Source organism: Equus przewalskii, chromosome 15, assembly GCF_037783145.1.
Source record: "Equus przewalskii isolate Varuska chromosome 15, EquPr2, whole genome shotgun sequence".
Taxonomy (NCBI): domain Eukaryota; kingdom Metazoa; phylum Chordata; class Mammalia; order Perissodactyla; family Equidae; genus Equus; species Equus przewalskii.
The window spans coordinates 65,013,209-65,074,156 of record NC_091845.1 but is presented as its reverse complement, the minus strand read 5'-3'; the positions used below and the strand labels follow the sequence as shown (position 1 = coordinate 65,074,156).

Genomic DNA, 60,948 nt, shown 5'->3' with positions numbered 1-60,948 from the left:
TCGACCCCTACCCCGAACCAGGAAGAGTCTGAAGCCCTGGATTATAGTACAGGTAGATATTAAAATGGAGACAGAGCCGTTATTTAGTGGTGACAGGAATATAAATACGTGCACTAACCTATAAACTGGTATTTACTTCAGGAAGGTAAGTAATATTTTTCCTCTGATTGCTGAGCTGTCAGTTTAATGCAGCGTAAATAAACAGTAGGTGCCTGCTAGCTCGAAGTAGGAAGTGTTCATTCCACACGAGGAACAGATTACTGAAGCCTGATGCTCATCATGCTGAAACATAACTTTCATTTTACCAGAAAGTACACCCTACCGTGGATGATTTTTCGTGCCTGATCTATTAATTAACTTAACTCTGTTCTGTCAAAATGTAAACCAATTTGTTAAAATCATCCCAGAGTTTTGGAGTTTCAAAACCAAATCAATTTGAAAAGCAAGAGTAATGACTGTTCTGTAATCTGATCATAAATGCTAAAAATGAATACTTAATATAATAAGCATAAACTCTACAAAACCAAAAAAAAGAACATATTTAAATATTGAATTTAATAATCTGAGTTAGTGAATTTACTCAAAATTCTCCTCCTTTGCTAATTAAAAGCAACTGGCACCTTTAATATTTTGCAACCTTGTGCTACTTAGGTCTGTTGAATATGTATGCTCATTCTGCTCTCTGAAATACCTAAAGGTAAACCATTCATAAAAATCAAATCACACTCCTTAACTCTAATAGAAATATTATTGGACTCTCCTGAGAGAAGTGGCAAGTTTGAAGATCAAATGATGATATGCTTCCTAACAGCATTCAGGTAAAATGTGGTTTTCTTCCCATTTTCTATATACCACGAAGCCATGACAGTATAGAGCAACTAATTTTCTCCTTACACACAAGTAATAAGCAAAATATTTCATAGCATCATTTAAAATGGGAACTCATCTTATCTACAAAGTATAAAAGGTAATTTGGGGAGGTCTCTATTTAAAATATGAACAAATTCTGATAAGTCATCACTGGATTATAAAGGAAAGAGAAGAGTTTAAAAAATAATATTTTTGCATTCGGCTACAACATGTCTAGACACAGTCTGAAGACTGATTCAGTCATATGCATTTATTTTATATACTTCATCAATCCCAAGTACTAACATAAGAGTCATCCAAGACGACACGTCTTGGAAGAAATGATGTGTTTGTGTAAAGGGCAAATCTATGTATGGCCCTTTTGGAAATTTACAGAGCAGATGAAAAACCACTAGAGTGCTTTATAGACTCCCTGCTGTATATCCATGTTGTGTTTAGCTTAATAGTGTTTGTAACCAAAAGATTTTTACAATAATGAGGAACAGGTGCCTGTCACCTGACCTTTTAGGCCTAATTTACAATCCACAACCTGTCACATGAAAAAAATTGAAAATCTCCTCCAGATATTTCAGTCTTTGCTAACTTAATGTAATCTTTCTTAACCATCACTCAGCACATCTTATCTTATTCAATCACAGGTTCCTATAGCTGGCAACAGACTTCTTTGCAGAAATAAGCCAATATTCATTTTGTTGTTATTCTTGCTTAAGATGCTGAGAGACAAAAGAACTACTTTTGTAGATTATCAACCAAAGAATATATTAATTTATTACAACAACTGAACAAAAGGCATTCCTTTTGAATACTTTTATATACAAAGAACTATTATTTATTACATATTTCAGCTTGTGGGAAAATGAGGAATGCATTGATTCTGGAAATAACTATTCAGACTTTGGAAGTTCTTTAGGTCTTCTTTCTCTATCTCTTTTTTTCCCCTTCTCCTTGACCCCCCACTCCCACCCCCACCCCCCCCACATTTTAAGGCACTAGTACTGTAGAAGGGAAATCCCTATTTCTTCTTTTGTCATCCATCATTTGTATTCTTTATTCAGAAAGGAATACAAAATTGAGCAGTGATTTTTATTTCTCTTGTATAATCTTGTTACATGCAGCCATACTCAAATTTAACAATGCTTTGTATTTTGTAGCTACTGTTTACATATTATGTATTACATATGACTGAACAACTCTACACTTAAAATATTGTTTCCATTAGAAAAAATATGAAGTAATAAGTGTCAAATGGAGATGAAGAATAAACATGCTCGGTATATTTATAAAATGCATAGTCATTTAAAATGTGCACAAATAGGATACATATTTTGCTACTGTTCCATTTTACATAGGATGCACGTTGTCTAAAGTGTGTTTAATAATGTGCCTAACCAAGTTAATTAAAGTATTTATGTCTGGTGATCGTGTTAAACACTTGGAGAGGTAGTGAAAGATACAGCCAGTTACTTCTGCTAACTAAAGTTGAAATTATGCACTTATTATAACCTTTTCTAACAATGTGAGAAAAACAGAGTAAATATATTAAATTTGTTTCACAACAGATGCTTAGGTTGTTAATATTTAAGATGCCTATTCATGCTATTCCTGTCTGCACATTTGTCAAAAATGTAAGCTTGAATGCTAATGTTTGCCAGCAGACTGGAGCAGCCAGTATATGAATGTACTACTGTTCTACTAAAATAATATGCATAGAAATAAAGGACCGCTGCTACATCTCAGCACTGGTACCACACAGCAGATTAAAGGTTTTTACAGCAAACACCTCAACCTTGGCTTTCTCCCGTCTTCAAGTACGGGGGGTTTTCGCAGCTACGTTTGACTACAGAATAAATCTTACATTCCTGACATCTCAGAAAAATCCACTTTACGTAAGGTGTAAATCTCAATAAAGTTTCAACGGGATGAGTTACTTCAGCAGCACGAACACTGTAGATTTTCGGGACTACTGAGGACAAACCTCACACTGTGCGGTCGCATTTTACTCATTCTTACCCCTCCTTGTCCTCTTGGGAAAGTCAGGTCCCCTGGCCTCCAGAGATGCAAGCATGGAACCCCAGCCAGTCAAGGCAGAAAGGTTCTCTCCTGAGAGTAAGACGTCTTTCTGCTTTCCCTGTCTCTTTTACAACCATGTAGAGTCCAAGTCTTACAACATTTGCCTGGAAATCCGGAATGCCGCTGAGAAAGTTCGCCGAGGAAGGGCGCAGGGGTCAAAATTGCCAGCTAGGAGACTTAGAGAGGGGATCCTGTGGTTGACACTCGTAAATAAAATTTGCAACGCCCTGGTGGAGGTCCGGGCCAAAACCTCCAGCTAGAGCCCTAAGCCCCTCTCCGCCTCCTGGGGTCATCCCAGGAGTCCTGCTCAGTGCACTTCCCCGGAACGCACGTGTCACTCCCCGGACCTGCCTGCTTCGACCCTCTCCTCGTGGTTGCCCAAACCCACGCTCTGTCGCCCCGGGAGCCTCGGCAGTGGAGTGCTCGGAGAAGGCCGCCACGCTCGGGTCGGGACCGCAGGAGGGAGACACGGTGCGGACCCCGAGGCCGCACCTGTGATGTCTCGGTCCCCGCAAAGAGGGCAGCACCTCTTCCTGCCTCCAGCCCAACTCCTAACCTACATTCACGCCAGGAGCCCCTTCTGGACCTCACTACCGCCGGCGAGGGCTCGAAACGCAGAGCGCCGCGGCTTTCAAACTCCCGACTCCAACTTGAGCGCCCCGGCGCCCGAGTGGCTCCCGGGATGGAGAAGTTGCCGCAAACTTCCCAGGCCCCTCTCCGCCGCCGCTCCCAAGCCGCCGCGCCAGCGGGGGGCGGAGGAAGGCGGACATGGACCGAGGAAGGATGCTGAGCTTACTCGCGATCCGGCGGGGGAACGTTTCCACTCCCCCAGCCTACTCAGCCGGGCACCTTTCTGCCAGCCCGGCTCCGGGGCGCATAGAGAGGCTCTCCCTTTCCCCATTTGATCCTTCGGCCTTTTCGACTCCCCTTTTCTCTTCCAAAAGGGGTCACACCGATGACCTGAAGGAGTTTGTTCAGCCAGGATCTGTCGGGCAGGTGTGTTAGTGTGTCCACACCCTGAGAGAGAACGAATGGCATCTTCAAGTCCCCCATCTCGGGTGCTCTTCCTCACTCTTCCCGGCCCGCCCCTCCGGGATCCGGCTGCGCGAGAAAGGGGCTCGGAAGACCCCTGCCGCCGGGCGCCCACAAGAGGGGAGCCGTGCCGCCCCAACAAGGGGCGCCGTGGGTGGGTGCTACAGAGAAGTTTGGATCAATTCCGAAAAACAGAGAGACACAGAGATAAAAGAGCAAGAACGGGGGGGAAAAAAGAGAGGCAAAAGAACAGAACTCACTCAGGCATGGGCGTTGGGGGCGGCAGTGGCTGTCGAGCGCGGGCCGGAGACCAGGCACGGCTCCCCGGGCGGGCGCGCCGGCGTCGGACTTCCGAGGCGGCGGCTTCTGCTCTTGTGCCGCCGCCGCCGCCGCCGGAGCTGCGGCTGCCGCGGAAGTTAATTGCAACTTGACTTCAAGTTGTCTTCTTTCCCCATCCGAAGTGGGCGTTTAAAGGGGAGAGCGAGGCGAGGAGCGAGCGAGCGAGCGAGCGCGCGGGGCCGAGGGAAGGAAGAGAAGGGGGGAGGGAGGAGATGTTACCGGGGGGAGGGGGAGGGGGCGGCGGCGGGGGCGGGAGGGGGAAGGGGCCGGCGGGAGCTGCTCTCCGCTCGGCGGCCGCCGCGCCCGCAGTCTGGAGGCGCACCGGAGCGGCCGGGGCGCCCCCCGCGGGAGCCCGCAGCCACCGGGGCGCGCATCCAGCCGCGGCTCCTCGGCCGGGCACGCTGCGCCCGGGGGCTCGGCGGACCCCGCGCCGCCGCCGCTTCGGAGCTTGTGCGGCGCGGGCTGGCCGGCGGGGCGGCGAGGGCCCAACCCGCCTCCCCAGCGCCCGCCCTGGCTTCTCCCCCTGGCGGTGGAGCCTCGGCGGCCGCCGGCACCAGCAGGCGCGCTGGAGCCCGAGCCGAGCCGAGCCCGAGCCGCCGCCGCCGCCGCGCGCCGCTCCCAGGCTCCCTCCCAGCGCGCCGGCCGGGGTGTGGGGGGCGGCGGGCCGAGGGGCGATGGCGGGTGGGGGGCGCGCCCTGGGGCTGGCGCCGAAGACCGGACCCTCCTCTGCCAGGGGTAAGTGTGGGCGCTGGGAGTGCGCCCGGGGGTGCGCGGCGCGGTGCTCGCCGCTCGCCAACCCTGCCCCCTCACCTCGCCGGGGCCCCCACCGCGCGCACCCCTCCTCTTGCTGCCTGCGGCTTCCTCTTGTTGTTGGTTGTTTGGCTGAGCTTTTCTTTGGGGGGGGGGCGGTGAAGGGGTGATTGTAGTCTATGTGCCAGCGGAGGAGGAAGTCAGGTGAGAAGCCCCGACGCAGCCCCCCCCCCCCAGCCTGCGTGGGGTGCATCGCTCCCCACTAGGGGCATGTGGGCCAGTTTTTTTCTCTTGTCATGTTCAGTCGAGATGATCTTTCCTAGAGGGCCTTCTTCCCTTACTGCCTGCTCTGTCCGTCTCCCTTCACCCCACCCTCGCCCCTCTCAGCACCCCATCCGGGAGCGCTGCCTCCCAGCGTAGTGGAATGAGGAAGACGGGGCCCTCTGGCAGACCCTCACGTCGCCCCCTGCCCATGTGTTTAATATTTATCTTCCCATCAGCAGCTGTACTTGTTTTCAGTCCACTGGAAAAAAGACGCCTAAGCTGAGGTCCAATTTCTCCAAAAAGCTGGAAGCAGAGGGAGAGAGATGAGGATTTAATGATAAGGGACTCGCGGAGGAGAAGGGGCCCGGGAACCTTCCCGAAAGGGAACTGAAACTCAAAAAACCTCTGCAAGATCAGAGTGATTGGAGGTTCAGCACCCCAGGCTCAGGAGAAGCTGGACCAAGATCAACTTTGCCCCTGTCCTCCTGCCATTCTTCCCCCAGCTCTAAGGACGGTAACAGGTCTTTTGTTAGGTGTTGTGTCCTCTTTGGGAAATTTGCATTGAGTATGACAACAGAAAATGAATACTGTTTACTCGAAGTTTAGGGGATTGCAGAAAGAAAAAAACATAGTCTTTACTTTTTTTCTTCGTGTGTGTGTGTGTAGAGTTGTTAGGTTCATGGCATGAACTGCAAAACGTCAGTTTGCAACAATAAGGACCGTAGAGCCGCCTGGGTATATTTTTAGAAGCTTCACTTTCTTGAGTTCCTTTCACACAAGGCTTGCTCTCTCATTAAGTCCCCATAAAGAATTGTATTTAGAGAGAAGGAAACTATAGAAGCAGGAGGGAGATTGCTAAGATCTCCATCCCGCCAGCACAGAGCACTGTTTGCAGTGAAGTTCCTGGAAAGTGACTGTGGGCTGAGAATTCAGTTTTTCCTAAAAGCTCTGTTAGGTCCTCTTCTATCAGATGTCTATGAATAAAGCACAGCACGCTGGGAAAATCCTGATATCCGTGCAGTCTTATTTTATCTTTTACACAGTGGCTGATTCTACTTTCCTGGTAACAAACACATCAACAGTGCTGTATTTTTGTGTGGTTTTTCTAAATAAAGGAGAGGAGCGCAGTGTATTCACACTGCTTTCTGACATGCCAGTTCTTTTCTATCAATGGGTATTGAATTTGCTGGAATTTATCCGTCTTTTTCAGTTGTTTGTCATTTATGTAGAGACAACACTCCCAAAGACATAACAATATGAAAAGTTTATGAATTAGTGTCTTTAGAGTACCAGCCCTCATTTTTAAGATGCAAGTGCCCACCTCATCTCCTGGTTTTGTAAAGCAAAGCAAAAATTTGTAAATGATTGCAATGGGCACACGAAATAAAACACAAGTGTTTCTTCCTAGAATACTTTCTGCCTCCACACGATCGAGGAGACACCAAATCCTGCTGCCTTAATTTACCAAAATGCTGAATTGCCTAACCGGTACTCATCTCTCCATCTGGGAATGGCATCAGGTTTGGAAAGGAAGGAATAAATTCTCAGTCTTTAATTACTACTGCTTATTAGCAATTTCTTGTAGCAGGCAACTGATTCTCAATTCTGGAAGCCTGAAATGAAGCTTAACAAAATTGAAATACAGAAAAAGGATTGGTTTTCTTCTCCCTTACACACTGCTACCTACTCATGCCACTCCCCCACGTTACCAACTAAGCCCCCAGAATTTAAGGTGTGATGTGTTCCCTTGCATTAAACCAACGGAACCTTTTACCCCAACCTTTTGAGTTTGCTTTACTTCCCCCCAAATATCTTGTACAGAGAACTCATAGGCTCTATTATAATACAGAATTATGTAATGATGGGTGCAGGACATTAAGTAACATATCTTGATAAACTCTTATGTAAACCTTGCCCCCTGGCACATAGTAGGAATACATTAAATACTTACTGAATTAAGATGTTAATGAAATATTGTAATTGGCCACAGATTCAATAGTACAGGGCTAAGGTTTCTTTCAGAAGAAAAAGACGTTTTGCTGCAAAGTTATTAGGGTAATATGTTTGTGCTAGATTTTTTTAACAAGTCCAAATCTAACTTAAATGGAGGACAAGTAAACCTGAAACATATCACATGGGCACTAATAATAGCTAACGTTAAAAGCTGATTATTTTCCTAGGAGAATAGACAATAAAATATTGCCTACTTAATAGCATGAGAAAGATATAGAGGAGGGGTTAAACAGCATTGGCCTTCAAGGAATTTATTTTCTGGAAAAATGACATCAAAATGTGAAAAGATAACTCAATGGATCAGTAAGTGGTTTGAGTCAAAGGAATACTTGAGGAAATAGATTTTTTTTTTCTTTTTTAGACCAGATGAAATAGACATCCTGAAGCTGAAGGTTGGAAGAGTATGTTTAAGATAATTTGTCCAGTCAAACCTTTAGGGGCCATCAACGCAAACATCTTCGGTGAAGAGGAACTCACCACTTACCTCCCTAAAGGCAGGGATTTTACCTACAAAATACTTACACAGAGTAGAGTTCAGTGTATATTGTGTGAGTGAATGAGTACTCTCCTAAGTAGTTCATTCCATCTTTGTACACTTTATTGCGTTTTTTCTTAAACTGCACAGAATTGGTCTTTCTGAAACTTTCAACCACTACTCTTAGTTCTGCCATTTGCAGCAAAACAGGAGAAATCTGTTGTATTAGTCAGAATAGACTGTGTTATGCCAGAGTACCAAACAATTCTGATTTTTAGTGACCTATCATGGCAAAAGTTGTTTTCTCGGTCATGCTATGAGTGCATTGTAGGTCAGCTGGTCTGTCCCATGTCTCCTCATTCACGATCCCAGGCTGACAGAATAGTTACCATCTTGAATGTTTTATGTTGCTATGGCAAAAATAAGGATCACTCTGGGGATCTCATATTGGCATTTAAATGCTGTGGGCAGAAGTGATACACGTCATTTGGGCTCACAAATAATTGGCCAGTATTAGTTGCCTGGCTCCATGGAATCATCACAATGAGGCCAGAGAGTGCAGCCTACCTTGTGCCCAAAAGTAGAGAGCTATGGTGCATAACTCTAAGAGCTACATGCTCCTAGTGACCCTTGTCTACATGATAGCCTCCAGCTAAATGATCTCTTCCTGCCACTTTGTGCCCCAAATATTCCATTCTTTAGGGTAAACACTGCAGGAGAGGCCACCAGCTTATAGGGAGATACGTTGTGACTTCTTTCACCACCTACTCTCTCTCTCTCAGTGCAGCACCACAGTACCCCCTTCCCTTGCAAAGTGTGGCACCCTATCAATTTTAAGTCACTCTTTATTATAGACATTTTATTTTCTAAGACTTGATTTCCTGGACAGGGTACAATGAACAGGAACTTTTAAGAAGCGTTATCTCTGAAGATGTCATGATCATTATCAAAATTTGAAATTTGGTTTGAGTAGTTCCTTCCCTTATTTTAAACATCAAAATCCTGTAACACAAATAAAAAATTCTCTTGGCAGTATTCATTCATCCATCTTTTTGCTCATTCAATAAATATTCATTGTGTACCTACTCGATGCTAGGCACTCTATTAAGGACTGGGGATATGGAGACGGTTAACAGTTCTCCTCTTCAAGAAACACATTTTATGATGGTGCAGACAGAAGTCATTGCAATGCTAATAGAGGCACAAAGTGCTATGGAAACACTTGGGAAGAAGGGAATAATTCTGGCAGGATTTAAGAGAGTTCCATAGAGGAATTGAACTAAGTTTTGATGAAAGTGAGAATCTTCCAGGCAGAAAAGGAAGATAGAAGGAGGATATTTCAAGCAGAGAGACCAGCATGGTAAAGGCACTAAGAAACATGAAGCTTGTTGTTTAGGGAACTATGGGGAATTCAGTGTGTCTGGGACATGGGGTCTTTGCAAAGGATGAAACCAAAGAGCTCCAAATTGTGAAGGACCTTGCCGACTTGCTCCAGAGCTTAGACATTATCCCATCCATCAGGCATTGCAAACTCTTATGTCTGCCTTGAATATAAGTGAGAAAAGCAGACCAAATTGAGACCATGCGCAGTGGTGGGGTGACAATCTGGAGAATATATTTTCTGTCTAAATGGGATAGTCGATGCCAATGATGCCAAATGTCAGATCTTCCCATTTTTAAAGAGAAGCTGCAAATTCAGTTTATATGAAAAATAAAAATATTAGATATTGAGAACTTCTCCGTATTTTAAAGTACATCTGTGTGGGAGGTAAAAAATGTCTAGAGGTCAAAATCAGGTTAAGGACCACCAGTCAATGTCTCCTACATGAGACATTAGGAGTCTCATGTATGAGATAGGGTGTCAGTAAAGGTTGTAAGGATGGGCGTAACACCAACAAATCTCTTTAGAAGGATCACTCTGGTGGCAAAATGGACAGGAAAAGTCTGGAGTCTGGGAGGCTATAGATAGTCTGTAACCATTTGAGGGATGATGCCAAGCCCTTTCTAAAACTGCCCATTTTATAGGACACAACTTTCCATTATGTAGAAGGCACCTGATAAATATTTGCAAAGCTAATGAAAAACAGAAAAGAAAGCTAAAGTTTTAGGAGAGCACATTTTTCAAGTGCTCCTTATGCCATATGCCTCTTTCGCTAGACTGTTTATTTTTCAAGAGTACAATCATCTTTTTTTTGGGGGGGGGACTATTCATATATGTTTAATTAACATCTGAATATTTTATGTAAGCATAGCTAGAAAATTTAGTAATAGAATCTGTTTTAAAAATGGACTTTAGAAGGCCCAGCCCAGTGGCATAGCAGTTAAGTTTAAAAGCTCTGCTTCAGTGGCCTGGGGTTCTCGGGTTCCGATCCTGCCATGGACCTATGCACCGCTTATCAAGCCATGCTGTGGCAAGCATGGCATCCTGGTGGGCTCTGGGGGCATCCCAGTGAGAGGAGGATCCTCTCCGGAGACTGAGACATTGGTGGGGGCCATCAAGGTGCGTCCCCCAGGCTGCTAGCCCAGGGGTCCACCACCTAGAGTACAATGATCTTCTGTTGATCACATATAATATTTCTGTATCTGTCTATGATAAATATTATTGGTTTTTAAAAATGCATAAATCATTCAATGCAGGACACAAAGATCAGCACAGCCTCAGAATATCTATTGTCTAGGACTAAGCTTACTGATCCTACCTCATTATAAAGGAATGCTGGCTAACCAAATGGGTCTTGTACCAGGGCCTAAAACCCTGTACTCTCACTCTGGAAAACTATGCTAGACCCATTTGTATAGTTTTTGTATGTTTCTAGTGAAGACCAAACTCTTTATTACTACTCATCAGAGTATATTATAGGTCAGTCTATCCCATAGCTGTGTGCCTGTGTCTTGATGATGTTTAATTTTTCAATTTTTTAACAAATTGAGTCTGCTAAAGATTTATTCTTCCCAGCTCCTCTCTTGCTTTGAAACCATACTTTCCTGCCACTCCACAGTCTGCAATCTGCAAGAACACCTGACACTCTCCCATAAACTCCAATAAAATGTTAGAAACACTAGGTATCCTTTCATAAAGTGTGCCGACTGGTTTCTCTTTGGTTATGTTCCCACGGACACATCCATATTCTTAATGCCACTCAATTCACTAGACAATCAAGTCTTTAAATTCTTAACAACTTGGCTCTGCAAATTCTAATTTTTTTATTCAACTTTCTTGAGGTATAATTTATACACAATAAAATTCAGCTATTTTATGTGTTCCGTGAGTTTTGAATACAAAGGAGCAGCATGAGCAAATTATAATATTTTAAGTGAACTTCACAGTAAATTAATACATATAGACAAAGCAGCCTTATGTGTCCAACTGCCTGAATTCTACTCTTGGTTCAGCTACTTACTACCTGTATGACCTTGAGCAAGTCTCTTAGTTTTCTGCCTCAACTTCCTCATCCATATGATGGGGATAATTATTGTACCCACTTCCTGGAGTTAATAAATGCACAGTTAGTACTCAATAAAGACTAACAATTGTTTCTTTTGTTAATGTTATTGTTGTCATTATTATCCTATTAGAAAACAAATCCTGGAATCTAAACAAGAATAGAAAATGACTGGAATGTCAGTGGGGTAGAAGCAAGTACCTCTGGGTGACTTGCTAGTGTACCAGGCGCACACAAAGCCAGAGAAGAAGTATGGCCTCTATTTCTGGAATATTTATTTTTTCCTTAAAGATTTTGGAAGAATTTATTTTCTATTAAAACAGTCACCCATACAGTGAAATCACATGCCACATTTTGCATGAATTTTTAACAAAAAACAACAGTCTTCAAAGACCTTTTGGCTACCTGACACTTTGAGGGGAAGGGTGGGTACTGCATTCACTTCCTTCTGCTGCTTTCTCTCCTCTTTGCTTTGATGAAAATGTTTGCAAATTCCAGACCGTACACTAGTAATGTTTACCTTAACGTTATTAAAGCACCTCCTATTTTTATATGCTATCAATGTTGCCCAAATGTAGAATCTTTGCCATTAGTAAATGTTCACATTTTAGACCAAGAATGTTTTGGAATATGGAAGAAAATTATTAAAGCATGACCTTGGGGAAATCAAGTCATCAGGAAGAAGAGAGTGAAACTGAATTCTAGTTCTGATTCTGTCACTAACCAGCTAGTTTGTTTATATCCACCAGGGCAGGGATCTTTGTTCTTTTCACTCATGATTCCCACATTTCTAGAATAAATATGATCTTGGGAAAGACACCTAGTCTTTATTAGTCTCAGTTTCCTCAGCCATAAAATAAGAGGGTTGGATCAGTAGATCTCAAACTTTAGTGTGTATAGGAATTAAATGGAATGCCTATTAAAAATGCAGATTCCTTCTCTATGTCCATAAATTCAGATTTGGTAGACACAAGCTGGGATCTAGCAATCCACATGGATTTGGGAAATTTGGGTTGAAAGGGGCAGAAATTCAACTCAAAAATGAGCCATTTGTTTTTGGTTTTGTTTCACTTCTTCTCCTCCTCCCCCAACACTCACACGCAAAAACTGGAAAATACAGTGTAATGATTGCTTTATGCATAGTTAGATCTAGCTGCTTAAATAATGTCACCAACTATCTCTTGGTTCTCCTTTCTTCTGTGTTAACTTCTGTTTTAACTTCACTCTCTGTCTGGTTTTCTCTTTACTATAGTAAGCTAGTCCCTCTGGGCCTCTATTCTCCTGACATAGAAACCCCAACACAAAGAGTGTTCCTCTTTCTCAAAGTTTCTAGCAGAAGAACTACACCTGACTGTGACTGGATCACATTGTTTCATGTACCCATGCCTGCACTCATCACCCTGCTCAGGGGCTATGGTTCTTTAACCCACATTTGGGTTAAATGCACCAAGTGAATTTGGGAGTGCAGCTACCCTACCCAAATCATGTAGGCTGGGGGTGGGGGAGATGTGGTTCTCCAAGATAAATTGGGGGTAATTTTTCCAGAAATAGGGAAAATGGATGTTTATTAGCCAAAACTATAGATTTTTATCCACTACTGTACATTTTTATAGAAATATTTCGATGAGAATGAGCCAATTGGTATATTACAAAATGACAACCAGTGTGCCAAGGTACAGAGGCCTTCAGCCTTCAAGGTGACCCAGGAGGGCCTCGAAAGGGCCTAGGATGGTCAGTGTCCCTGAGCCAGTTGTGTTATCCATTTACCCCAGTGTTTTCGGCAAATATTAAGCATTTACTATGTGTGCCATGAAGATGATTTATGTGCAGATTATCTATGAATTGTACATTGGGGATCAATGGATTTTGAGAATCATTCACACTTTGAGGTCACCTCAAACATACTTTAGGATCCTTATGAGATAACTTGGAAGGTGGTTTATGCAAATGAAAGGACAGCAAAAACTCCGATTGTAATAAAAAGAAATGGGACTAACAAACAAACACAACCATCAGTTGAAACCTGCTTTGACTTGGTTATCAGTTTGGTTTTAATTTAATATTCTTGAGCAAATGTAGTCTGTTCTCTCTAATGGATACAGTCCCAGCCTGTATCTCAGCATCCCTGGCTCCTTTTAATGTTTGGAGCACATTATACAGGCAATGGAAAGGGGTAAGCTGGCAACAGCATGGAACAGAAAACTGAGTTGACTGTTAGTCATCAGATTTGTTTTAGGTGCATTACATGTGAGTTCATGAAAGAAGTGAATTCTGATGAAAGAATTATTATCTCCTTCCTTTATTAAGTGAAGAAGCTACTATCATTCTCTTAAACTCATTAATAAAATTAATAAAATATATCTACCTCTTCAATTTAGTATTGTCATTACTTTAGTTTCAGATGGCCTCTGCATACCCCTTCCTAACTTTCACCTTCGCCAAAGCAACCCAATGTGATAAAGAAAGCATTTTCAATAAGTCGTGCTAGACTAACTAGATATGCATATAGAAAACAAACAAACTACACTGATCCCTACCTCACACCATATGCACAAATTCATTTGATATATGGACATAGATCTAAATGTAGAAGCTAAAATCCTAAAGCTTTTAGAGGAAAACATAATATAACTTGGAGATAGACAGAGCTTTCTTAAATAAGCCATAAAAGCAATAACCATAAAAGAAAAAATAAATAAATGACATGTTAAAATTAAAAACTTATCCTCATCTAAAGGAAAACAGGGACTGAGTAAAGCCTGGGAATCCCTGATTAAACAATCATTACCACCAGGGAGATTTCCTCTCTCCTGCATTAGTTCAAGTTATTTTGACTTGTAAGTGATAGTCGCTGACTCTGTGAGCTTAAGCAAAAAGGGAAAAGCACACTGGGGATTTTCATGGAATCTAAAGTCAGTGCAGTGGGGCCTCAGGAACAGAAGTATTGGGAACCAGTAAATCCTCTCTTTCCATATCTCTTCTTGGTCTTTCTTGTTCCAGGCGGTCCAGCTCCCTCTTCCCTCAGTTACATAGCAGATCACGGTTGCCAGCTGTACTTGAGCCAAGGATGTTACAGTCAAGCCACCCAGAGGAAGGCCCATCTTTCTGTCTGTCGCAGTTCTCAGAGAAGAGTCTGATTGTCCCATTTGGGTCTAGTGACCACTATTAGTCCAATAAACTCTGGCCAGAGTCAGAACAACATTTAAAGAAACAAAGCAGCTTCTTTCATCCATGGGAATGTAAAAAAGTAATTATATTCCAATTAATATGCTCTCTATATTTCCTCTTCATTAGACAAAAGATGGAGTTGACAAAAATTTTGTACGTTTTTCTTCTTCCTTTTTTTTTTTAAAGGTTGGCACCTGAGCTAACAAATGTTGCCAATGTTTTTTTTTTTTTATTCTCCCCAAAGCCCCCCAGTACATAGGTACATAGTTGTATATTCTAGTTGTGAGTGCCTCTGGTTGTGCTATGTGGGACACCACCTCAGCATGGCCTGATGAGTGGTGTCATGTCCGCACCCAGGATCTGAACCAGCAAAACTCTGGGCCATCGTAGTAGAGCGCGCAAACTTAACCACTCGGCCATGAGGCCAGTCCCTATACATAGTTTTCAATAACTATAAGTTTTGGTGTATTGATATACTATTTCTTTGATTCTCTAATATCAACATCTCTGCCTCTTTACAAGTTGATTTATATGTATTAAGAGCTGTAAACAAAATTAGTCCATTTTAAAAATGGGCATATTTATTTGTAAATTATCAGCCAAGATCTATCCCAATGCAGACTGCTTTGTTCTAGTCTGAATATACAATAAAATTAATTTAAATAACTTTAATCAGCTTCAAAAACAGCAAATTCCAAGACAATTAGGTTAACTTTAAGAACTCATATTTATTGAGTTAACAGATGGTAAATTAAAAAACAATGAAGTTAATTTTTAAAATCATTCACTGAGTTAAAAAAATAGACATTTAACAAAACTGTTTTTAAGTTGTTTTTTCATCCCAATATGCATATTTTAAGATTCCAATTTAGAGGACTTCTGGGAAGACACCAAATGACTCGCAGTATATGAATGCTCTTCCACCAAATAACTTATTAAACAGCCTTAGAACCATCTGAAAAAGAATTGTATGCATCAACAATAAAAATATAAGAAATGAGCTTATTCCAGATACTGGAAGGAATGAAAGATCTGCTTCATCAGTTCCAGTTTGTTCTCTAACACGCTCTCGTGGCCTTCTGTATTGCTGGCCCTGACATACCTTGGGAATTTTCTATGCTAGCAGAGTAAAAGTTACTCCTGGCCAGATTGCATTTCTACATTTTAGCAGTCAAATGTAAAAGATTTCCCTTTGATGGCTTCTTGGGACTTGTGCACCAGTGACTTGAAATATATGAGCATCACAAAAATGTTTTCTTTGTTTTCTCCTTTGCTGTCATTGTAAGTGCTAAAAGCTGACTCTGCAAGCTTACAGGAAAAGAGGAATTTCGTGGAAGCACAGTGAGGGTGTGAGGGTTTTTCCTCTTGGGCTCCTACTTCATTGGGTCTCCTTGGAGTTTTTGGAGATGAAAGAATGACATATTCCAATACATGAAGTGTACTAGAAACTCTCGTTGTTTCCGCATGAGAGTTCAATCATTTCTCCTACTTCCCATGGTTTTATTGATGGCATTGAAGAGAACACCATGGATACATTAAGATACATTATTTGCATTGTACTGGCTATTATTAGGGGTTTTTTGGTAAGGAAGACTCTTTCTGAGCTAACATCTGTGCCCATCTTCCTCTATTTTGTATGTAGGATGCCACCACAGCATGGCTTGATGAGCAGTGTGTAGGTCCACACCCAGGATTCGAATCCACAAACCCCAGGCCACCGAAGCAGAGCGTGTGAAATTAACCACTATGACAGCAGGCTGGCCCCTGGCTATTATTGGTTTTAACGTCGTGGCATATTTAGAACAAAAGTTCTACCTGTAGAGATGAAGTTATTTCACAAACATATTTGGAATAGATCTGTTTGCATGGCTGGTTGCTCAATCGGTGTTACAGTCTTTTCTTTACCCTGGATAACAGCAAACTGTCTTATATTTTATTTTATGATTCTCAAAACTCCTTGTCTAAGATCTGGTCTCACTACATTGTAAACCTTACATTTCTTGGTCAGTAATGTTGAGAATTATATTTACTGGTTTTGATAGACCAATTTATTAGTTGTAATTTGAATTAAAAACAGAGATGTAAAGCACATTTATTAGTGAAATTACTGGAGTAAAAATTATCTTATTATTGTGCATTTGAAACTATTTAGCGCCTAGCCCCTTTTCTCCTTGAAATAACTGTTTTTATAATAACCTTTTGATAATATGAGACTTCTTAGAAATGTATTTATTACAATATAGTAGTACAGACTATATTGTTTTTAATTAAGCAAGAACAGGTATAAATAAGAATAGATTGTGACTAAATGAAAAATTCAGTAGGTGAAATTTCTATTTTGCAGAAATAGAAATCAGAGATACAGAAGAAAAACTTCATAAGTAGTCTAAACATCCAAAGGAGATGAATAAAAGTTAAAAAGATAAGAGGAAATTGGATAAATTATGGAGTTCTAACTCAGAATATAAGTTCCTTAAGAGCAATAAAAATCTTATTGTAACCTTACCCCTAACAGAGGACTTAACACATAGTATATACTATTAGTATTAAATAAATGTTTCTTGAACTTATGAATAAAATAATCAGTGTTCCCCTGAAAATAAAGCAGATGGACCAGAAGTAAAAATCAAAGTTATAAAAGAAAAACTTTGTGAAGAAAAAGTTGCACTGACAGATTTCTTTTGAACAAAATTAGGAAATAGAGATAAATGCCTAGTCAGAGGCTGGTCAATTTTTAAATTTCTAGGGCAAACAAAATTCCTGCAATTGTCTAAGAAAAATATATATATAAATACTTTTGTAGATCACCCTCATTTTTTTAATATAGAACAAGAACTTTTTTAAGACCACAGGTAAATTTCTACATATTTTAAGAGAAACCAGTTTGATTTTGCAAGTTTTATGCCTACCTGATTATTGGCTTATGTGTAAAAGCAACAGTGGAACATTTTAAAATCTGAAAAGTGTCAGAAAATATAAACATTTTCTGAAAAATATTGCAGAGAGATATCTTCCAGATCATTGAGAGGTGAGACAATATAAAAACTCAAGGATAGGACATTTTGGGAAAAATGATTAGTGCTAAGCATTGAAGGCAAAGACAAAGAAATAAATGAATAATGTATAGTGAAAATTGAAGTGAGTGAAGAATTGATGCTGATGGCTAGATATTTTTTTTTACTAAAGGACCAATGTTTTCAATAAAACAATCTTTAAGAAGAAATTTTCATATTTTTAAGTGAAGAGTTTGTAACTCATGGTCACAATGTGGAATGAGGAAATGTAGAAAACAAAAGCATTAGAAGTTGTTGCTTTATTTTTAAATCATTAGATAAGAATGCATTTAAGGATAGTTATGCATAATTAAATGTAGGCACTAGTTGAACTGGAAACAAACGATCTATGTTATAAGTAACTGTAGAAGATAAAAGTAAACAAAACATAGTCCATGCAAAAGGCAGAATGGAAAGGAAACAATAACAAACTATTGAAAAGGACAAAGTATAAAATAAGTCCAATCAAGCTTAAAAATTATGACAAGTATAAATGGCTTAAATTTTCCTATTCAAATGGAAAGATCTTCACATTAAGTTACAATGAAAGTCTTATGATTTGGTGTACTTACAAGAGTCATACTTAAAGAAAAATGACATAGAAATATTTTTTTAAATGGCAAAGATTTTCCAGCCTAACATGCTTACATCTAAATCAAATATAGCAATATAAATATAAAAGAGGAATTTTTGTCACAAAAAAAGTAAATAAGACAACAGAACTATTTTATAATCATGAATAGTATAGTATTAGTGAGAGAATAATGGTACTGAAAGATTATGCATTAAATAAGCAAAAGGTAATTTTTACATTCCGTTCTTTTAATACAATAGGACTCAACACAGCAAAATATTGAAAATAATATGTATCCAAGCAGTGCAAAAGTTTACAAAATTAGAAACTATACTAGGGAAATACATCATATCAGTAGGTTAAATAAAAAAAGAAGTCAATTGTTATTTTAATAGATTGTTTTTAAAAGCATTGGATAAAATTTAATAGCTGTTTCTGTTAAAATGATAAAGAAGGAAAAATAAAATATTTCCCTAACATGATAGTATTTTCAACTAACAGTCAGCATTAAAATTAATGTAAAAATACTAGAAATGTATGTGTTTAAAAACAGGTGGGGATGGAAGTTGGTATGATGGTTTGGTCATAATAATCTTATTAAATGTTATTTTAAAAGCCCTGATCAGTGTAATAAAACACTAAAGAAAGAACAGGTATAAAGAGTGAAAAAGATACAACATTATCCTTGTGTATTGGAAAAATATTTTTTATAGCTCAAAGCCCAAGGGACTCAAGAAAAATATGAATAGACAATAAATGAGTAAAAATTAAAAGACATATGAATATTAAATAAATCAGTAGTATTTTTAAATATTAGCAACCATTTAAATATAAACTTTTAAAAGAGGTTCATTTTATAAGAGCAACAAAATGTATAAAGCTGTATGATTTATTTTAAACAGAAATATGTGAAATAAAACTTTTGGGGAGCTAAAAAATGTTAAATAATCAAAAGACCTTATTTTTATTGTTTGATTGTTTTTGATATAGCTAAAGTTCTCCTAAAGAACTTTTTGGGAGCTATAAAAATATTAAAAGACTAGTTTCTGCTTTAAAAGATAACATTTTTTTAACTGTTAACTTTTTCCAAAAGGTAGATTTAATGGAAATCTAATAGTTTTTCTTTTGTTTTTCACATTTTGAGACAATAGTGAGAGGAACTTGATTTTGAAATAAATCCGGAAAAGAAAGTAGGCAAGAATAGCAAGTAAAAATCAGTTTTGAGAAAGAAGAGTAATGAGAAGAGACCAGTCTTATCAAATATTAAAATATATTATAAAGTTATAATAATTAAAATCATGTGATACTGGCACCAAAATAGATAGATTAATGAGGCTAAATATGTGGTCAAAATAAATTATATTTTGAGAATATAATGAAGTATTTCAAAGAATGAAATATTTGATAATGGCAGGACACAAATCAATGGAGAGGGAAAACACTTTACAACACGTGGACTGATTAACAGTTTGGAAAAAATCAATTTGCACATTCATCATACACATGCAATAAATTAGCAAAACTCAAACCATAGGAAGTCTAAAGGGACTTGTTTTTATAAGCTTAGAATACTGTAACTAATTGCAAAGTGAAAGATAAAATAGATTTGATTATATTAAAACAGCAATAAAACAAGCCACCAGTAGCCTAGGTACAATTATTTGAATGTAATAACAGAAAGGGTTAATATGATTATTGCACAGAAGATCATACAAACTCATAATAGCACTGCAACTGAGAACTCATACATGAGATAAGAATAGAATCACATTTCACAAAAGATGAAATATAACACATTTGCAAACATACAAAAACATCCAGTCTTACTAATAATCACATGAATATACACTAAAACAAGAATAAGTTATACTTAGGTTTAATCCATTATTTTTAAATTAGTGTCAAGGACTTCTACTCTCAGCTGTTGCAGATTATTTTCATTTAGATCAACTCATCCGCTGAAAACAAGTAGAAAAGCTGAATAAAATCTAGCAAATATTTATTTAAAGGCATACCAGAGCTCTGAGGTAGAGAGGACTTGAAAGGCCAAGAACCCAGAGAGCAGGGAATCCAAGAGAGATCCCCTATACATAACTGCCTGTCAGAAGCAAAAGTGAAACATCATTTGACAAAGATATGATCATCCAGAGGCTCAAATTATTTCTATGATTTTTCACACACAATGTGCGGCATTTAATAAAGTTACCAGGCATACCAGCAGACAAGATAAAATGACCAAAAATAGACCTACAGGAGATCCAGATACAGGAGTAACAGACTTTAAAATATCTGTGATTAGTCAATTAAAGAAATTAGATGAGAAGATGGAGAATTGCAACAGATTACTGGTAGCTATCATGAAAAACAGAAATTCTGGAACTGAGAAATAAACTGATAGAAATTAAAAACTCAATAGATGAGTTTAAGAACAGATTAGAAAAAGATGAAGAACAGATTGATAAACTGGAAGACCAAAGCAAGAGGAAATTTAATGTTAGTAGCCAAAGTCAGCAAGAGGTCATTGAAAAATGGTTTCTTCTTACATAACGAGTGGCATATAAGTCTGTATAACACTTTTTGGAAATACTTGGCAATGTAAGTCAGATAGTAGAACAAAAACTTTTATATCTTTTGACCCAATATTCTTATCTCTGAGAATATATTATAAGGACATAATTTTTTTATTGTGAATTGCTTTATGTATGAAGATGTTCATTACAGACATTTATAATAGTAATAACTTTGTGCAGATGATGTTTTAAGTTCTTTTCTTCAATTAATGCAGTTAATCCTCACAAAAACCCAACGAAGTGGAGATAGTTGCTGTTAATATCTTCATTTTACAGATGAGAAAACTGGAACACTGACAGATCAAGTATCTTTCTCAAGATTGCATAGCCAATGAGCAGAGGAGCAAGGATTTGAACCAGGCTGTTGGCTCCACAGCCTACGCTTGAACCTGCTCTAGGCTGTCGGAAGCAACCTAAATAGCTAACAACTGGAGATTTGCTAAGTAAGTACAGTATACTCCATCTATGTAATATTCTGCAAGTATTAAAAATAAGCATTATGTACACTTTTAGCAACATGGGAAATACTTCTAATATAGTGTGAAGAGAAAAAACTCAAAATCATAAAACAACAACAAATCAAAAAATATGCATATAAATATGTTTGAAAGCAAATATCCCCAAAGGCTAACAACAATTACGTGAGGTTAGTAGTGCTAAAGTTTCCTTTCTTCCATTTCTCAAATTTTTATTGTGTGTTCCTTCTAGTGAAAAAAATATACCATTCTCTCTCTATGAAAAAAAGCAGTTGAGTATATTGGACCAGAGCACTGGCTCTGGAGCCATTCTGCCTGTGTTACCACTTCTTAGGTGCATGACCTTGGGCAAGTTGTTGAAGTTTTGTTCCTAAGTTTCTAAGTTTATCCTGTAAAATGAGTATAATTATGGTACCTACCTCATGGGGTGACTATGAGGATTAAATATGCTTAAAGTGTATTTAGAACAATGTCTGGAATTTAGAAAACATGTAAGCATGATCTAGAATCATTATTGTTATTTTACAGAAAAATCTCCCTTAGTGACCAGATACAATGACAGTTCCCTCCAGCTGGTCCTGAGATAGCCATACCCATTAGCAACAAGTTTCTTTTTCTTTTTTTGGGGGGGGGGACGGGTGAAGAAGATTGGCCCTGAGCTAACATCTGTGCCAATTGCCCTCTGTTTGTATGTGGGATGCCTCCACAACATGGCTTGATGAGTGGGGTGTAGGTCCACACCCGGGATCCAAACCTGCGAACCTGTGACTGCCAAAGTGGAGCACGCAAACTTAACCACTATGCAACTGGCCAGCCCCACAAGTTTTGTTTTTATAGAGAGATCTTACTTTGTCCTTACCATGAATTCTCCAATGCAGAGACTTCTAGGAACCTCCCTACCATTGATTCAGGGGGGACTTCTGTACTCTTTTCAAGAAGCAGTGACAAAAATCAAATCTCTGATATGTTTTTATTTTCAAGAAGTTCGGTGTCCCTGCTTGTGTCACATCTCTGAGGACATGTGCACGAGTGACTGAAACTGCCCATTGAAGCCAATATTACATTAACATCATCAGCACTGAGTTAGAGAAAATGTTTATCTACTTCTCCAATTTTCACCCTTCCCTGGATGTGTGACTTTCGACGAGCTCCCTGATCTGATCTGACAGGCTAAGTAACAATAGAAAGCTGTTTAAGAAATAGGACATTTGTGACTTGATTTTTCTGAATGGAGCACCCCAGGAGGCCTGATTATATGCTTTGAAACTTTTTTCCATCTGGCAGACCCAAAAAGTTTGGAAGATTTTGGTAGAATTTCCTCATTAGCTGAAACAGTTTCATTGAAATTATAAAAAAAAGAAAAAAAATCTGTAAGGATGCCAAGATTTATTGTTAGCTGTCTTGATGGCTAATGAAATGATATGACCTTGTGGTAACCCGTACCAGTTCAATTAAACTGACAGGTGTTTGCTAGGTGGAATATTGCAGTACTTGTAAGAGGAAAGGACACAAATTGATGTTTCATACATTTGTGAGAAGAATCCCTTTTTTTGGAACAATCACTTTTGATGTGTCTATTTGGTTTTCAGGGTGTTGCGGGCCTCTGCTCTCGTAATACTTCAGCTACAGAACCCACGTGTGAACGCTCCTAGGTGAGTTAGCCATTTCCTTCGTGCTGTCTCTTATCTGCCTCTGGCAAGGTCATATGACATTCACTGGCAATGTACTTTAATTAAACTCCCTAATAATTCTCAGCTCTATACCATGGTAAATGTCTAAGAAATTGCTTTATTCCATTTTTGCTAAAGTTATTATTCCTTTTAAGGTTATTCATGAAGGCATCTCTGAGTTTATCTACCCTGACCCCTACTTTGTTCCAGGATTACCCCAAATCTTTCACACTCTCTTTTCTAATAGGCGTGTTCTATTATAACACTATACCACTTGTTAAGACGGATTCACCATCTAAGTCACAGGCCAGCATTTCACAATTAGTGGTGAGTGGTCAATTGAAGAACAAGAAAACAGTTCGGTAATAATGAAATTCCTTTCCCCTTTTGGAAAATGGGATCTAAGGATTCAACCAGCAAATGGTGAATCAATGACAAGTCAATAATAAGATGAGAGACTGTTACTAAAAGATGATCTCAAGATTATTACTTTACAATAAGCTGATTTCTTATATAGATAAATGCTGGACAATCTCTTGTTGTCATAGGGTAACTGAAGATGATTTCATGTGTTCATGTTGCCACATAAAGTTAGATGGAATTGGGTTTGGTCCCCTCTCTAACATGCCATCCATGTATGAACTTGGACGAGTTTCTAAGAATTCTGGACTTCAGTATTTCCACTTGAAAATGGGAGCAGTAGTATTTACCTATTAAGTTAGGAAGGTAAATGTTGTAACATGAAACACGTCACACCCAGCAATCGATTAATGCTTGTCCTCTCCACCCCTGTTTGTGGAGATAGAAAGTAAAGAGATGATAGACAACTCTGCTTTCATCCTCAAATATATTCTTCATTGATTATCATATGTATATAACCATCTACTCAGAAAATAGGTGACATCTTTTCATCTCCATTCTTCATTCCTTTTTCATTTCTCAGCACTTTAATGAGCATCTACTCTAAGCTAAGAACTGAGTGTTGGGGAGACAAAAGGGAGAGTAAAGTATTGATCCTATTCTCAAGGAGATTGGGGTCTAGAAAGGGAGGTTATTTTTTTTTTAAATGCCAGTAGAGAGGCGAAATAAAGTACTATCTTAGTTTTTAAGAAGGAGAAATTATTTTGACTAGGGTTTATGAGAGAAGGCTTCATGGAGGAAGTAGTGTTACATTGGGCTTTAAAGAAGGGCTACAATTTAGACAGCAGGCAGAGAGGGGATACAACGAGCCAAGACTGAAGCAGTGTGATTGGGTGGAAAAAAATTGACCTGGGGCTGGAAAGACCTGGGGCGGCATTACCTTGGATGGACCACTTCTCCCTGGACTTCAGTTTCTTCATCTGTGAAACGTGTGAAATAATCTCTGCCCTGTTGGTCTTTCAGCGCTCTGGAGAAGATCAAATGCATGTGGAAGCTCTTTGAAAACCATAAAGCCCTCTAAATGAAAAGGGTAATTTTTCTCTCTCCTCTTTTATACCATAAACTGCATGAGGGTACTTGACAGGGCCATTCATAGTGACTTCTTAAAAATGTTTGATGAAGTATATTAAAAAATCGCATTGTAAACCTTAAATGTTTACAACTTTTGTCACTTATATCTCAATAAAGCTGGGAAAAAAGTGTGATGAAATAATGAACCATTGATCAAACGAATGAATCCATAAGTGTTATGGACTGAATGTCTATGTCCCCCCCCCCCAATTCATATGTTGAGGCCTCTACCCCCAGTGTGGTGGTGGTAGGAGGTGGCCCCTTTGGGAGGTAATTAGGTTTAGATGAAGTCGTGAGGGTGGAGCCCCATGATGGAATTCGTGCCCGCACAAGAAGAGTAAGAGACATCAGCGCTTCCTCTCTCCAACATGTGAGGATACAGTGAGAAGGTGGCCGTCTGCAAGCCTCACCAAGAACTGAATCTGCCGGCACCTTGATCTCGGAGTTCCTAGCCTCCAGAACCGTGAGAAATAAACGTCTGTTGTTTCAGCCACCCACTCTATGGTATTTTGTTGTTGCAGCCTCAGCAGGCCAAGATGATGAGTGAGTAAATAAATGAATGAAATAAAACAAATGCACAGAGGAGGAAAGCAAATGATATGAACAAGGCATAAACATGTACCACAGCTGAGTGTGGGAAGTGGCTAGATGGGATGAGTCCACTAGGCCAGTGATTCTCAGTGTGGCCTGTGGACCAGCAGCCTCAGTATCACCTGGGAACTTGCTAGAAATGCAAGTTTCTGGGCCCCTCCTCAAGCCTACTGAATCTGCAACTCAGGGATGGGGCCAGCAATCTGTGTTATAGAAATCCCTTTAGGGCATTCTGATGCATAGTGAAGTTTGAGAACCGTGACTTTGTACTATCATGAGGAATTTAGAAATTATTCTGTTGTAGAATCAGTGTTAATGAAGGTTTTTAGTGGTGGATGGATGTAACCAGAGCTGTGTTTCTAGGATGATGAAACATAAAGCTGTGCCTAAAAGAACTTATGGCTTCAGCATAGGAAGGACAGTTGGAAATACTGGAAAGCACATTGTATTTGTGAAGCCCCAGATTGAAGATTTTGGTTTTTCCTAATCTCAGATGGTACCCACATTGTCACCTAAGAGGCAAAGCAGAGCACGCATTACTCGGAGGCACTGGGAACCCTGCTTGGTCTGCAGGGACCAGGCGAGATGAGAATGTTTACGTGAAAGTACGTGAGTGGACTGTTGCATGTGGGCCCAACTCGTCTCAGAGAGGCCTCTTAGTCCTGACCAATCGTGTGGAAACATTAAGTGGAACCTTCCAAACCAAGTTAAATGGGCAGCTCTTCCTAAGACTAGACTAACTAACTGAGTGCAAACACTGCTCTATCTTTAGGGCTGATGGAGACAGGTCGGCCAAAGGGGAAGGAAGGCATGTGTGGAGGAGAAATGAAGAGCCTCAAGGGAAAATATTTATCTTAAGGGAGGGAAGAGTCAAGATGCAAAGACACAAGGATCAGTTGCGGAGGGAGTGGGAGAGAAACGGGATGAGGACTGTTCAGAGTGGTTTGGGACTGCTGGGATGACCAATCCTCTGGGTTTGCCCAGGACTGTGGGATTTCCCAGGACACAGGATGTTCAGGACAGTCCCTGTCAATCAGGACAGTGGGCCACCCTATGACTACACTCCTTCCCTTGTGTTCCAGACCTAGGGAGAAGACATGGTAAGAGTAGAAAAGTCACCTCTCTATTTTGTTTCTCAAAATATTGTCTGTGGACTGGCAACGTCAGCATCACAGGGAAGTTGTTAGAAATGCAGCTCCTCAGGCCCACCCTAGACCTGCAGGATCAGACCTGCGTGTCAACAAGAGCCCCAGGCGATTTGTACGCACATCAGTTTGAGAAAGATGACCTTAGAAGATCCAGTAAGCCCCTCGTGGCGTCCCCAGTAAGAAAATGTAGCTCTGATGGAGAGCAGAGAGCATTTCTTGGCTGTGAGATGGCTAACGTCCCGGTTGGCCAAATTCCAAGCCAAAATCACATCAACTTTACCTGGGAAGGAACAGAAGCAGCATCAGGGAAGATTATATACTAGGGTACCGGGAATAGAGAGCAGAGAGGGAAAACAACGGATGACGCAAAGTAGCCGAGATAGGCCCCTGAACTATTAATAGTGATAGTTGTAGAGAATGTGAGGAAAGCAGAAATCCAGCCAGTGTGTGGTGAGAGGAAAGCTAGAGAAATGCTCTTCTGTTCCTATTACTGTGACCCTGCTTTGGTAAAAACAAGCTGATGTAGGCTGGGAAGCGAGTGAGTTATGCTTGGAAATGTGGAGCCACAACACTATGAGTAAGCTTGTCGAAAAAAATAAAAAACGATCACCCAGTGAAAGTCTATGGCTTTAACATCTTGGCCTCACTCGCTTGCGTGTCACTCAGATTCACAAGGAAAGTTTAGTTTTCTTCCTTTTTCTCTTCCTGGTCTGGTCTTCATGGACTCCAGCTTTGCGTTCTAGCAGGAATAATTTGCACTTAATTAATAGTGTTTCATTTTCCTCCAGCTCGAACATAATTCTTTCAGTTTAAACATTTTAAACAGTGGTTCTTCAACTCAAACATGCAGAATCACCTAGAGGGCATGTAAAAACACAGACTGAGAGGCTCACCCCCAGGGTTTCTGATTCAGTACATGGGGTGGAGACAGAATTTGCATTTCTAAGGAGTTTCTGGGTGATGCTGATATGTTGGTCCAAGGAACACGCTTTGACGACCTCTGATTCAAGCTAGTCAGCATTTTATTCCCATCCAAAGGGGATGGTTTCAAAAGTCCTTTAGATCAATGCTTTCAACTTGAGAATCAAAAACATGGTCTTCCTGCATATGACTTGTGCCACAAGCAGCTCGTCATGCCAGTTCAACACACCGGAACTGGTCTATATCTTGTTCAACAAGATGAGTCCACTGATCACATGCTAGGATGTCATGGCAGTGTCAATTTATGATAAAAATTTCTAAATACGAACACACACCTCTGTTTATCTCACCTCAGACCAGTAATAGTTTCTGGACTGGCGCTGGTCCAGGGACCGCATTTTGAGTAACTGTTTTAGATGACTCAGTCTTTCTCAGATTCTCCACCTCCCTCTTCCTTCTCTTTCCCAAGATAGTATCTAGGTATAAGAGGGGGGTCTGATTGTATTCTTGTGGCACCCTTGGATCTTGCACTGCTTCTGGATACTCAGTGATCTTCTCTGTAAGAAGGGCTGGATTCAGCTTCTTCCTAGAATTGGGACCACTGAAATGTGAGTAGGGCCCATCTGATCTTTTGGGATGACGTGTGCCAGCCCTCACTACTGCTGCCATAGCCCTGAACATTTCCCCTAGCATCACAGTTCCATCCCCCATGGCCTCTTTCCCTGCTCTCAGACCTCTGCTAGTCCATCAGCAGTCTTACTGGGGAAGTGAGAAACTCCGGAGACTCCTGCTTCCCACACAAAGGCCACGAGGAGACAGAAATGCTTTCAAGGTCCTATGCATCTACCCACCTTCTGCTGCTGCCCCTATACCATTGCTTCTCAGCCACATGGAATGCGGTGCTGAGCCAAACGGTCAGAATCCCCTAGAAGCAGTGGAGGGAGCTTGTAATTTAGCCAATTGTTAATTTTTCAGGAATTTTGCACTTTAGTTGTTAAACACAGCCATTATTAAAAATTAATATATATTTAAACAAATTATATTAAAAGCAAAGATAATTAATACTCAAAATCATCACTTCCTATTTATTTTACTATGTTTTATGTTCACTACATGTGTGTGTTGGAAATTCTTTATAATAGTGTACCACCACACAGTTCTTCCCAACTCTGTTCAGTAATGTCAAGTCGATAGCTTCAAATTGGCCAAGGTAGGAGTTCTTACACTATGTAAATGAACAAACATTATAAATCAGGGCTCCACCTCCCCTCCCCTCCACCTCTCCACACAATCCAGTTGTTAAACATTTTCCAGCACATCACTGCCTAGAGGCTAAATCTGGGAAAGTGAGCCACTCACCCAGTGACCCCCTGTCACCCTATACCTATCTAGAGGTTACAAAACTGCTCTTCCCCTGAGAATTGGCCCCAAAAAGGTGTGTGTGGAAGAGATATTGGAAACTAGAACCCTAATATCTTATCTACTTGCCCTACTTCTGTCTCCCTTCTCTCCCTACCATCTCTTGGGACCAGAAGGAGCGAACTTCAGGCTTTTTATTTCCTCCACAGCTTATCCTTATACATTAAGGATACAAATTCATAGCCTAACATCACCTTTCTGGTATTCTTCCCCCAAACCTGTAAATTTAGTCTAGTCATAAGAAGCATTAGATAAACTCAGATTGAAGGACATTCTATAAAATATCTACCCAATTCTCTTCAGAACTGTCGAAATCATGAAAGACAAGGAAAGACCAAGAAATGATCATAGCTTGGAGGAGATATGATATCATGGCTTAGACCCTGGAAAAGAAAGGAAATTAATAAAAAGCTGTGGAAATCCAAGTAAAGTCTGAGTATTGAACCAATATTAATTTCTTAATTTTGATCACTGTATCATGTTTATGTAAAATGTTAAAATTGTGTGAAGCTGGGTGGAGGGTACATGAGAACTCTCTGTACTGTATTTGCAACTCTTCTGTAAGTATACAATTTTTCCAAATAAAACTAATGAAGGGAAGAATTCACGGCTTAGGTAATAGGTGCATAGGTATCTTTTCTATTCTATGGAAAGAACTGTGTTCTTCATGATATGATGAAAGGGGGAATGATAGGGATGGTAGAAAATGTTTTCCTCTTGACAAAGTTTGGCTTTCAAGTCTTTTATCTTTTACAGAATAAAAAATTTTATTCTGGATGTTGTAGGCTGAACATTAACTCTCTCCCTTTTTCTTTACAATTTTGCTGTAACAAAACTAATCCCCCCAACCTGAAAGTGGATATCTTCAGACAACGAAGGAGGTCATATACATAGAAAGTAGATTCATATAAATTTAAAATATTACCTTTGTTTCACGTCTATCTGAAAATGGGCCATGGCTTACATGCTACATCTCTTTCTAAATGGAAGAATAGCCAGGCAGAAAAATCCCTGAAGAAGGAAGAGTCAATGTGCTCTAGGGCAGTGCTCCTCAAACTTTAATTAGAGTTTGCATCACTTGGGGATCTTGTTACAGAGCAGAGTCCCATTCAGTAGGTTTAGGTTGGGGACCTATATTCTCATTTTCTGACAAGTTCCCAGGTGATGCCCTGCTGCTGGTCTCTGAGTAGGAAGAGTCAGGGCCCTGTCTGAGGTATTTCCTCCTTGCTCGGCCCAGTAACCATAAGGAAAGTGCTTACTGGTCAGAGGTTTAAAGAAACATAAGAAATGCACAGTCCTTCTGTAAGACCAGAAATAAAATAAACAAGTTAAACAAAGAAGAAATACATTCATCAAAATATGGCATTATTTCACACATTAAGATGGCATGAGGGGCCGGCTCCGTGGCGGAGTGGTTAAGTTCGTGCGCTCCGCTGCGGCACTCCAGGGTTCGGATCCTGGGCGCGGACATGGCACCACTCGTCAGGCCACGTTGAGGTGGCGTCCCACATCCCACAACTAGAAGGACCTATAACTAAGATATACAACTGTGTACAGGGCGGGGTTGGGGAGATAAAGGAGAAAAAAAAAAAAGAAAAAAAAGATTGGCAACAGTTGTTACCCAGGTGTCAATCCTTAAAAAAAAAAAAAAAGAAGAAGATTGGCAACAGTTGTTAGCCTAGGTGCCAATCTTTAAGAAAACAAAAAAAAAGATGGCATGAAAGATGGACTATCCAGCCATTCGCTGTAGATAAGTGAAGCTATTTTTGAAGTTTGATTTGAAGACCCAAATAAGAGTCATTTTACCTAGTCATACCCTTTCACTAGAGAAGCAAAAGTCAACATTTTCTGTTAAGAGTTTACTGTCAGAATTATTGAGTTGTAGTGCCAATTTAAACGAATCTCTTCCCTCCTCCAAAAGTTTCTAATGATTATGGTTCCTGGAAAATAGTATATCATTTTTTCAGTACATACTCTTAATCTACAAAAAGCTCTTCCAAAAATTTAAGTTTGAAAAACAGGTAATTTGCTGGTATAGAGACAACTCATGCCAGTCAAAAAACATATATTTTTAGAATTTGGAGCATAACGACGAGAATAAAGCATTATGCGTGTGTGTGTGCCTGTTTTTACCACCACATTATTAGGAGTTTCCAGGATGTTACATGCATTTACAGAACCACTCTCTTACCATTGAAACAGTGAGACATTTTTCTAGAATGCTTGCTCAGTGCTCCTGTAGGCCCCCTGGAAATCGTATACATCATTTATAAATATTGGGATGCATTTGACCGAAGTAGACCACTTTGCTAATCACTTACCAGTTCTTTTATTCAATATTTCTTTGTATAAGAAGCTGTGTTGCTTGTCTTATCGATATATGTTATCCAATTTGTAGAAAATATAAATAATATCGCAAATAGCGAAATGAGATCCTGTGTGCAGATTCCTGCTTCCTGCTGGGCACAGTCCTAATTAGTAATAGCTTTTACTTGCACTTTCGCCACTGCCAAACAGACTGTTGATGGGATCATTGGCATTCTTAATGTCTCTTCGGGGATCAATAGAGTGTTTCTTTTTTCCTAGACCCCAACTTCGTCTCCTTTACACTTTAAGAATACAGTATTAGAGGCCAACCCGGTGGCGCAGTGGTTAAGTTCACACATAACGCTTCTCGGAGGCCTGGGGTTCCCCTGTGCGGACATGGCACCGCTTGGCAAAAGCCATGCTGTGGTAGGCATCCTACGTATAAAGTAGAGGAAGATGGGCATGGATGTTAGCTCAGGGCCAGTCGTCCTCAGCAAAAAGAGGAGGATTGGCAGTAGTTAGCTCAGGGGTAATCTTCCTCAAAAAAAAAAAAAAAAAAAAAAGGACTGTTCAATTTAAAGCAGGCTTGTAGAGATTTAGTCACCCAGGATGGATGTTAGGTGAGTGGAAAGTGGGAAAAAATGCAGGTCGATTTCATCCTCTGTGTTTCAGATCTTTGAAGAGGAAAGTGGACTGGTTTCTAAAACTGTTCAATTGTTTGAAGGTAATCATAGCCTCCATTGCTCTTCTGATTTTCATCTATAGATACGGGAAAGTGTTTGTATCAGCTACTTCTTTCTTTAAGTACTTGTGCTTACTTTTCTCTTGAAATAAAAATTAAAAATTGGAAATTATTAGCTGTTTTACATGAAATAAATCTGATATGTGTATTATCAACAAAGACTTATGTCTCAAACAGGAAAGAACATTTCATGAAACCAAATTTGAAGTTCAAGCAGAGCTTTCATGTTGAAGTATTTGTAGTTCCCTTTTTCTTGGCCCTACTGGTCTTTTTTTTTCTTTTTCTGCTTTATCTCCCCAAAACCCCCTGTACATAGTTGTATATCTTAGCTGCAGGTCCTTCTAGTTGTGGGATGTGGGACGCCACCTCAACGTTGCCTGACGAGTGGTGCCATGTCCGCACCCAGGATCCGAACCCTGGGCCACCGCAGCGGAGCGCACGAACTTAACTGCCCAGCCATGGAGACTGCCCCTATTTTATTTATTTATTTTTTGTCATTTGAAATATAAATATACTTGTCTCAAATTCTTTGTGCAGTGGTGAGTGTATAAGTAAGTACCAATAAATAACAAATGATCACATTTCTACTGAGAAATTTCTTATTCTAAATGTGACAACTATCCCTCAATTGTTTGTGCCCACAGAAGTGTTGACTGAGCCTGATTCTTTTTTATAAGAAAAATTGGTGAATCTGAAATAAAAGTACAAAATATTATCTTTCATGCAAATATATGAATAATACCAAAGAAAGCAAGAAAACGTTTTAAAAAATAATTGGTCTTGGCAACAGATTTATAAATAGGAGCCTAATAAATCTCATTTTTCTTCTTAGTTGCAGCCGTGCTCCCTTGCACGTTTTTTTGCGGAGGAAGATTAGCCCTGAACTAACATCTGTGTGCATCTTGCTGTACTTTATATGTGCGACACCTGCCACAGCATAGGTCCACACCCAGGATCCGAACCAGTGAACCCTGTGCCACCAAAGCAGAACGCGTGAACTTAACCACTATGCCATTAGGCTGGTCCACCTTGCACTTTCTTTTATTTCAGATGATTTTGTACTTTCTTTGTAACTCACTCTAAATAATGCGTGTTGTTTTGCATTTTTTATATCAGGAAGCGAAATATTAAAAAATTTATCAAAGTTGCAGGAAAAAGGGCACTCCCATAATAGAAAAAAAAATGTAGCTTTATGTCATCATTTTTTTAGAGATTCTCTAGAGGTGAGCAGGGTTCCTTTAAAAATATGAAATGATATATTATTTGAAAGTTGCTTGAACTACCACTGATTGAGATGGTAAATTGGCACAACAGTTGTGCAATAGCCATTTAAAAAACAGAAAAACCTTGAACTGTGTATAACCATTCAAACAGAGATATTCACTTTTAGAAATTTATGCTACAGAAATACAGATATGTTCACAATTAAGCATGAGACTGTTCATTGTGGCATGAGATATATTAGGGGAAAATTGGAAACATCCTAATGTCTAAACATAGATGCTAGTTTAATAAATTATAATACATCCAATCTATAAAATTCCATTTACCATCACATAGAAATCATATAGAAAATATTTAATGATGTGAGAAATACAAAACATTAAGTGGAAAAAGTAAGCTAGAAAACAGTTTGTCTAAAATGATCACATACGTAATATATATACATATGGTCTGTCATACAATAAAATGTTAACAGGTCAATTATGTCTCAATAAAACTGGAAAAATGTTATTGGTGTCTGTTTCTGTGTGTTGGGATTATGAGATTATTTTCTTTTTTGTTTATATTTATTGATTTCTTTCAACAAGTATGTTTTGTTTTTAATAACTAAAAATATTTATCTTTTAAAAAACCAATAAGTTCCATTAATACTCTCCCACTTGTCCTTTGAAAATTTGACAGCTTTATATGTTAACAATTCTGTAAGACGTAGTTGATTTTAAAAATGGAAATAGACCAGATAGTTGTGTTAAAGCAAAGCAAGATAGGTCTTGTAAAATATTATAGTGACTTACTTTATTAATAGATAAGCCATAAATATCCTGATGAATTATTTCCTCCTGAGAAATAAGAATTGCCCTGGCTCAGGGCTACATTTTCTTGGAATATCATCAAAGCCATAATCAATTTGCGTAGCTGTTCTAACTTTATATCTTAAGGAGTAGTTTGTAACATTCCTGCATAGATAAGATAGCTCCTGGAATCTCCCCAGTGCTCAACTATTTCTTTGATGACTCACTATGGGGTTGATTTGTTGATATGAATGTTAAACTGACATATATCTATTGACTGTCTATTAGATATTTAGATATTACTAATCACTGAGGATATCAGAGAGTATGAGGTATGGCCTCAGACCTAAAGGAGCTACAGTGTTGTTGGGAATTAAATAATATGAAACAAACAGAAGAATTTTTTAAAGAATATAGGCCAAACACTAAATTACCTGGAGAGATAAGACCATGGTATTTATAAAAAACAAATGATAAATGTAGGCTGAGATTTTGGGAAAAAGTTCAAAGAAAAGGCATGACTTGCTCTGACTTTAGAAAGGTGAGTGGGCTTTGGGCCTGAGAGAGGAAAGGAAAACATTTCAGTTGAAGGGATGCAGGTCTAAAGTCCATAGGGCTGAATTTGTTGGTTGTGACTACGTTTACTGCAATTTGGTCTGAGTTAGGAATTTGGTTAGTCCAGGACAATAAGGATATCGGGCTGGAAGATTCCTGTGTTTCTGACGACAGAATAGCGAGGTAAGGGGGCAGGGAACAGGTAGGATGCTTTGTGGGGGACTTTAACCTTAAAGTGAAAGCTGAGAAACCACCAAACAAATGCAACTTGAGAGACACTTTACAAAATACTTGACCAGCACTCATGGAGAGTGTCAAGGTCATGAAAGACGGATAACTGCGGAACTGTCATAGATTGGAGGAGACTAAAGAGACACAACAACTAAATGTAATGTGGAACCCTGAATTGGACCTTGGAATGGAAGAAAGGACATTAGTGGAAACTGGTGAAATCTGAATAAAGTCTGTAATTTAGTTAATGGTATTGTACCAATGTTAATTTCTTACTTTTGATCATTGCACCATAGTTATATAAGATGCTAACCTTGGGGGAAGCTGGGTCAAGGGTATATGGCAACTCTTTACTATCTTTGCAAATCTGTAAATAGAAAATTATTTTAAAATAAAAAGTTGAAAAACAAACAAAACATCTGTATACAGAGAACTCTCAATCCTCTGTGTCTCTGGAGGGATCTTATTTTCCTTTTTAGAATCTTCACACTTTTTCTATCCACATTTTTTAAATTGAGGTAACATTGGTTTATAATATTATATAAATTTCAGGTGTACACCATATTTCGATTTCTGTGTAGACTACATCATATTTAGGGCCCAAAGACTAGTTACCATCCATCACTGTACACATGTGCCCTGTCGCCCTTTTCTCCCTCTCCTCTCTCCCCTTCCCCTCTGGTAACCACCAATCTAATCTCTGTGCCTATGTGTTTGTTTGTTGTTGTTGTTTTGATCTTCCACTTATGAGTGAAATCATATGGTATTTGACTTTCTCCATCTGATTGACTTCACTTAGCATAATACCCTCAAGGTTCATCCATGTTGTCACAAATGCCAAAATTCATCCTTTTTGTCCCTGAGCGGTATTCTATTGTGTATATATACCACATCTTCTTTACCCATTCATCCATTGACGGGCACTTTGGTTGTTTTCAAGTCTTGGCTATTGTGAATAATGCTGCCTATCCACATCTAAAAATCTTCGTTTTTTTAGTAGTCCTTATGTATTTTTATTTCCTCATCTTAAAAATAAAAACGACTTCTAGAGAATTTGACACCTCCCTAGGCTAGCAATTGGAGTTTTCTAGTCCCTCTAGCTTCTTACCTGGCACAGGCCTGAACCTTCATTTCCTGTCCCAGCAGTGGTATTACAACTTCAGCCACCTGCCTTAGGTCCAAGGCTCTCATATGTCTATGGATCATTGCTTTCTGCTCTATCACTCAGGGTTTCCCTTTGATTTGAGTTTACCAATGTATTTCACATATTTTAAAACTTTTATTTTATTCAGCATTTCTGTACTTAGAGGACAAAGAAAGCCTTACCATGAGCTTCCATCTGACAAATTCTCTAGAAGACACTTCTAGAAGATAACCTCTCGTAAGATATCAAACTCAAGCCTGCACCCCCTGTGGTTGTGGGATTCAAAGTTCTACCACCCACGTGGTGTAGAAGCTAAGACATTAATGTAGAAACTGTTATGGAATGGGCAAAACTCCTGTGGGCTTAGCAGGACAAATGCAAAGCCACTTTGTAGAGATGCTTTCATAAGCCTGAGCACAAGGGTCTCTCAGGTAAAAACCCCATTGTATATTAGTTTACTATCAAACTTATCAACTGTCCAGAGAAACAAACCATCATGAGCAGCAAACAAGAAAATTAGTACCCTAAAACCCAGAGAAGATAAAACAATCTAAACTATCCTATAAAGTAGGACTGTTTAACTTGTTTAAAGAGATAAATGAAGATATAATAACTCAAGAAGTCAGTATGAAACTAGGAAAAGAGGATTTTAAAAAATGGAATTCTAGAAATAATATATGGCCATGGATATTACAACCTCAGTGGAAGTATTAAACAGTAGATTAGACACAACTGTGAACAAGAATTAGATACCGGAAAACAGATTTGAGGAAATTATCCAGACTATAGATCAAAGAAGTACAGAGAAGAAAAATCTGAAAGAGAATTTAGGAGTTGTGGAGGCTAGAAGAAGAAGGTTCAATATTTTTCTAAAAGCAATTCTACAAGGATAGGATAGAGAAAAGCAGCAATATTTACATTTTATCTATTCAACTTTATGGCCAAGCGTACGTACCCAACGGATACCCAACAGCTGGTGGACAATAAGGACCTTTTGCTCTATGCAGCATAACCTCATCACTCATTAATGTACCACACTCCACTCATTTCTTGGATTATGCTGTTGTTGACTAGAAATATCCTCTTTCTTTCCTTCGTTGTCCAAATTACATTACTACCTTCTAGATTCAGTTTAAGTTTTGACTTTTCTATAAAGGGGTCCCAGTGATTCTCTTGCTTCCTTAAACTTCTTTATCATTGGTTCTGAACCACCCAACTAAGTCCTTAACTATGCTCTACACCTCTGGATGGGAAACTATGACAGCTAAACACATCCTGCCCACTGCCTGTTTTTGTGTGGTCTGCAAGCTAAGAATGGTGTTTATATTTTAAATGCCTGTAAAAAATCAAAAGATGAATATTTTGTGGCACAGAAAAATTACATGAAATTCAAATTTTAATGCCCTCTTTGATGTCCAATAAAGTTGTCTTGGAACACAGCCATGCCCATTCATTTGTGTATTGTCTGTTGCTGCTTTCCTGCTACAAAGACAGAGTTGAACAGTTGCAGCAAAGAACATGTGACCCACAATGACTAAAATATTAACTTTCTGGCCCTTTAAAACAGATAAAGTTTGCCAATCTCTGTTGTACACTATTTGCTCATTCTGTCATACATATGAATCCTGCCTCTCAAATTTGCTTGAGAACTACTTGATGTTGTCAGGAACGTTGTCATAGACTTCTTTTGTCTCCCCAACACCTGACTCCATCTAGGACAGTTATGAATTTTCTTTAGCAAATTTTGGCATGTTGAGTTCAGGATTTTAAGAAATAAATCTTACTTCATAGTGCAGAATAGATTAGAAAGAAAGAGGAGTGATAATAGTTTATATGGATTAATTTAGGCTTGAAGGCAGATGCTATCCTGTTTTGGGCCTGTGATATTGTGTGACCTAGTTAAGTGCACTGGTATGGGATAAGGTGGTAGAGGCAGGGACCTGGAATAAGATCCTGCCGGTTAGGTGGCCCAGGCCAGGAGGGAGAAGATGGGAGGACATTCAGTCTGGAAGACAGAGCACAGTTTCCAGAGGGTTTAGCCTCACGCAACCCAGAAAGCATTGGGCAACAAAGACCAAGGAGCACCGAGGAATGAAGGGGGAGGGGACAGAGCCGCAAGGCATCTAGAGGCCCACAGGGCAAGCAGGTAGGGCACAGTTACCAAGGAAGTTGACTGGCTGGGCTGCATTCTGCCTGAGATTAGGAAATAAAGACACTAGCCAAGGTGGGGCTCGGGAAGAGACCAGAGTCAGACATTCAAACTGTGAGACAAGTTTGAATGGGTCTCATGAGTACAAGGGTCTCAGGATCAAGTGTTTAGCCGGACTAGGTGTAGAGTTATTTAAATGCCAAGTCCTAGCGTATTGAGTTGGATCTTAAGTTCATTCTACTTAAAATCAGACTTGATTCTGGAGACCAGGATGGGGACGGCTACATAATAAACACCATAACTCCCCAAATATGGCAGCGTCCACCTTCATGCCTGCACATAAGTTATAAGGGAATTGCTGCAAATGTGGCAGTCTGTCCTGGGTAGGGCAGGCTCTGTGACGCCCAGTCCACCATCAAGGGCAACGGAAGGTAAGAGCTGACTGTGAGAGATATTTGAAACAAAAAAATGTATCTGTCACATTCTTCCAAGAGATCAAGAAGAGACTTGGTAAATATGACAATATATGACAAAATGGAGGTCAGATAGAGGAGCAGACGCTGTCAGTGCTCTGCCCACATCCCCTTGGCATTCACCTCTATGTGCAGAAGGCTTCTGACTGTAAACACCTGCACCCCTCTGCAAGAAGCTTTGTTCTGGTGGTAAGCAAGCTCAGTCATGAGCACAGCTGTCAACGGCCCCAGAAACAGCCTTTAACCAGTGATGGGCCATGAGGTGGATAAACGCCCCAGCTTCTTTGCCTGTCAGGTAGAATAACTCTGAGATATGTTCAACATCCGTCTGTCCCATACAGTAGCCACTAACTACATGTGACTATTGAGCATATAGAATGTGGCTAGTGTGACTGAGGAACTGAGTTTTCAATTTTATTTGATTTTAATTAATTTAGACTAAAAACTATTCTTCAGTTGTTGGAAAACCTTTAAGTACACTTGGAAAAACTTGGCTATGTGAATCTACTTTTCCAACTGTAAATTTTATGAAATCTAAATACACATCAGGATGAAAGTTTAGTGCCCAAATCGAGTTGTCTTATAAGCATAAAATTGATTTTGAAGACTTAGTCAAAAAATTTTAATATCTCAATAATTTTTACATATTGAAATAGAATATTTTGGATTTAATGGGTTGAATAAATTATTAAAGTTAATTTCACCTGTTTCTTTTTACCCTGTTAAATGTGACTACTGGAGCATTTAAAACTACCAGTTGGGCTTGCATTCCATTTCTACTGGACAGTGCTAGCCTACACTGTCTCCCTGGGTTCTGCAGTGGGATTGAACTCCCACAGTGTAAAAAATGGCTTAATAACACACCCTTTATTGGCTTCCTTTCCTGTCTCATTTTCCTGCTTTTCTACTAAATTTCCTGGGATTACCTCCCAGGTTGCATTAGAATCCTTGTCTCGGAGTCTGTTTCTGGAGAACCCAAAACAAGACAAATCACATTAAGAACAGAAAAAGAATTTTAGAGATTAACTAGTCCAACTTCTTAAATTTATGGATGAAAAAAATGAGGTTCAGAGAGATTAAGTGACTTAGCCAAGGCCACTCAAGTATTTAGCTGTGGATTCAGAGTTCGATTTCAGAGCTCATGATTATGATTCCCTTCATTTTCTCACGACGTTACATTACCTTTTAGGACTCCTGGGATGAAATGACAATAACCAATTTATGTTTGTTTTCCACGAGCCCTTTAAATCTGCTCAGGCGGTAGCCTTGCCTGACTTCTAGTCAGAAACCTGGAGAGGCCCCTTGACTCTTCTGGTCCTGCTCCGATAACTGAAAGTCCTCTGGTCACTTTTAGCTACAATCTCATCTCAGATATTAGTATGTCAAGTCCTGATATGAGTCTACCTTGACTTAAAGTCAACTCTTTTTTCTTTCCCGACTCCTCTTGCTCTAGCTTGCTCCGACTGCAATCTGACTGACCAGGGATTGGAGCAGAGAGACGGGAGGAGAAAGAGAAGGAGGAAACGCACGCCACTGGTACCCATCTTAAGATTCTGATATGCTCTCTATGCCTGGCAGACATTTACAACTGACACTTTCTCTCACAGACACTTTGGTAGGTTCTTTAGAGTTTCCTCTGCTGGGCCTCTCTGACTGAAACTCCCTTGATGTGGTCGTGTCTCCTTTGGCAGCCACACCCCTCCAGCCCCTGGTTCTCTTGACAGTCTGCTCCACACAGACTCTCTGGGGGCCTCTTGGGAAGAATTTTAAATTACGCTAGCATGACTTGCCTACTCTGAGATTTATGTACCATTTACCTGTTGTCGGCGGAAATTAAAATTACCTCCCAGACTAGCAATGCCCCTCCCATTGTGCTGCCCAAACTCCTTTAGGTTTCCCATAAGGGTGTCAAGTATTCTCTGTGTCACCCCGCTGAGAGGAACATGTGTCAAGTCACAGCCAAAGGGATCTCACCAGGCCTGGGGTAGTGGGTAGCGGTGATCTTGCCTCTTCCCCCATGAGAGCTGGACTCAAGAGCCGTTCTCTTTAAAGTTATCCCCCTCGCAAATTTATCTTTCATCTCACAAACCAGTCCCCTTGGTAACCTTGAAGAAGGTGAGGGGTTCCAGGAAATTTGTAATCAAGTTTCAGCACACTTCTTTTGTAAATTTCCATATGGTCTAGCACCTCCTTCGTCATGTGGCGTTGCTGTAATGTGGTGACTCAAATGAAACTACCAACTTCATGTTTTGATGGAGCTGATCTATTATGAAAATGTGCTGGCAATAAATAAAATAGACATGATTAATGTGGACTTTTTATCATTGGAGCTTCACAATGAAAGGAAGAAAGAGGTCAGGACCGGGTAAATAGCAGATAAAACAAAAGGTTGGTTTTAGGGTTTGTAATTATTTTGTAAATAAGAGATGCAGGCCTTTACGTGTTTGAAAAGATCCTGGCTGAAACGACAGAAAAAAATAGTGTTTTACTGTGGCATCTTGTTTTTTTTCTTTTGTGACTTCAACTGTATGCTTTTTAATGAAATAAATAAGTACTAGATGTCTTGAGAGCTGTGTGATTTCCTTTGATAACTGCTAAGACACCAGAGGTTTCAATTGTTTTGATCCTCTTTGATCTCCCTCAACTACTCTTTTTTTCAGCATTGTAGCATTTTTGCAATTTTTATATGAGATTGAACAATAAAAGTTAACGCTGTCGTTATAATTAATTTAAAGAATATGACTGTGTCTACACAATAAAATCATTTGCAACCATCATCTTCATCTTTTTCTTAGTAGATTATTGTTTTATTTGCATGTATACAGCACAATTGTAGCAATAGCAAGCAAATATCTTCTTTTCTTTCCAAAAGAAATAATTTTTCAATTTTATACCATTTAACAGCTCGAAATTTAGTGTTGAATCATGTCAAACAGCATTCCTATTTGAAAACTTACCGCTGTCTTTTACAAGGATAACAGAATGTTTAGTAACCAAACTCCAGTCATACCAAACTCTGAATTTCTTGTTTGAAAATAAAAATACAAAATACCCAAGTTGGCAATATGACGGGTCTTTTCCAGTATTGTTTAGAAAACAAAATAGCTAGCCTTTGTTTAGACGGATAATTCATCAAGGATTTCCACTAATAATTGTGTCCAGTGATTTCAGTATAAGTACATTCAATTTTGATGCTGTATCAATGCAGCATAAGCCATGACTATTTTCCACAATTTTAGCTTTCAGTCAGTATTAGCCTTATTTTAAAACGAACAAAGAGGAAAAGAAAGGGAAAAGATGTAATGTTAATAGGCTTCCTTTTGTGATCTCTCAGGGAGAGGTCTTTTTAAATAAGGGGCTTGAACTTGACCTTCTTCAATGGCGCAAAGGTCCAATGCACAGTTTTTAAAGTTATATTTAAATTTTAATAATTTTACTCATTGGAGGCAGTTAGAACCAGAATCTCAAAACCTAATCCTCAATCTTTGAGTGTAACTGATTAACAAAGAAGGGAAACTTAGGAAAGAAGTCTGTAAGAAGTACATAAATATTGTCCTACAGAATCAAACTGCTTTTGGGTCATTATCACTACAGTATCTGGAGTTTGAAAATACAATAATATAGAGTTAGAATGGAAAAATCCTTAATTTCATGATAAATCTAGTTTTAGGGACCTGATATTAAAAACTAGATAAAAAAATCATATTCTTAGTGTTGGCAAAATGGCATGTTAAGAGGCACTGTCATATGCTGTTGGTGAGAGTGTAAATTTTTAAAATCTTTCTGGAAGGCAGCTTGGCCATATCTATCGAATGCCTCAGAATTTTGAAGAAAACCTTTAAACCAGCATTTTTACTTTGGGGGACTCACGCTAAAAAAAACAGTCATAGATGTTTGCAAAATTATAGCTACTAGATTTTTATGCAAGTGATTTTGGTAGAAACAAGAATTGAATGAAACATAAATAATTAACAACAAGGCTTTATTTAGCCCTTAAAAATGATACTAGAGGAATATTTAATGCCATAGAAAAGGTAGAAAAAACTAGTTAAAAACAGTATGCATAATGTGATTCCCTTCTGTTAACAAAAGATATTTGCATAGAAAATGTTGAATAAAAACAAATAGAAATATTAACAACAGTATCTCTACACGACAGCTTTAGGCACACCATTTTTCTGTGTGTGTGTGTAAGGTTGATTAGCCCTGAGCTAACATCCTCTGCCAATCCTCCTGATTTTGCTGAGGAAGATTGGCCCTGACCTAACATCCGTGCCCATCTTCCTCTACTTCATGTGTGGGACGCCTGCCACAGCATGGCTTGATAAGTGGTGCACAGGTCCGTGCCCAGGATCTGAACCGGTGAACCCTGGGCTGCCGAAGTAGAGGGTGCGAGCTTAACCGCGAGGCCACCAGGCTGGCCCCATGCACACCATTTTTTTACAACACTAATAGCTTTATAAATTATTTATTTATTTATTTTTTGTGAGGAAGACCGGCCCTGAGCTAACATCTGTGCCAGTCCTCCTTTATTTTGCGTGTGGGATGCCACCATAGCATGGCTTGACAAGGGGTATGTAGGTCTGCATCCGAGATCCGAACCCATGAACCCCAGGCCACTGAAGTGGAATGCATGAACCCAATCACTACAACATTGGGCCAGCCCCTATTTTTTATATTATTAAAATTAAAATGCGTGCTGGGTGTAGAAATCTCAAACCATAAGAAAGTAAAATAAAATAAATAAATAAATTGTAAGCCCTTCTCCCTGCAATTGCATCATTTGGTGCATCTTGGTTTTATTTAACATATTCAACAGTTTATCTCAGGGAGTTTTACATTTTAGGGCATTTAGATCTACTTCATTCTTTTTAAATTGCTGCATAGTATTCCATAATAGAAATATGTAATAATATTCCTGATCAACCGCTCTCATCCTGACTGTTCTGTTCCAATAGCAAGATCTCTAGATTATTCACGTATTTCCTCTGCTCTTCACTTTTCACCTTTTCCAACTTAAATAGTTATTATTTCATTACATCCTTTCTCTTTTTCGCTCCCATCTGCAAAACCACAGCTCTCAACCCCCTTTAACCCAGCAGAAAATCTCTGTTGGAGAAAATTTTGCCAGAGGGCAGCGATATCTCATCTCAAATAGACACTCAACACTACCTAGCAATCCTAATAATTTCTCTCATTAAATCACCCTCCCACTATCTACCACAAGTATTTCAAACTGCCTCTATCCCCTTCAAATATCAGATTCCCCCACTCTCTCCAGCTTTCCTCTCAGAGGTCCGTGGTGCCTCCTAACTTAGAGAAAATTGAAGTTTCAGCTTCCATATACCGATTTACAAACCTCCTCAACTGTATACCTTTTCTCTCCTTCTTCCTTCTTGCTACACTGGAGGACATTTATTTGCTTTATTGTTAATTCATTTAAGGATTTTTTGCATATTTATAAGTAAGATCGCTTTAATGACTTTCCTATGTATCTATACTTTTCTTAGTCTTGATGTCAGGGTCTTTTTACTTGATTTGTAGAAAACAAATTTCTTTTGTTTGTTATTTTTCTTGTTTGAAGTGTTCAAAGGATTTAAATAAGAGAAATAATTTGTTCCTTGAAAGCGCGTTAGCAGCATTTGGACACAGGTCTTTGATAGTGGTAAGGGTGATGGGGGGTCGTGTGTGTATAAATCTTTGATTACCTTTCAGTTTTTCCTGTAATTATTGGTCTATCTCGGTTTTTTCCCCACTACTTGAGTTGGTTTTGGTAATTTTTACCCTCTTAGAAAACATCTGGTTAATCTAGATCAGAGATTCTTTACTTTTTTTTAATGCCATGGACCCCTTTGGCAGTTAATGAAGTCTCTGGACCACTTCTTAGAGTCGTTTTTAAAAATATCCTTCCTGGAATTTGACTCTCATTGTGAGTGGAGTCATGTGACTTTCCATACCTTCCTACAAATAACGTGTGTGTGTGAGTGGTTTTATCCCTGATAATGTTTATGGTGTTCTCACAATGATATTCTCAGTGTGCTTGGTATTTTCATGGAATAAATATGCACAAAACCTGTTTGTATAATGTACTATGTGTGCTGGCCTTTACCTCATAATACTGTACAAAATGGGAATTGAAGAGGAAACCAAAAAAGAAGGACGCTTTGCTACTCAGAACTTGTACCATTCATGGCCTCTATCACTGCATAATCTGTGACTACTCATGAGTTACTTTAAATAATACTTCAACAGTTATCCAATCATGTGATTTGTTTGAACTTGCAAGCCGTGTACTTGCAGCTCACTCAGTTATCTGTATTACAAGACACCATATTGCTGTATAGAAAGTTAAAAATTCTCAATTCAACTGTCCAGTTTTACAAAACTTTAATAATTAGTAAAGGAAAAATCTCACCTTCTTTCAAGTATTGATAAACAGAGGTAGATAAGAATATTAGAAAGTAAAATGAGTAGTGGAGTCGCCAGTGTGAGAACATGGGCACATTTGCCTGAATGGGTGGTCAGCTCATGTGCATGAACTTGGAAATTATATGCAATCTACAGACTGATCTAATGACGATCATGAATGATGTTTTCACATACCTGCACCAGCTGAAAAGTGACGTAAACGTTTCTGTGATTTGTACTGATGAAAGTCACAGCTATTACTAATACCACTACGTCTATTGCCAAGATTCATAATTGAAGGTCATGATAAATTTCAGTTAGAAGTTAGTGGAGGTAAAGATATAATTTATTTTATTTTACCATCCAAGATTATGGACCTACTTGAATTTAGAATCTAGATTTCTAGATTTACCCAAATATTGGTATAGAGGAATATATAATATTCTCTTATTTTATGTTTTTCCATCTACTATTTTTAAAAATTTGCCTTGTTGTTACTTTACTTAGGAATTTAGGAATTTCTAGGGCATAAGAATTGTAGAATTTTCTTATATGTCTTAGCCACTCACTAATAATGATCACAACCTAAATCAAGCTTTTAAATACTTTTTTTGGGTACTTTTTCTTTTATCATATGCTTTTCTCTTTATGATATACTGTAATTATTTTCTGCTTTGAGTATTGCATTGAGCAATCCTATAGAAAGAGTTTGTGGATTTTAAGCTGTCTGAGTCTTCTTATGTCCTAAATATGTTTCTTTGGCTCTTATACTTGATTGATAATTTTGCTGGATTTAGAATTCAAGGTTCAAAATAATTTAATTTCAGAACTGAGAAGAGATTTTTCTATTCTAGCATCCAGATTTGCAGATGATACATTCAGATGTGCGTGTTCATGCTAAAAAGCAGATTTTCCTGAATAATTGGAAATTATGAAAAATTATAAGAGCTTTACTTTTTTAAAAATTATTCTTTGAGGTCATATTGGTTTATAATATTGCATAATTTCAGGTGTACATTATTATATACCAGTTTCTGTATAGACTGCATCGTGCTCACCACCAACAGTCTAGTTTTTATCCATCAGCATACATATGTGCCCCTTTACCACTTCCCCTCTGGTAACCACTAGTCTGTTCTCCTTGTCCATGTGTCCGTTTATCTTCCACATATGAGAGAAATCATACAGTGTTCGTCTTTCTCCATCTGGCTTATTTCACTTAACATAACACCCTCAACGTCCATCCATGTTTTTGCAAATGGCACGATTTTGTCTTTTTTATGGCTGAGTAGTATTCCATTATAAATATATATCACATTTTCTTTGTCCGTTCATCAGTTGATGGGCACTTGGGTTGCTTCCACATCTTGGCTATTGTGAATAATGCTGCAATGGACATAGGGGTGCATAAATCTAAGAGCTTTCTTTTTAAGCTATTGGGTCATATTCCTCAGCTATATTGGATTGCATGCACTAATGTGTATATCTTCCTCAAATTTCTGACTGAGTTCGTTTGCTGTTTGTACTCTTCCTGTGTTTCCAGTGCTGCCATGGACATATTTTTACGTTGATTTTTTTTTCTTCTGTGATTTGGAATGGAGGGAAGTTAAAAGTTCTCATCAACTCTCCTGAACCTGGAATCTACTTTTTGTGTCTTATGTGTCAAGTTCCATGTTAGTCACAGGATGGACAAAGCAGAAACAAAGAACTCCCAATCCAGTGGACATCATGAACACCTCAAGCACCAGGCATCTTCCTCTGAGGCACACAGCAAAAGGTGGGAGACAATGGAGAGAGGAGCAGTCTGAACAACAAATTGTGGTCACATTCTTAAGTGTTTTTTTCTGCATACTTTCTGATGGAGTTTGGATTTTATTTTGTATGCACTGTATGGAGCTAGCAAGGGATAAAAACTTTTAGGAAGGTAATTTTGCCAATACTGTGAGGATGAAAAAGAAAAAGGCAGGACTGGAAAGGGGAAATCATTTAGGAGGTGATTGCTGTAGTCTAGAAGGATCATTATCACCCGAACTTTGGCCATGCCATCACAGACAGGAAGAGGAGCATGATACACGTGACCCAATACCTTCCCTATATGCACTTTTATTCAAAATCTCATGAAATCTCATGGGAAGAGTTACACCATTAACCAACAACCGTGATGGTTACCTTTTTGTATTTTGTTGTGTTTTGTTGCATTTTTTCTTATCCATACTATAGTCAGGAAGAGCACTGCCAGTAAATTTTTATAAATTTACTGTTACATGTCATATGGATTCAGATCACATGTTTTATGCCTAATGGACAGATCATGGGGCTGCTAGAAGGCGAAGCTGTATTAGGGTTGTGGGTACTTGAATACTAATGGCGAGGAATCGCGATCAATTTCAAATTATGGACTCAAGTAGCCAGATGTGACGGTGAGATTGAGAGACAATTCATCCCTAAGCTCCAAGGTGGATTCTGAAGTTTCTTCCAGAATATGTGCTGGGTATTTGAAGATGATAATGCTCCCTGGAAGAGCAGGGGCATTCTTAGGTGAAGGGTAACCCCGTGACCATAGCAGCAGAATTTACAGGTCAAACTTCTCTGACTAGGAAGGTAGGCACTGGGAAAACTTAGTAAAAGTGTAGTAATAAAAATACTTGCTCTACTGGTATTCCTAAGTATCACAAAACACTGAGGTCATCCTGGCAAGACAGATGTGGAGCAAGTGTTGATATTTTAAAAGATGAGTAACAGCATAAACGCAGCAGATCAGTAAAGGAGATGGATGAGATCATCAAGGAAATGGGTATATAACAATGTATTGTGAAAATGCCTTTCAATTGTTTCTTTCAAAACTTTCCCAATGTCAAATTTAAGGCAAAGTTTTCAGATTCAAAATTTTGACTGTCAAATAAAAGTTGTTTTGTGGGACTTACATATTTTGTTAAGACATTCTTATAAAAAAGAGTTTTGCCATATGCATAACTCTAAGTCAACAAAATTTCAAACAAAATAGTTTCTACAGTATAATGTACAGAAGTCTCAGGCAGATTTATATTAACGAAAATATGTTTGAAAACAATATACTGAATACTGCAGTACAATTTAAAAATTGCTTGAAACTTGTAGCAAGCATTGATTCCAAATAATGCTTAAGGTCAACTTCTATACATTGGTAAAATTGTTTTTTAGTAAAACATATTTTTGACTTTTTCAGACAGTATGTATACAAATTCACGAAAGTCAATTAATATTTATTGTGTGCCCACCATGAACCAGCTACTGTTCTAGATGCTTCAGCATACCACTGAGCAAATCAGATAAAATATCTCTGGGGGAATTTACATTGTCATGTACAGAGACAGACTATAAGCAATAAACGTAGTACATAAGTTAAATAGTTAGGAAGAAGTGCTATGAAAAGAGTAAAAAGAAAAAATCAGCCAAGGTAAAGGTGATCAGGAGCATAGGTGGGATACTTCTATTTTAAATGGGTCTTCAGTGTGGGCCTCATTGAGCAAGAAAGATATGAGCAAAGAAATGAAGGAAGTGAAATGATCAAATAGGATATGAACCATTGCCTTAAGCGCTTCACAAAGGGAAATTTGTTTTCATAGGGAAATTAGGATTTATCCTCAACTTAAATAGGCAAATCGTTTTGATTTGTCAAAACCCCAAATTCATATTACTCCAGCATATTCCCTAAAACATACTGACTTTCTTTCCACATCAATGTCTAACTACTTCTTTTCCAATAATTTCAACATATTAGTACGTACAATAGTATCAAAGTATTAGTTCATGCCTTCTCAGAATCTAAGATGTTGGTATCCCTCTTTTTTTTTCTTCTTCTTCTCTCCAAAACCCCCCAGTACACAGTTGTATATTCTCTGGTTGTACTATGTGGGACGCCACCTCAGCATGGCTTGATGAACGATGCCATGTCCATGCCCAGGATCTGAACCGGTGAAACCCTGGGCCGCCAAAGCCGGGTGCGAACTTAACCTCTCAGCCATGAGGCCAGCCCTGGTATCCCTCTTTTTTTAAAAAATAAATTCTTTTATTTTTTAATTTTTTTATAGATTTCTTTTTTTTTCCTGCTTTTTTCCCCCAAATCCCCCCAGTACATAATTGTATATTTTATTTGTGGGTCCTTTTAGTTGTGACACGTGGGATGCCGCCTCAACGTGGCCTGATGAGTGGTGCCATGTCCACACCCAGGATCCGAACCAGCGAAACCCTGGACCACTTGGCCACGGGGCCGGCCCCTAAATTCTTATATATATCAACAAACCAAGCATTGTACCTCTGAAAAGATGAAATGCATCTGCACTCACATCTCAAGCTGAACTGTATTTGAAATCAGAAAACTTCATGATCTCTAAGAATGATATAAAGCGATATAGGGATTTTTGAGTGAATGTAGGGCTCAAAATATTTGAAGTCCTCTTTAGTTTTTGATCCAATAAATAGTTTTTCATTTGAAAGCTGTTCATGTTTTCCCCTTCCACATGTGCTCATCTTCCTACCTGAACAATATTTGTTTGCTTAGGGTGTAAAAGCCTTTGCGACGACAGCTTTATAGTCAGACGGCAGTTTCAACCTGATTGCCGTGCATGAGGTGCACTGACATGCACTCACTCTTTCAAGAGATGTTAATTTTGGAGGTTATTGGAATAAGCCCTATGCATTACATAGGTTTGCCACTTTTATCTATTTAAAGATGTCTGTTTTTATTACTTTCTGATTATTGTCTCACTGTGCTAAATATTAAACTACCTCTTCTTTATTTAGTCATTATTTTAAGGAGCTATGAGCTCCACGTGCCAACTTTTTAATTTAATTGATTAAAAGCAAAACTCATTTTCTTAATCACAGTTTGCTTGGCATTGCACAGCTCGACTTGCAGTGCGAGAAAAGAATGAAAAACAAATAAGCAATCCATACTTGTTTTTAAAAAAGTTTTGAATGGTAAAAACAAATGTAAAATTGTACCCAAATAAGCAATACTAATGAAGTGATGGAATTGTATTATAAATCAACCAACCAATAGAAGGGAATATTTTGTGTCTTTTCTTTGAAAATCAAGTACTAATTTGTGTTCTTTTTTTTTTTTTTTTGATGAGGAAGATTGTTGCTGAGCTAACATCTGTGCTCATCTTCCTCTACTGTGTATGTGGGATGCCACCACAGCATGGCTTGATGAGTGGTGTGTAGGTCCAGGCTGGGATCCAAACCAGTGAACCCTGGGCTGCTGAAGCAGAGCGTGAGAACTTAACCACTACGCCACCAGGCCGGCCTCCTGTGTTCTTATTTTTGGTTAGGAGAATTTTTAAACTTACCTCAAAGAAGAGCCTAGATTGTTCCTATTAATAAGACCAAGGGAAATAGAAAGATCAGCGTTTGCTCACCTCTGTGACGGGTGCTGTGTGGAGCCAACAACAAGGTCAGAAAACGTCATTGCTTTTGAGTGTGGCAGTGTGCATGGATGCATGTGTATTTTGCAGTGTAATAGAGAAAACAAATTCTAATCACACTGTAACTTTGCAGCTCTTAGACATAGCATGTCCTATGACTCTCTTGGTTATGTGTTGATCTACGTGTTTGTTGCTGTGGGTGTGTGATATATTATTATATTTGCTTTGCTTGACATAGATACACATCTTACAACTAATGACCTCCTGGTTTTTTGCATACATGCAACTAACACTCAGGCACTAATGTTATACTTCACTAGGATTTTCTGTATGTTAATAATTTTCAAATTTTTAAATCCACTTAGGCAAATATTTTTTAACCCCTAATATTTACTCAGCCCCGGAAACAAACAGGAACAAATAGACAAGGCTTTTGACTTTGGTGAACTCACAGGTTACTGGTAGAGGCAAAGGGATTGCAGACGTCAGAGTCACAATGCACTAAGGGAAGCATCAGCTACCATGAGACCACGTAGGAAGAAATGTCTGATTCAGTAAGATAAGGTGGTGGGGATGGGGCACTTTTCAAAGATAAGGCCCCTGAAGGAGGTGGAGCCTGAGCTGAGTCTCAGGGAAAAGCAGGATTTAGTTAAGTGAAGGGAATGGTAGAGGGAAGGCATTTTAGACAGAGGGAACAAAGTCTACAGAGCAAGGATGCAAGAGAGAACATTGGAAACACTCATCCTTGTTAAGCACGATGACATTTCCACTCACAAAGAAACAAGCGAAATTGAGATGCTAAGTTTGGATGATTGATATCCCATTTCACATCCGAATTATTGCAAAATCCTTAAATACAAAACTCCTATGTCATTTTTAAAAGCTAAATGTTTGAACACTTCTCCTTTTGCCAAAAGTAAACTCTTCACAGTGAACTAAAGTTTTCCTTAATTTTCCTAAATATACTTTATTCGGAAGAAAACAGATTTTCCTTGACTAATAAATTCACGTGAGCAATTTTATGAATTTCTTTGGAATTAGCAATACACACTAGGAGAAAATTCTGCTTTGGTCTGGAGCCATCTTCCTGGGCCTGCTAGCAAATTTGAGACCCTCATGCTTTCACATCTGCGACAGAGCTTCCGACAGCATCAGGAAAGCCAGTACAGGATGTTCACACACACACACATATACACACACACTCACACTCACACATAAATAATGAGCTTCATGCATTTTCCTTGGGAACAGAGCAAATGGTATATTCTCTTCAGCAAAGTGGCATGTTGGACATTATATGGTGTTTTTATATTTTAAAAATAACATTTAGATATTTTCATTTGGTTACTCAGAACAGATCCTGTGAACTCATTCTGTTGGGTCCAGATACCTGTTTCCCAGGTTATGATCCTGAAATATGTGACAGAGTCACGTGGAATATTTCAAAAAAGTAGAAATTTCCTGGTTTCACTCAGGATCTATTGAATCAGAAACTCTGGATGTGTGCCTGGATGGCATATTTTCAGGAAGCCTCCAGGTGATTTCTGATTTCTGATACACTAGAGTTTGTCAACCACTACCTAGACCTCACATCCATTTTGGCCCTGGGTTAACCATTTAGGGCCCAAAGTAAGTGAAAACCAGTAGCATAGGTTTGACTTGATCCATTGAGCTTAAAACAAATTATCTACAGTTTGGAACTATAGTCTTGCAGCCTTATTTTTACAATTTCAAAATTCCTTCCAAACAGTATGGAATACACCACCAACATCATAATTTTTTTGCATCTACAATACTTTCGGAAGTCCAAAGCTTAATTTTATCAAGCTTGGAGCTTGTAGCATTTATTTCTCCGTGACACATTTCAATTCGTGTTACAGAAAATTTTTTATTCTTTGCTGATTTATACCTCTCAAGGTCACATTTACCTATAGATTTTTCTTTTGGTATTTTCGTATTTATAACAGGCACTGAAACATATTTAAATTATTTCTGAGATGCATCTCCCTTCAAATGCCATAAACATTTTCTCGTCTCACCAAAAAGTCTAGTGTTATTTTTTCTCTACTTCTGATACAAAAAAATGCCTCTGATTACAGTTCCTCAATACAGTTTTTGCCCACGAAATCTTTCTCTCTTTAGACAGAGTATTAAATCTCCTTTGCTATGTTGTAAAAATACCTCTTGAGTTCTCTTGGATTCATAACTGGAAAAACCAAGGGGCAGGAGTGATTTTTATGTTTCCTCTCCTCTCCTCCTTCACCCTGGCTAGGTGAAAAATGAGTGAATTATGTGTACATGATAATGGAAGGACATTTTCCAGCATCGTTGATCCTAGGAAATCAAACAAATATAGGATCCTCAAAATTAAGTGTGATTGCATAGAATTTCAGAGCAAAATTTAATCCTCTGCATTTCTTCTTTCTGAACTGTTGTAGTACCCTATCTGCCAGGGTTCAATTGGGAATAAGAACCACTATGAGTATCATGATATAAATACTCAATTATAGGAAGAAATGCAGGAGAAGCTGAAGAAAAGTCCAAAAGGAAGAGCTGAAGTTGATAAAACTCACTAACCAGCCCTTCTGACACACTGGTACAAGAGAACAAATGATGGCTTATAGGAAAATCTGGGAAGCTAAGCATATCCAGATGCTGAAGTTGTACTATGAAGGAGAGCTGGCAGAGTCCATGAAAGCTGTCATCTTTGCTTCAGGTGGTGGGTCTGTGGTAGCTGTTGGTCACCAGGACCACCAGTTTGGAAGAAGAGCCGGACATGGGCTGAGGGGTAAAGGAAGCACTGGGTAGATTCCATCAGCATCTCTGCATCCGTCTCACGGCATCTCATCATGCAAACCTTAGGAGCATAACGGCTACAGCTTCACCTCAACCTTTCAAAAGCATTGTGTGAATTTTTCTCTTGGTCAGCTCTAATCTGAAACCATCAGTGAAAAGAGATTGTGGGGGGATTCTTCCCTAGGTGACAGGTTATCAACACAAAACCTCCACAACTGTTATCTGTTTAGTGCATATATGTTTATTTGTTCCACGGCATTGTGTTTTATTTATTTTCACAATAATAGTCAAGGTTTTGTTTTAACCTACTTTAAAACAGGTAGAGAACTATAGCTTCCCTCTCCTCTCCTTAGGTGCTTTGTACATTGTTGGTACTGGATAAATGCACTTTTTCCTAATTGAATAGAATGAGGCTCTGAAAAGGTAGCATCTTGTCTACAAATGTGCTCTTGAGAAGCTGTATGAAGTCTCTGAGGACACTGGGAACCATGTCTTCATGACTTTAACCATAAGTCATTCACCTCTCTGGATCTGGTCCACCACATTTCATGTCAGAGTGTCTTGACAGCAGCATACTTTGTGGTCCAAGCCTGGGAATCATGATAGTCCTTGTGGCATAAGAAATCACCTCAAAACTTAGAGGCTTAAAACAAAAACAATTCCTATTTCTCTTGATTCTATAGATTGGGTGGGTATTTCCTCTGCTGGTTTCACCCAGGTTCACTCATGAGGCTGAATTAGCCTGCAAAGACTGCTGACCTGCAAAGTCCAAGGCTGCATCGTTCATACGTCTGGCACTTGGTGCTTGCTGACAGTTGGAGCATCTTATTTTTCTTTCACGTCCCCTCTCATCTTTCAGGGGCTAGACTGACTTTCTTACATGGTGGTTTCAGGGCAGCACTCCAAGACAGCAAATCAGAACCCGGAAGATCTCTTAAGGCCTAGCTTCAGATGTCACACAATACCACTTAGGCATATTCTTTTTGTCTAAGCTCTTTACAAGGTAAGGCCAGATTTGAAGAGGAAATACACTCCACCTCATAGGAAAGGAGATGTCAAATGTTGCAGCCGTGTTTTTCAACGTACAATACTAAATTAAAGGTGACATTATCTTACAATTAGTTTCTTCAGTAAGAACCATTCCCTTCTCCCTCCCCCACCATATAGTTATTCTTATATCAGTGGTTCTCAACAGCGGTGGTTTTGTCCCCATCTTTCTGAAGGGATATTTGGTAATGTCTGGAGACATTTTTAATTTTCACATCTGATGGTAGGGTTTGCTACTAGAATTTAGTGGGTCACAGCCAGGGATGTTCCTAAATGTCCTATAATTCACAGGAAAGCCCCTGATAACAAAGAATGATCTGTTTCAAAATATCAGTAGTACTGAGATTGATTAACTCTGCCTTACATGGAATACAATTTTAGCAAGTTCCCAGAGTAGAACTTAGGTCAAGAATAATACCTAAAGGTGTTTTCTTTACACAGTCTGAAATCATTTAAAATTTTGAAGGGCTCATAAATTTCCTTTCGAATGTAAGGGGACTTTAGGCATTCTGCCTTTCTAATATTTATTATTTATGAACAAACCATTTTAGATAGAATACGAACCACTCAAATCCTTCTTTAGGATTCCAACTGAAAACAATATGTAGACTTTTGAGACTTTCCCTATTAGTTTTAATTTTCAACTCTCGTTCTGGCCTCCAACTCAAATCTAAGGGATGTACACATGTGCACACGTGGGTGAGGGCGCACACACACATACACACACACACACACTGTTTTAGCTTTTCTGTCAGAAATCTTTTAAGGATTTTCCCACATTGTTTTAAAGGCTAAGAAGCATGTATTAATTGGCCAAAGCCCTTATCTCATTAATTCGGGAATAACAATTTACATAGAACGCTGTGATTTTTCCAACTGTATCTGTAGATAGAGGCTGATGGAAGTTACAAAACCTCCCATGGCTTCTCCACCACCATCGTCCTTGGGGAGGTTTAAATTTTCAAGGTTTTCCCCTCCAGAACAAAGCAGAGTGCAATTTAAAACATAAAAGGATAAATTGGTAATAACACAAAACAAATTAGAATTGTATACGACAATAAATTAGACTTCCTTAGGGCAGACAAAAAAATGCTGAAAGAGGATACCATGGATAGTTTTTTAATAAGAATTTAACAAACAGAAACGAGTTGAAATCGGTTATGCCCTGTAGCTCTGTTCCAAATTCCAGTTCCAGTTCTTGAGCTCCTCTTGGCTTGGATGGTCACCAAGTTTGCTTATTCAGTAACTTTCTCACCCAGACACACTCCATCCGCTCCCTCCTGAAGGTGGGTGATCACTGGTATCTTACCTTATCAAGACGGATGTATTGGCATCGCCTCTCAACTGACAGAGGCTGTTTGTTGGGCCTGCTCCGAAGCCATGCTTACTGATGATGGCAGAGGAGGTAGATGTTTGGATGCCTTAAGAGAAGTTTACTACATCAGATCAGACCTGAGGATTCTTGTATAACAGAGAGCGAGAGAGACAGACAGACAGACAGAGGGAGATTCTTGCAAATTAAAGAATCCATTGAGATCAACAAAATAGCTCCCCTAATCTATGGATGAGACCAAATTCACAGCTATAGTTAAGATCACTTTAGTTGCCTCAACAACAGATTAATTCCTCTTTTCAGCTAAAGGGTTGATGTCACGAAAGCATTATTTTACTGGAGACAAATTGCTGAAATCTGTTTGCATAACAAAGAAATTATTGATAACTTGCAGTTGCTTATTGCTGCCCAAATCATCAACTTGTTAGCAAAAGCAGTCTCATGTCTGAATAGTGATATATTCTTCTATTTCAGGGAATGCTGACAAATGACATTTTTTTCATAGAGATATATTAGGAAAAAATCACCCTTAAACGGTGAGATGTCATATCCACACGAGCTAGAGAATTGTTACTGAAGTACTAAACACGTTATTTGAATTTTCTGCTTCAGGAGTCTGGACCTTTGACCTTCAATCAATATCTCACTTCAAAATAATAACAATGGATAACGGAAACAGATGTCTCTAACTTGCAGTGTCACAGAAACAAGATCTCTTCCTTAGAGACCTTAACATATAGGTATCTTCCAAGAAGCAGATAAATGAACTCATTTTGAAGTGCTCTTGGAATAAAAACATTTTCTTTGCAACCGCAGCAGAAAAATGTAGGCAGCCATGGCAGGCCTTCATCAGCCGTGAAGTAGTTGTTTTGTTTGCTATTTTTTGTCAAGGCGTTTTCTTCTCCACACTCAGAAGTAGAGAGCAGCAGCTTCTGATGACATTGGCCCATATCTTGAGTTCTTGAACTTGTAAAACACTAGTTTTGAAGTATTCCTGCACCTAATTCCCAAGGTATAACTACACTCGCTTAAATGACTCACAAGGATAGCGGTGCCATCCAAACCACTTGAAGGTATTTCTTCTTTTAGATAGTAGCAATAAGAATAGTGCAAGATTAAGACTCTTTTCCAGCAGCCATGATAATACCACCTGACATTTATAGAGTGTTATACCTTTTCCAAGTATACTTAAATGCATTACGGAGAGAGACGGTGTAGTGTAGTGGTCAAAACCTTAGGCTTTGGAATCCAGGCAACATATATTTTTAGTGATGTAAAGGCTTGGTTTCTTTGTCTGTGAAATATAGATAACTATACTTAATTTGTAGCATTATTATAAAGATCAGATGTATGTAAATAGCTTCGTCTTGTGGCTGCGCCCTACTTAGCACCGCATAACTGGTAGCTATTATTGGTACTACCCTAATGCAGGTGTCCTTTTACCATTCGTGTTTCATATATTTAGATCTTAAAATAGTCATTATAGATTTATTGCTAAAGCACAGAATCAAAAAAAACAAAATCTAGATCAGAACTGAGATCCCTGGAAAATTTGCTCCACATCCTGCAAGAGAGCACAAAAGAGCCAAACAGGCATTAGAATCATCTATGACCAAATAAAACCACATTCTCATTAAAAGCTCCTCCAAGATCATGAATTCCAGCTGACAGTTTCTAAATAGTATCTCCAAACATTATAAACACTGGCTAAAAACATCTTCTAGGTTATTAATTTTAAACTAGAGTTTGAAATTTGGATAGTGCTGATGGAGCATCAAATACTGCTGAAACAGAGTGTCTGTGCTTCCTATTTTTGCGCTCCATGCCGTCAGAAACACCTTCTTTATGGTCTTTTTCTGAGGTGCTAATTCACTAAACAAACAGCCCACATTACCCCAGGCATCAAATCCTTCAGGATGCTCCCAAGTTGCCCATATTACTTGGGAGGGTTTGGGGGCCACAGAAAGCCCAACAACTCTTTCAGAGCCTAGACGCCTGGGGTGCCAAAGAATTATGCACAAAGGAAACCCTGGCAGGAAAATGTAAGATGCTAAACTAAGCATCTTAAAGAATAGATGTGAAAGGAATTAAAGGCTTTAAACCACCCAGCAAAATTCAAATTAGAAATGGATAGGTGGTCACATAAAAAATCTGAATTAGAATAAAAAAATAACATGCCAAAGCCTAGCATTCTGGTGTAGCAAACCCATTCACTGATTCCGAAATGCAATATTATTCTGATATGCCACATTTTCTAGAAGTTCAGAATGCCAAAATTGGAATTTAGACGTATATAAACTGGGGAATCCTTTGAGTAATAGGCTCTCCTTGAGCACTTAAAAGATACGACAGATCTAAAAAATAATATATGTATATTTTTTATAGGAAGGCATCAAATTTGTTGAAAAATCTCAGCCATTGCTGCCCTGAGGAGAGGCAGAAAAGGAGAGCAGAGGAGTTCTGAGCATGTATTCTTAGTCTGTTGACCATAAATTGAAAAGGACAAAGAATGTAATAACCAGAATGAATTTGCCTTTACCTCGATGGCATTCTAGAACTGCGAATCATTTACTTTTTGTTTTCTCCAAGCCCTGGCCACAAGCACTTTCCTTTCAGCTTTTCATTGAGAAAACTTAAGAAAGAAGTAAATCTTTAAGAGAGTGGTTTGAACGCCCCATGTGTTTAAGAGTACTCTTCCACTTTTTTTACTGCCATCTTCTCCTTTCCTTATGTCTATATCTACGGCTTCAGGCCCCGTGTTAAAATGTGTGTGTGTGTTAGATGGTTCTCTTCAGTTGGAGAACAATGCTGCTGAGGTGGCATCTCAGGTGAGTTCTATTTAAGGAGTTCCGCTCATTATCTGGATTTGTTTTGCTTGAGTGGAGACAAATATGTTTATCCTCCATTTTAAAACCAAAAAGATGGCTATAAAAACAATTGGATCCAGGGGCTAGCCCCTTGGCCTAGTGGTGAAGTTTGACAGGTTTGGTTCCTGGGTACAGACCTACAGCACTCGTTGGTGGCCACACTGTGGCTATGATCTACATACAAAATAGAGGACAACTGGCATAGACATTAGTTTAGGGCAAATCTTCCTCAGGAAAAAAAAAAAAAAAACCCAGCAGAAACAAACAAAAACAGTTGGATCCAAATGTTAAAGGTAAAATAGGAAATTCTCATTGTGCAAGGTCAGCAATATTTTTGCACACTTTGCTATTGTTTTATGAATCCTTAATATATTTCCATCTTGATGTTCTAGTTGGCTTTACTTACATGTCTACACATTCACTTTGAAATCTAAAATGTCATTTCAAACCTTCTTGGGCAGGTTCATTTCTTTAGGTTGATGTCAAATCTTCTGTATCTCCCAACTTTATCAAGGTATAATGGGATGAATTACTCTTTCTAGTTCTTAGCAATAGCTAGACAACTTGTTCAGCTTGATCTTTAAAAAAGTGCAGATGTTTGTGGCCAGTCCTTAGTTTCTGTTTGCTCAACAGTTTCCAACGTTGAAGCAGTTAGTTCAATGACTTTTAGTAACTGCCAAGCCATCTCTTTTCTTCAGTTTAAAGTTTCCAGGAGATATTTTCTAGAAGATAAAGAATATTTGTAATAAGTTACCAAATATAGGATTGCTGAATGTTGCCTAGGGCCCCTTCCCTGTAGAGAATGTTGGATGGGAGTAAGCAAGCGTTGTTCATCGGTTTCATCAACCTGGTCAAGTGGCTCCGTGGGTGATTCTCACCTGGGTATCTGGTGAGAGAGGGTGAATGCTGAAGTCTTGGGAGCATGGTGGGTGCAAGGGGCTGAAACAAGAGCTTAGGGCAGTGTCAAGAGCTGAAGTGTGGAACATGGAAACTAAGAGCAGTATGACAGTTTGGGTGGAAGTGTAGGCAGGTAGACTGAAATCCAATGAGCGATTAGTTGTGGGCATTCTAAGGGTGGATTTGATTCATTTACAGGACTTCTGGGTGGGACTAAAATACTGATGCACATTGACCAAACCTACCTACCATGTCTTAGGATATCAAATGATATCTTTTTGTTTTCTGGGAAAGATTCACCCTGAGCTAACATCTGTTGCCAATCTTTCTCTCTTTTTTTTCCCTCCCCAAAGCTCCGGTACACAATTGCATATTCTAGCTGTAGGTCCTCCTAGTTCTTCTCTGTGAGCCACCATCACAGCAAGGCTACTGACAGACGAGTGGTGTGGTTCTGCGCCCGGGAAGCGGACTCTGGCCACTGAAGCAGAGCACAGCAAACTTTAACCACTAGGCCATCAGAGCTGGCTCACAAATGATATCTTTTACATAAAAATAATGCCTTTAACTTGTCCTGAACTATATCTCTTGAATTTCAGAATGCACTGAAGCAGGGGAAGAGATTAAGTTTAGAATATTCCATATTTCTTATTTGAGGGTTTAAATTACGAATGAATGAGCATACGAATTAGATCTATTTATAAGCTAACTGGCTCCATCACCTTTGCTTTACAAAATAGCCTTATGTGTTGATTTCCTGACAGAAAATCCAGCCTCCAAGGCTTTCCTAACAAATCTGTAACTTTCACTTAAGGTTTTCTTTCCTCTGAGTCTCATATACGCCCTCCCCTGACCCCTGTGAACACACTCACACATTTTACAGTTCTGGAGTGTTATTTTTTAGGGTCCTCTAAATCCTTTAACTCTTGTCTCTTTTTCTTTTTAAAAAAAACTTCTGTTTTTGCTTCTTTTTCAAGGACCTATATGAACCCCACCCAGAATGTACCTCTAATCCTCTTGTTTACTGGTCTAGTTGTGAATCACAATTTAATTTATTTGGTAAGATTGCCTTCTTTCCTCCTGCGAATGTCAAAAAGAAAAAGTCGTGAAAATTGCTTCTATGGGTCAGAATTTCCACATGTTTCAAAGCTCTGACATCTTTATATCTGATCAGGAAAGAAAAAAATCTTTTACCTGGGAATTGAATGATTTGTACAAATTAGTTTGAAATTTGGGACAGAAATAAGATCATTGGAATATATCAGGGATTTTTTTTTTTCCTGAGAAGAACTGGTTCATGAGGTCATCATCTGGAACAGAGCATGCGTTACTAATTTAAAATAATTGTGAAGATAGTTCGAGTAGGCCTCTAGTTCTAGAAAATTCTTTTCAGAGTTACTGTAAACATTGAACGGTGGTTCATGAATCATGGGGATGAGCAAGTTTCACACAAGTTGTTTACAGGGGCCTCAGTGAACAAATTTTATTTCAGGGAGGACATGCCCCATAGGGGTTAAAATTATGGTACAATGGGGGTTCCAAGATGATATGACCTAAACTTGAAAACACATGATGCAGTAATGATATTGTCTGCACTTTCTGGGTCTATTTTTTGACAAGGAATCTGAGTTTTCTGGCAAGCAGGATGCACATCAGAGTACACAAGAGGCATGTCTTGGTGACTTCCGCCTGAGAGCCATGCACAGCTTCCTGTTTTGGTCTGATAGCTTCCCCTGGGCTTTCATAGATGCAAAATTACCCACACAGAGACGGGTTGCCCATGCAAAAGAGTAGGTGTCTTATTTTTGGAAAGCTTTGTTTCACATTGTCTCCGTCGTTTTATTCTACCAACCCTATTTCCTCTTATATTTTACGCTAACACTTAAAATGTATTTCATCTGTCTGTGGGAAATACTTTTTTTCCCATCCTAGACTTATTCTTCTTGTTATCTTTTTTTTTTTTTTCTCTTTCTCTCGGCACTGCTCTAACATCACTACTTCATTTGCTTACAATATTAATAGCCAGCTAAAATGTCTTAAGATATACATTGTTAATTCCTTTGGTCAACCCTCTAAAAACATTTCTGAGCCTGTTATGTCTCCACAGGTATATACACTCTCGGGGTACAAAGATGCTGCTTTCAATGTTTCTTCTGTTTCCAAATGTTCATTCTGCTTTTGAGAGGTTTACAGTTTGGGTTGGGAGTTTTACTCACACAAACTGTAGTACAAAATAAAAAATGCT

The 60,948-nt window shown here is 39.0% G+C and overlaps 1 protein-coding gene across 1 annotated transcript; it reads left to right on the top strand.

The window, feature by feature from the left end:
• Positions 1-4,404: 4,404 nt before the first annotated feature.
• Positions 4,405-33,120, top strand: LOC103550649 (homeobox protein Hox-D11-like). Its single transcript, XM_070577521.1, has 5 exons — positions 4,405-5,046; positions 20,898-21,064; positions 22,687-22,749; positions 24,151-24,217; positions 32,219-33,120. The coding sequence occupies exons 1-2, from the start codon at positions 4,524-4,526 to the stop codon at positions 20,954-20,956; spliced, it is 582 nt and encodes a 193-aa protein (XP_070433622.1). The 5' UTR covers positions 4,405-4,523; the 3' UTR covers positions 20,957-21,064; positions 22,687-22,749; positions 24,151-24,217; positions 32,219-33,120.
• The last annotated feature ends 27,828 nt before the right edge of the window (positions 33,121-60,948 follow it).

Bases quoted from the DNA above. Each gene is read 5' to 3' on its own strand.
- LOC103550649 (XM_070577521.1), top strand. From the start codon at position 4,524: ATGTTACCGGGGGGAGGGGGAGGGGGCGGCGGCGGGGGCGGGAGGGGG. The intron at 5,047-20,897 runs GTAAGTGTGGGC...TTCATTTTACAG, and splicing joins CGGACCCTCCTCTGCCAGGG to ATGAGAAAACTGGAACACTG.